This window comes from Pistacia vera, unplaced genomic scaffold (assembly GCF_008641045.1).
Source record: "Pistacia vera cultivar Batoury unplaced genomic scaffold, PisVer_v2 Contig138, whole genome shotgun sequence".
NCBI lineage: Eukaryota > Viridiplantae > Streptophyta > Magnoliopsida > Sapindales > Anacardiaceae > Pistacia > Pistacia vera.
The window spans coordinates 288,259-353,457 of record NW_022195444.1 but is presented as its reverse complement, the minus strand read 5'-3'; the positions used below and the strand labels follow the sequence as shown (position 1 = coordinate 353,457).

The window sequence follows — 65,199 nt, the reverse complement described above, 5'->3', positions numbered from 1 at the left end:
CTTTGCATAAACCTGGGTTATGGCAAAACTACACTTCCTCACCAATACTCGTAATAAGCTTGAATTACAATTAAGTCTCGTAAAGATAAAATGGGTAAGATTGTGTTTTAGGCTCATAATCTGGGTAGGGTAAAAAAATTAAGTTCAAAGGAAGAAAAATAAGGCTAAATTGTGTTTAAAAGGCTCAAAGGGTTAACTAGCGATGATAATAAAAAGGGTCGGCTTGAAAGGCTCAATTGGTCCTAAAACAGCCTAAATCATTTCCTAAGTAATGCGAACTCTAGGATTTCACCTCAAGTGGTTATCAAATAAGTTCTAGAGTTTGTTGAGATCGCAAAAATGTCCATGAAAACTTCACACATAAAATGTCTCTAAGTGAGTCAACTTAACCACTTTCAATCCACAAACCGTTAGGATCTCAAACTAAATGTCATTAACATTAACAATCATCCGTAATTAAAGGCAAAAATTAATGTCCTCCATTTCTTACATGTTATTGCAATCGCATTCCTGTCATAGACATATAAATTAATCCAAGAGAAAAACTCACAAAATAAAAAAATTATGCTCCCAAAATCCATGTCCATAAAAAAATTCTGCACAAAATTAACTTCCTACCCCTAACTTTAAAATCAACATTGTCCCCAATGTTAAGAGAAGGAAAAGGAAAGAAAAACGTTACCACATTTCTCAGCATTATAAAGCTATCCAGTGCGTGATGTCATGTGCGCCCAAAATTGTTCTATCAAAATCACAACTAAAAGAACCTTGTCAGCCACCATTGTTATGCAAAAAAATACATGGATATAAAGAGCATCAACGAACCATAAATATACTGAAATAGACGCTTAAACAGTTCATAAAGACATAACTAACACAAACATCAACAAAATGCAAGTACAGAAAAAGAGATAAAATACACTAAAAATAGCAAACAAAACACAACAAAATAAACTCCAAGTCCCCAGTAGTGACACACTCTCTACTCCTCCATACTCTCCTCAGAATCATCATCAAAAGTGTCGCCATCCTCCTCATCCGATGGATACACAAAATCAGTCCATTCACACTTTGGCGTTGCTATCCCAACATGAGCAAGTTGCAATCATTGCATCTCATATTGTACCCACATTTGCCCACTCATCCAAGTCATCCAGGCTTCTTGACGAATCTGTTGCTTTCTCAACTTATCTATATCTTCATTCATCTTCGTCAATTGATCTTTCTTGGATGGCTTCTACGATGAAGATGCTTTGGTCTTGGATACTTCCTCTTTGCCCCCACTGGTAAGATTTTACAGAAATTCCTTTGTAAGACACACCCCTTATGGGATTAACACTTCTTCAGAATTTGAAGGCACCTGAGCTTGCTTACATAATTCGATGATCAATTGAGGGAAGTAAAAAGCTATCTTGTTACGCTTTGCCGAATGGAGAATCTCATAAAAAATAATCCCACCCACATTCATCCTCATCTTGTGGTGGATAGCATACATCACAATGGCCCTAGCTTTGCTAATCATGCTCATGTGCTCTGAGGGCATCAATCTAGAGCAAACAAAATATAACCAAATGCACAAAATTGAGTCCAAAAACTTGCTTTCAAAATGGATGTGTTCCCCAACCGCAATAAACCATGTAGCTTTCCCTTCTATCAGACAATTAATCACCGCATCATAATCTACTTCCTGCTTGTATATTGCGTAGGCATCCTCATCTATCTCAACTTGCGGCAGCCCATAAAATTCATTAATAGTAGCTGTAGTAAATACCGTTTCCTTGCCTCTTACCATTGTCCTTTTGTCAACGCTATCAGGAACGCTAGCATAAAACTCTTTTACTATAGAGGCAGCAGTAGGAGCTTGAGGTTCTTTGCAAAATGTCTACCAACCAGGTTTCTTTGCAAAATTTGCATATCTCTCCTTGGCAACCTGACTAACAAACCGGACCTCATTGGAGGCATGCCCTTTTCCTTTTCCTTTTCCTCTCCTATCTCCTCCTAGCTTTCTCTTGGGCGCCATCACAAAAAATTCCCACTCAAATAATTCAATCAATCAAAGTTTACAATTTTCGTACCCAATTTCAATCACCACAACTCCCAAATCCACACACAATTTCTCCACTCAATCAATGTAATCAATCAAATTAACAACTACAACACCTAATTTCAAAAACACAACTCCCAAATTACCAACAACTACTCTAAGTTTATTCAACGAATTCCACCAAACTTCAACATTCAACTATCACAGTGCAATATGGATGAGAAATACTTACTTGAACCAATGTGTTTGCAGACTTGCTTTGAATTTGTAAAGATTGGCCCAAATTCGAAATTCCCCAAAATTTGAAACCTTAACTTTGAAATGGTGAGAATCCCGAATTGCTTCCTTAAATGTGCGCTCATTGTGGCAACGAATTCTATCGTTGCGGCAAGTGTGTTGCTCGTTGTATGTGTGCGTGAGTGTAATGCTCGCTGCAGTAGTGATAAAATGTTGTCGCGATGAGCGGGCTTCTTAGCTTGTATGCCGAATTATGATGCTTGCTATGGCTATGGAAAGTTTCACCGTGACGAGCATGCTTCTCCTTAGTTGCGTTCCTTAGATTCACGCTTGCTGTAACTATGGTACATGTCGCCGCGGCAAACGTATTTTTGTTGTTGTTGGGCACTCTAAATTTATTCTCTTGCGGACCTAAAAAAAATCAATTCTTTAAGTCTAAAGGAAATAAATTTGATCAATAAAAAAAAAATTGTAAATAATAAAAAAAATTAAAAATTATGAACTAAAATTAAAACGAAAATAAGATCTTGGATTGCCTCCCAAGGAGCACTTGTTTAAAGTCTTAAGCTCGACTCCTGTTTGTCGTCAATGAGGATTTTGAAGGAAGATTGAAACCCTCTTGTCTTCATTTCCATTCTCAATATAAGGTTTCAATCTTTGGCCGTTTACTTTGAATGTTCCCTTCATCAGGTGGTGAACCTCTATCGCCCCATGCGAAAACACGCGATGAACTATGAACAGGCCATACCATCTTGAGCGCAATTTTCCCAGGAAAATTCATAGTCTTGAGTTAAATAATAGCACTTTGTCCCCCTCCTTGAATTCCTTGTTCACAATATGTTTGTCGTGCCACTACTTAGTCTTTTCTTTGTAGATTTGGGCATTCTCATATGCATGATTTTGGAATTCCTCCATCTTATTGAGTTGCAGTAATTGTTTTGCTCTTGTTGCATGTAGATCGAAGTTCAAAAACTTCATTGGCCAATATGACCTATGTTCTAACTCCACTAGCAAGTGACAAGCTTTTCCATAAACTGTCCTATAGGGCGGCATTCTTATGGGTGTTTTGAATGCCATCCTATACGCCCATAATGCATCATCAAGCTTGGTTGCCCAATCCTTTCGAGAAATGCTTACTGTCTTTTACAAGATTCGTTTCAGCTCCCTATTGGACACTACTACTTGGCCACTGGTTCGAGGGTGATATAGAGTAGCAACACGATGTGTAACTCCATACTTGCTTAACAATGTCGCGAATTGGCGATTGCAAAAGTGAGAACCACCATCATTGATAATGGCCCTTAGCATGCCAAACCTTGAGAAAATATTCTTGTTTACAAACTTGACAACCACATGAGCATCGTTTGTTGGTAACACTGCAGCGTCCACCCACTTCGAAACATAATCTATAGTAACCAAAATAAAATGGTTAGAATACGAGGAAGGAAAAGGTCCCATAAAATCTATGCTCACACATCAAACAATTCTACTTCTAGGATATTATTTAGAGCCATGGAATTTCTCCTAGATACGTTCCCAACGCATTGACATTCATCACAGCTTATAACAAAACTAAAAGCATCTTTAAAAAGATGGGCCAGAAAAATCCTGATTGAAGAACTTTAGCTGCAGTCTTTATCAAACCAAAATGGCCATCAACTTCCATTGAATGACAATGATGAAGAATATTCGTCATGTCTCCGCTGGCACACATCTTCTTATCATTTGATCAGCATAATGCTTGTACAAAAATGGGTCCTCCCAAAAGTAGTACTTTAAATCTACAAAAAAATTCTTCTATCTTTGGGAGTTCATTCCAAGGGGCATAATTTTCCGTGCCAAATAATTGGCAGTATCTGGAAACCACGACCCTTCTTGAATAGCAAATAATTGCTCATCTGGGAAGTATTTGTTGATTGGCTTCTCTTCCTCTCAAACTTCTTCATTGGACTTTAATTGGGATAGATGATCAACCACTTGATTTACCATTCCTTTCTTGTTCTTAATTTCCAAGTCGAATTCTTGTAGGAGCAATACCCATTGCAACAATCTTGGATTGGAATCCCGCTTTGCTAGGAGGTACTTCAATGCAGCATGGTCAGTGTATACAATAACCTTGGTAAGTGGCAAATAAGAACGAAATTTCTCAATAGAGAATATTACTGCTAAAAATTCTTTTTCAGTAGTGGTATAATTTAACTGCGGTCCCGTTAAAGTCTTGTTGGCATAATAGATCACATGCAAAATCTTACCTATTCGCTGTCCTAAAACAACCCCTATAGCATAATCACTTGTGTCACACATGAGTTCAAAAGGTAGTTCCCAATCGGGCATAACAATAATAGGAGCAAAGATTAATTTTGCTTTTAAACACTTTTGACTAAAATTAAAAGGAACATCCTTAGCTAATAAATCATGGAGAGGTTTAGAGATTTTAGAAAAGTCTTGTATGAATCTCCTATAAAAACCCGCATGTCCAAGGAATCTTCTAACAGCCTTCACTAAATTCGGAGGTGGTAGTTTCTTAATGACTTCAATCTTTGCTCGATCCACCTCAATTCCATTTGCAGATATTCGATGACCTAACACAAATCCATCTCATACCATAAAATGGTACTTTTCCAAATTTAACACCAAGTTAGTGTCAACACATCTCTGCAAAGCATTAGATAGGTTAGTCAAACAATCATCAAAAGAATCACTATGTAACGCCCCGCTTGAGGTACGTATTTAAGATTTGTTGTATTACCTAAAAGTTCATTGATTCAGTTTCAATTGAGTTTGTATGTTGTAGTGGTTAAGTATTTGCTTTGAAATTGGTTGAGATTTGGTGAATTTTGGAAATCCAATCTTCACCGTGGCGATGAGGTGCTGCACCCACGGGTAGGTTCTGCCCTGTTTTGCCGGGGCGACGGAAAGTTCTTCGCCACGGCGATGAGCCATTTGAAAAGTTTCTTGAGTTTTCTAGAGAATTCTTCTTTTGGGGCATAATGACCATTCTACCCCTAATTAGTAGAAAAAGTGGGGAGTAAAATGTAAGGAAATTAAGTAGAGAATGTGTTGGTAATAAGGGTGTTTTTGCAAAGAATCAAAGGATATGGATGGAATTTCTAAGGAAGAGCAAGGGCAAAATGGGAAATGATGTTTATAATATGAGTTAAAAAGAGTTAAAGTGTATAGAAAGCTACCCCCCTTTTTGTTCATCCATTTTCCACCGCCTAACCATTCTCTAACTTCTCTCAATTTTCCATCCAATCTTTCAAGATTTCCAAGGACTTTTTGAGTAGATTTTTAATCTAAGCATCCTAAGGTAAGGATTCTTGCTTTAGATAGAGTTTTAATATGTTTTGGAAAGCTTATATTATTTTTGTTTAAAGTTGTAGAGAGAAATCAAGCTACTAAAGGAAAGGAAAGTGTTAGAGAAACTTTTCCCTCACAAGGTAAGTAAATCCACCAAGTTAAGTTTTGACTAAGTTTTGAGTAGAGAATTATTTAAACTATATATGTATATGTTATACCTACTGAAATGAGATGAGATGTGTGCTTGTCTTAGTAGTTGGGTATGATTAATTTGAGAAGTGTTTTTGATGTGTGATGGAAATGGAGTTTAGATGAAGTTTGAGAGATTTGTGTAAACCTTTTTGGAAGTGCTTTTCTTGACAGGGATTATGAGTATTTGAGGAGTTTTCCCCCATTTTGTGGATGGCTGGAGAATGAAGTATAGTAGTAATTTTAGTAGAGTGTTTTAATGCACATAGTTGCTTGATGAAATGCCTAGGTGAAATCTGCCCTGTCCCTGCTGTGACTTTCTAAGTAATTTTGGGCATCTTACTATTGAACTGGGCTGAGACCAAAACATCAAAGTTTTAGCCCTATGTTTAAGCTTTAAAACGAGACCAAAACCGAGCAAATCCAATATGTATAACGCAAGTTATGCCCTTTTTAGTGCAGACTGTAGAATACTGTTTTGAGGAAATCTTGCATTTGGCATTTTCATAAGTGCATTAGTGAGCATGAGTTGTCCTTACACATTTTTCTTAGCACTAAGAAGTAGCTTGAGAATTGTATAGAATGTATATATAGCTACTTTAAAGTAAAGAGAGAAAAGAGAGTGAGCACTAGAGAATGAAGAGAAAGAGAGAATAGAGTAGGTTATGCGAGGGGAACCCGTGAGTATGGGTAGAGTTTCCCGCATGTACGCCGCATTGAGAGGCAGCATGAGTAAGAGAGAGAAAGTGGTGTACCCCGTGAGAGTGCATGCGGATGAGGGCTATACCCGAGTACCCGAGAGAGAGAGATTATACACTCACATGGCCAAGGGTTCCGAATCCATGCATAACCGAGTCCATCGGCTAAAATGAGTAGAAGTCACATAGAGTGGGAAGAGTCCCGCCGTGCCTCCGGTAAGATGAGCCGGGACTACTAAAGAGAGTTAGTAAAAAGATTTATGGAAAGAGAAAGTGGAGAAGTATAAGGAGAATAATTAGAACTATAAGGAAAGAATCAGAGAGAAATGGCTACGGGGATAGATGTGTAGAATTTACTTACTGAGCATCAGTTGTGCTCACCCCATTATTTTTCATGTTTTCAGGATCTGGTGAGGACACGGTCAGATGGGCATCGGCAAACGGAGGGAATGGCTACACTGTCCCCCTGTTTTGATGTTTTGTACATGACACAACTTTTGTATTTACAGGATGTATATATTTAATAAAAGAAAAATTTGGGCCCAACCTTTTTATTTTATTTTATATGTATTTTATTATGTACATGCTTTATGAATATTTGAATAGCAAAGGCTATCACATTTTTGGTATCAGCAGACCGAGATTTTGGGATTTGACAGTGTGCCATTCTCATCGCCACGACATCCATAGCCGACTGTGTAAGTTAATTCTTTCCATACGTTAATGTTTCTTAAGTGATTAAATGTTTTTGTTTTGTAGATGGGCGTAGTACTAGGAGGAAGGGTAAATTGTGATGAATGAAGGAGAATCCCTCCAACCCACCAGAACCGACTTCCCCTACCCTTGATGAGACAAGGATTCGAGCCATTGTACAGCAGGTTTTAGCGGAGTCAAGGGAGAGTTGTTTTCGGAGAGATCGAGGCCCCAGTAGAGTACCACCCATAAGACAAGAGCAAGAAGGGTCGATACCTCAGACAATACAGTCTCGAGTTGATCCGATTCAGGGGCTTGCAAACCACACCAGCCGCCAGTATTTAGAGGTACTAGAGACCCGTTAGGGCAAGAGTGGTTTAAGTCCGTAGAGCGGACGGCGGCATTGTTTCCTATGAATGAGAGAGAGGATCAGATATGCCAATTTCTTATTTAAGGAGATGCCCGAATTTGGTGGGCCCTAATGGAGGAGACTCATGATATGGCCTCGATGACCTGGGAAGATTTAGAAGATTGTTTGAGGCCGAGTACCGAATAGAAGATCGAGTACATGAGAAAGTCCAAGAGTTTATTCACTGAGGCAGGGACTAGTACTGTAAAGAATATTCAGTAGGATTCAACTCCCTTGTTCGTTTTGCACCCGGGATAGTGTATACACCGAGCTAAGAGAGATAAGTTTGTACAAGGTTTTGAGATCAGAATATTCTCAGATATGTTATGACAGGAGTCGAGCCCCCTCATACCTACAGTGAAGCGTTAGCAAGGGCTTTAAGGGCAAGATTTATGTAAACAAATATTTGGCAGAAGGGTTATCTCTAGCAGTACCTAGTGAACCTTCCACTACCTTACAGAGGAGACGTGATGTTACAAGAATAAGAGATGTAAGGGCCAAGAAGAAGTTTCACCCCAAGAGGACCAGGAGAACTGGCAAAACAAGCGGCCCAGGACAGAAGGTTCCCCCCTTGCGCTAAATGCAGAGGAACCATACAGGAGAGTGTTTGAGGGATAGAAATGTTTGTTACAAGTGCCGACAGCCAGGGCATCTGATGAGGATTGTAAAGTTCCCCTCCTACTGGTTCCTCTTCCACCAGTGGCTCAGCTTCTAGAGGTACTAATGCCAGAGTTTTCCACAGGCACAGGTGGAAGCCGAGGCCAGTCCATCAGCTGTAACTGGTCAGTTGTTATTTCATGCTGCTTCCTACTGCTTTAATTGATTCTAGGGCTACCCATTCTTTTATTTCTCATGGATGATTGAGAGATTAGGATGAAACCTTTAGAGTGAGTCAACCTATTAATAAATTACCTGATGGGGTGAGTGTGTTGACTCAAGAGATGTTATTAGGAGAGTCTGTAGTGATCCAAGGTCGAGAGTTAGCAGTTGACTGATAGTTTTTTATATGCCTGACTTTGATGTGATATTGGGCATGGATTTCCTAGGGAGGTATGGAGTAGATTGATTGTCGGAAGAAAAGCAAGATTTAATCTCGTAATGGAGATAAATTTAGTTTTGGAGAGGGCCATCAGTTGAGTATGTTAATTAGTAGTGTAAAGCGAGAAAATTGTTAAGAAAGGTGTTCTTGGATACATTGCTCATGTAGTTCAGATGTGTGTTCCACAGTCAGAAATTCAGAGAGTGTCGGTAGTTCAAGAATTTCTAGATGTGTTTCCGTAAGACTTACCAGGTTTGCCACCGGAAGAGAGAGGTTGAGTTTAGTATTGAACAGCACCAGGAACACACCTATATCTAAAGCCCATATCGAATGGCCCCACAGAACTGCAGGAATTAAAAAGCAACTCCAGGAGCTTTTGGATAAAGGTTTTATTCAACCGAGTCATTCTCCCTGGGGAGCTCCAATCCTATTTGTTAAGAAGAAGGACGGTCACTACGGATTGCTTGATTATAAGAGTTAATAATTGACAGTAAAGAATAATACCCTTTACCTCGAATAGATGATGGTTTGATCATTTGAAGGGAGCGCAGTATTCTCCAATATTGATTTGAGGTCAGGGTATCATCAGTAAGAGTGGCCGAGCAGGATGTAGCTAAGACTGCTTTCCGTACAAGGTATGGGCACTATGAGTTTATAGTGATGCCGTTTGGCTTGACTAATGCCCAGCGTTTTTTATGATTTGATGAACAGAGTATTCCATGACTGTTTAGATCAGTTTATTGTGGTGTCTTGATGTATTCTGGCTTATTCTAAATCGAGAGAAGAGCATGAGGAACATTTGAGAATAGTGCTGCAACGGTTGAGAGAAAGGCAATTGTACGCTAAATTTTCTAAGTGTGAGTTTTGGCTCGACCAAGTATCTTTCTAGGCCATACTGTGTCTAAGAGGGGATTTCAGTGGATCCGAGCAAGATAAAGGCAATCCTTGAATGGCAGAGGCCGAAGATAGTAAGAGGTCAAAGTTTCTTAGGCCTGGCAGGTTACTACAGACGATTTGTTGAGGGGTTCGCCCAGTTGGCTAAACCATTAACACTCTTCAAAACAGAAGACTCCTTTCATAGGTCGAAGCTTGTGAAGAATGTTTTCAAGAGTTGAAGAAGAGGTTAACATCAGCTCAGTGTTAGTGTTACCACAGAGGGTGTAGACTATGATATTTATACGGATGCCTCTTTGCAAGGACTTGGTGCTGTGTTAATGTGTTAGGTAGGGTGATAGCATATGCCTCTCGGCAACTGAAAGAGTATGAACAAGATACCCTACACAACTTAGAGTTGGCAGCCGTGGTCTTTGCATAAGATTTGGAGGCATTCTTTATGGTGCCAAAAGCAACATTTACAACCGATCATAAGAGTTTAAAGTATTTCTCTCACTCGAAAGAGCTGAATATGAGACAGAGAAGTGGTTAGAGCTGGTGAAGGATTATGACTGTGAGATTAAGTACCAACCAGGAAAAGCCAATGTGTAGCTTATGCCTTGAGTAGAAACCTTATTTGTCCCGCTCCTAGGCAGAAGAGTTGATGAAGAGTTTTGCAGAGAGCAGATCGAAGTGATTCTAGGAAGGATTGCCAGGTTAGAGATTCAGTCTACTTTATTGGAGGAAAATTAGAGAAAACCAATGGTTGATGCGTGGTGTCAGAAAGTAGTGCAGCAAGTGCTGAGGGAAAGACAGTGGAGTTTCATTCTTTGATGGTGTCCTCTATTTCAGAAATCGGTTGTGGCTTTCCTCCAATATGAGTTGAAAAAGAGAATTCTTTTAGAGGCTCATGACAACCCGTACACTGCTCATCCTGGAGCAACCAATGTCCAAGATGTAAGAGAGGCTATTGGGGTGGCCAGTATGAAGAAAGACATAGCAGAGTTTGTAACTAAAAGCCTGACATGTCAACAGGTGAAAGTAGAACACCAAAGGCCGTCAGGGTGCTTCCGCCACTTAGTATTCCAGAATGGAAATGGGAGAGCATTTCAATGGATTTTTATTACAGTCTCCTAGCGTGCAGAAAGTTTAATGCTATATGGTGATTGTGGATAGATTAACTAAATCCGCCCATTTCCTTCCAGTAAAAGAGAGCACCACCTCGGATCAGTTGGCTCAAATTTATGTAAAAGAGATAGTTAGTTTACATGGTTACCCAAGATCATAGTGTCAACGGATTCCAGATTTGTTTTAGCTTTCTGGGTGAGTTTACAGAGGAATTGGGTACCCGTTTGGGCATTTAGTACTGCCTATCACCTCAGACGGATGGCCAACAGAGAGAATAATCAGGTGCTTGAGGATAGGCTGAGACTTGCTGTATGGATTATAGAATGTCCTAGCATGAAATGTTACCATTAGTGGAGTTTGCCTACAACAACAGTTTCAGTCTACAGTAAGATGGCGCCTTACGAGGCTTTGTATGGTAGATGATGCAGTCTCCACTACATTAGGATGAATTGTGAAAAAAGATGAGTTACGTACCGCTCTTAGCCAGAGATGACTCAAAAGATGATAAGGATGTAAGATTAATCAGAACAGAATGAAACAAGCCCAAGATCGACAGAAAAGTTAGGCCAATTTGAAGAGAAAGAAGTGGAGTTCCAAGTGGGTGATAAGGTATTTTTGTGAAAGTTTCCCCCTATAAACAGTAATGCACTTCGGAGCAAAGGAAGTTAGCACCGAGGTTCATATGTCCATTTGAATATTGCAACGAGTGGGTAAAGTTGCCTACAGATTGGCACTTCCCCTAGTACAGATGTTGAATAACAGAGAACCTTAGGTAGGGAACGCCAGTACAGATTCTAGACCAAAGGATAAAGAACTCCGAACAAGAGTATTCCGCTAGTGAAGATCCTTTGGAGGAATCACAAGGTAGAAGAAGCGACAGGGGAGGTAGACCGAGACATGCAATTCACTTTCCGGAGTTATTCATGTGAATTTCGGTGACGAATTCTTTTAAGGAGAGAATTGTAACGCCCCGCTTGAGGTACGTATTTAAGATTTGCTGTATACTTAAAGTTCATTGATTTAGTTTCAATTGAGTTTGTATGTTTGTAGTGGTAAGTATTTGCTTTGAAATTGTTTGAGATTTGGGAATTTTGGAAATCCAATCTTCACCGGGGCGAAGGAGAATCTTCGCGCGGCGATGAGGTTGCTCACCCACGGTAGGTTCTGCGCTGTTCTTCGGGGCAACGGAAAGTTCTTCGCCACGGCGCCGAGCCACTTGAAAAGTTTTCTGAGTTTTCTAGAGAATTCTCTTTTGGGGCTAATGACCATTCTACCCCTAATTAGTAAAAAGTGGAGAGTAAAATGTAAGGAAATTAGGTAAGAATGTGTTGGTATAAGGGTGTTTTTGCAAAGAATCAAAGGATATGGATGGAATTTCCAAGGAAGAGCAGGGAAAATGGGAAATGATGTTATAATATGAGTTAAAAAGAGTTAAAGTGTAGAGAAACCTTTCGTTCATCCATTTTCCCACCGCCATAACAACCATTCTCTAACTTCTCTCAATTTTCCATCCAATCTTTCAAGATTCCCAAGGACTTTTTGAGTAGATTTTGAGTAGATTTTTAATCTAAGCATCCTAAGGTAAGATTCTTGCTTTGAATGAGATTTTTAATATGTTTTGGTTAAAGCTTATATTATTTTTGTTTAAGTTGTAGAGAGAAATCAGCTACTATAGGAAAGAAAAGTGTTAGAGAAGCTTTTTCCCTCAGAAGGTAAGTAAATCCACCAAGTTAAGTTTTGACTAAGTTTTGAGTAGAGATTATTTTAACTTGTATGTATATGTTATCCTACAAAATTGAGATGAGATGGTGCTATGTCTTAGTATTTGGGTATTTTAAATGTGAGAGTGTTTTTGATGTGTATGGGAAATGGAGTTTGAGATGAAGTTTGAGAGATGTTGTGTAAACCTTTTTGGAAGTGCTTTTTCTTGACAGGGATTATGAGTATTTGAGGAGTTTTCCCCCTTTGGATGGCTGAGAAATGAATTATAGTAATTTTAGTAGAGTGTTTTTATGCACATGAGTTGCTTGATGAAATGCCTAGGTGAAATCTGCCCTGTCCACTGCCGTGACATTCTAAGTATTTTTGGCATCTTACATTTGAACTGGCTGAGACCAAAACATCAAAGTTGTAGCCCTGTGTTTAAGCTTTAAACGAGACCAAATCGTAGCAATCCAATATGTAATAACGCACGTTATGCCCTTTTTAGTGCAGACTGTGCAGAATGACTGTTTTGAGGAATCTTGCATTTGGCATTTCATAAGTGCATTAGTGAGCATGAGTTGTCCTTACACATTTTTCTTATGCACTTAAGAAGTAGCTTGAGACTTAGTAGAGAATGTAAGTATAAGCTACTTTAAGAGTAAAGAGAGAGAAAGAGAGTATGAGCACTAGAGAACGAAGAGAAAAGAGAATAGAGTAGGTTATGCGATGGGAAACCCGTGAGTAATGGGTAAGTTTCCCGCATGTACCTGCATTGAGAGAGCGGCATGATAAGAGAGAGAAAAGGTGTTAGCCCGTGAGAGTGCATGCGGATGAGGGCTATACCCGAATACCCGAGAGAGAGAGATTATACACTCACATGGCCAAGGTTTCCGAATCCATGCATAACCGAGTCCGATCGGCTAAATGAGTAGAAGTCACATAGAGTGGAGAGAGTCCCGGCCGTGCCTCCGGTAGATGAGGCCGGGACTACTAAAGAGAGTTTAAAAACAGTTATAGAAAGAGAAAGTATGAAGTATAAAGAGAGAATAAATGAGAACTGTAAGGAAGAGAACAGAGAGAAATGGCTACGGATAGATGTGTGAGGATTTACTTCTGAGCATCATTTGTGCTCACCCCATTGTTTTTCATGTTTTGCCGGATCAGTAAGGACATGGTCAGATGGGCGTTGGCAAGCGGCGGGAAATGGCTACACTGTCCACCCTGTTTTGATGTTTTGTACATGACACAACTTTTTGGATTTACAGGATGTATACATTTAATAAAAGAAAAATTTGGGCCCAACCTTTTTATGTTATTTTATATGTATTTTATTATGTACATGCTTTATGAATATTTGAGTAGCAAAAGGCTATCACACACTAAAAACAGAAAAATCGTCCATGAAAACTTCAATGGACTTCTCAACCATATCAGAGAAAATTGAAATCATGCAATGTTGAAAAGTTGGAGGAGCGTTGCACAAGCCAAAAGGCATTCTTCGGTAGGCGAATGTTCCATATGGGCACGTGAAATTCGTTTTCTCTTGATCTTCTGGCACTATAGCAATTTGATTGTAACCTGAATATCCGTCTAGGAAACAATCGAACTCATGGCCAGCTAACCTCTCTAACATTTGATCGATGAATGGCAATGGAAAGTGGTCCTTACGAGTCTCAAAATTTAGTTTGCAATAGTCAATACATACTCTCCATCCCATGACTATTCGTGTTGGAATCAGCTCGTTGTTATCATTATGGACCACTGTCATTCCTTCCTTCTTTGGCACTGCTTGGAATGAAATTGAAAAGCCTATTGAGGAGTATCAATAAAATAAGTTTAACGATCGATTTGTGGAATTCAGGTACTGAGAAGGTTGAATACATGGTTCTAACGAGGCATTGGATAGATACTAATTAGAGGTTGAATAAGTGTGTGCTCAGTTTTGTTCATTTCCCTCCTCCGCGTGGTAGGGTCCAGATTGCTGATTGTATATTTACGTGTTTGAGAAAATGGGGAATTGAAAACAAGGTCTTCACGATCTCAGTTGATAATGCAATAAGTAATGATGTTGCAATTAGGATTATGAGGGAAAACTTTTCAATAACCAGGAAGCTTGCTTGTTGAGGTAAACTGTTTCATGTTAGGTATTGTGCATACATATTAAATATAATGGTGAAAGATGGTATTGCTCAGATTAGGCACATCATTCAGGACGTCCCTGATAGTGTGTCGTACATCAATCGGAGAGTAGACTTACCATTTTTCAGAGATTGTCCAAAACTTGCAGTTACCATACTGGAAGCTAATCCTTGACTGTAAAACAAGAAGGAACTCAACTTATGAGATGTTGTCAATTGCACTGACTTTAAAAGGGTGTTTTCAAGTAATGTTGAAAGAGACCTGCATTATCATTCTTTGTAATGACTTCTTTCTACTAATATGCTCATAAAATATACTTAATAAAAATACATGTATAATTAATAGAAAGTAGTTGGGCCCAAATTTTTCTTTACTTAATATATACATTCTTTACATAGTACAAAAAGAACATGTACAAAAACTATCATAATGGTGGACAGTGTTGCCAGTTCTCTCCGCTTGCCGACGTCCATCCGACTGCATCCTCACCTATTTTCTGCAAAAACATAGAAAACAACGGGGTGAGCACAAAAATGCCTAGTAAGTAAATCCTCTACTCCGTTATCCCCGTGCATCACTATTTAATTCTTTCCTTACTCTACTCTTTTTCTTCTTTTTCTTTCTCTCTTGTTCTTTCTATTTTCTTCGTTGTTTCTATTTCTCACGGTACTCCTTTACTAATTCTCTTTCTCTATTCTTTCTTTCTTTTTGTTTCTTTCTTTCTCTCTTATTCTTACAAATCATGATACAAGTAATGACAACAATGCATGAATGAAATGTACATGCAGTAATGCATAGGAATGCATTCTCTTTCTTCTCTTCTGTTTTTCTTATTCTTGTAACAACTGTTTTCTACTTGTATTATCATAGAATATGCATATTAAAATACATGTAAAATTGCATAAATAGTTGGGCCCAAATTTTTCTTTTATTAAACATACACATTCTTTACACAAAAAGTTATATCATGTACAAAAACATTAAAAGCAGGGTGGACAGTGTAGCCATTTCTCTTCGCTTAATGACGCCCCTCCGACCGTGTCCTCACCTAGATCCTACAAAACATAGAAAAAATCGGGGTGAGCACAACTAAGGCTCAGTAAGTAAATCATCTACTCATCAATCCCCGTAACTCTCTCTCTGATTTTTTCCTTACGAGTCTCGTTTACTCTCCCTTTTATAATCTTTCTGATTTCTTTTTCTCGTAACTCTTTTCTAGTAACTCTCTTTAGTAAGTCACGACCCCATCTAACCAGAGGCACGGCTGGGACTCACTCCCACTCTACGTGACTTATACTCGTTCTAGCCGATCGGACTCGGTTATGCATGGATTCGGAACCCTTGGCCATGTGAGTACATAATCTCTCTCTCGGGTAAACTTGGGTATAGCCCTCATCAGCATGCACTCTCACGGGCTACACCACCTCTCTCTGATACTCATGTCGCTCTCTCAATACGGCGTACACGCGGGAATACTCTACCCATTACTCACGGGTCCCCATCGCACAACCTACTCTATTCTCTTATCTAGCACTACTTTCTCTTTATTCTCTAGTGCTCAATTTCTCTTTCTCTCTATTCTTAGAGTAGCTCAACTCAATTTCTCTACTCTCTTTTTTCTAATGCATAACTATTGCATGATTAATGCATATAGATGACTCATGCTCATTAATGCACTTATGAAATGCATTTATGCTATGTAGCAAAAATTAAGGCTTTCTACTTGATGCGTATTACTACAACATGCAAAACTAGCAAGTGCACTAGTCGCTCAAGTAATAGAGTGATGGGTAGGATATCGTTCCCACAAGGACTGGTAGCGAAGCACTAAGTTTCCTAACGTTAACAAGTTGAAGCAACCGAAAATCTTGGATTTGTGGGAGCAAATTGTAATTGAAAGAAAACTAAAACAAAATTTAACAAAGAATTAATTCTTAAAAAGGAAAACAAATGAAACACAGAAATTCAATTTAAGTAAGACGGGCAGGGTTTTGACTTCGTTTGGATTTTTATGGGTTAAACCTAAGAGTTACACTATTTTCACATTCACGTGCAATGGTTGTAAATCGAATTCACTACTATGTTAACATACCCTCTCGGGCTATGTTTTCCTATTCATNACAAAACTTGATGTTTTGGTGGGATAAATTTTATCAAAAAATCTTCCTATGCACCAATTGAAAGTTGATGTGTCATATTCATTCTATGTGCAACACATAGAAACATAAACATGGCTGCCCACACCTAATACAGTAATAATTGAGTTTGAGTTAAGTCTTTGTTTCATTTGACTATTACCATCAGACATCACATTCCAAATAGAAATGAAATCTTAGATATGGATGAAGGTTGCACAACTCAGAAAAATATAGATTGAACTTTGTCATATGGACTTTGATATTCTTTTGTGGTTTCTGATGACAAGAGGACCATTCATTACCGATAGCATGTTGAAGAACTTAAAGTTCTTTTGTTTGGTGATTTGACCACTATAATTTATTAGTACATGAGAAGAGTTCTGAGCATTTTCATTTTCTTTTCTGATGCAGAGCAGCTGTGGGTGTTGGATACTTTTCCTGGCGAAGTGAGGGCTGAAAACAGTGATGGTGGAGTAGAGATTCTTCTGCAGTTCTTGCAAAGTTTACCTTCACAAGTCCCATCTCAAAAGTAAAGATTTTATCACTTTAGTGACATGTTGTTCTTTGAATAGTGGATTCACTGTGTGTTAGTGAGCCTGTCATTTCCTTGGTAGAGTGATCCAGATGCAGGTTTTAGATGGAGTTGTGATATGGCATAATGTTTACTTACCTCTGGTGATAATGAGTAATCTCTATATATGTTTTTCATTAAATATAGGCACATTAACTACATAATCTTCTTTTTTACAAAGCATTTTCCTTGGGTAAAAAGGGATGGATGCTTATTCTGCTTTAGTTCCTTAAAACTTTGATTTATGTCAATGCAAAAGTGTTGTTTCAAAATTTAGGCAGTAGGGAATGGATTTCTTCTGCAATTTTAATTTCACCCTTCAATATTCTTTGGGTTTCATTGGCACTACTCAGGGGCCGTTGGAGGCCAGAGATCCTTCAAGGTTTTGTAAGAAACCCTATCCTTGTCAAAAAAAATAGTATTTTTTTTCACATTTTCCAAAATAATCGGTCAATACACAACATGCAGTTAAAACCTTTAAGTATACCTTGTTAACTTTGACTTTGAATAATCCTTCTCAAAAGAAAATCGTAAAAGAAAACAAAATAAAATAAAATGCAATCTAGTTTCAACTTCTAAACTTATCATCATCATTTGATTTTACTATAATTTGGTTGTAGAAATGCTGAATGACCATTAATCCCAAAAAAATTTAGCTGATTGGAAGTATCCATCAATGGTATTTAAATTTTATTATCTGTTATTTATTTACATGATGAAATGTGGATAAAATTATGCAGTTCTTGCTTTAAATTTGCTAAGCATCTTGATACCCTCAAACAGAGTAGTTAAATAACTATATGATAAGAGATGTCATAGTATGTTAATGTATGACAAGAGCACCCTTGCATGGAAACATTGTCACCTGTATTTTTCAGTTGAGCAATTGCGTGGAGCTCTACTTTTTATTTTTTTCTTTTTAAATGTTGGTTAAAAATAAACATGTCAATGTTTCACCTGGATCAGTTTTTCTCAATGTTGATTGATTTGATATTGGATAGCTTAAATTCATATGTGCATGGTAGATTAACTCTTAGCGTTATGCCTTTCCCTTTTTTTTTTGCCCTCTTTGTACTGTTCTTATTGTTGCTACTTTGTTTCTTGCTCCAGGTGGCTTGTGAACCACATGATTGAGCTTTGGATTCCCCAAAACCAGTGTCAGAGTGGATCGGAAGCAACCTCAAGGAACCTGGAGAGCATGAAACATGGGCCTTTAATCTTGAAGGTGCTGCAGATGTTTAATTCTTACCGGTAAAGTTCTCTAAAGTTTTTCAAACTATCAGTTTGAACCACTTGCTTTTTGCTGCCAGAAAGAAAAGGGAATTTGAAGATGTCTGGGTATCAAAATAATTTTATAAAGTCAATAAACAAAGGAATTTGATTCCTTTTATTATGATCTTCTTTAGGGAGACTTCTAATTGGCCACTATTGGAGCACCTTCCGGCTTCCACAAGGGATGGAGATAGATATTGTATGAGCGGAGAAGAGTGACATATTGGAGCCAGATGTGATTCAGCGGCTTGAAGGCCTTGCAAGTAAAGTGAGAGATGGACGGGAGGATAAAGTTTCCGTACATGTTCTACCCAATTCAGGTCATTGGGTTCATGTGGACAATCCTTAAGGGCTTCTTTAGATTATGGCTACTAAGTTAGCCTCTACTTAACCATATTTTAGTTTAGACATCAGCAAATATATAGATAGCATTTTCGCGATTTAATATCCTATCTTTATTTCGTCATAAAATCTTGTTCACCTTCACTCAGGATTTTGTTGAATGATCTGATGAGTTGCCTACTTGCCTTTATGTGACCTCAAATATCTGTTCACCTTCTGGGTTGATTTACTAGTTATGGCTTTCTTTAGTCTTAACATCCTTGAGTGGGTAAATATCGTCAATAAAAACTAAAAAGGGGTCTTATCCATTAGTTTCTTTGGTTGTGCTTGATTCTCTATTCCTATCCTATCATATTTAAAATACATGTTTATTTCATTATTCTCAAAATCAAATCTTATTTTATTCAATTCAAAATATTTAGTTTTTTTAACCCTTAGATTTGTTAATTTGACTAAACACCCCCAATTAGTCGATCGTACACTATTCCGTCATTCTCTGATGATGGTGATCGACTGTTGGCATTTAATAGGTGGGTGGGGGTATTTTTATTACTTTTAAAACTTTTATTATAGGAGGTGTTTAACTAAATTAACAAATGTAGAGGATTAAAATTTAGTTTTACCAAAACACATTTTCAAATTCAAATTTTATCCTTTAATAATAATTCAACTTAACTTTTTTAAAAATACCATTCAAAATAATAAAGCAAACATAGCCTTAAAATCCAAGGTCAAAGTAGTGGCACTTACATGAGATTGGGGCATATGCCACCTGAAATTTGAAAACTCAAAATAATAAAGCAAACGCACCCTTAAAAAATATTTATTTATGGAAAATCCTAAATTTTATATTAAGGCATGTGAAAAAAGAATAGACCTTTTTATTTTACTTGTATTTTCCATAAAAAAGAAAAAACTAATACGATGGGCAGTTGTGTCATTTCCATATCATTCTAAATGATAAGTGAAACCCTAACTATAAATTCTTTCGCTAAACCTCTAAGCCCTTCGAGCAGCTGCTTCAAGATCAATCAAACAAACCTCTCAGAAGCTCTAACTTGAATCCTCTCACTCTCTGTTTCACTCGCAGCCATGGTAACCCATTCAAATCTAGTCTCTTCTCTCTTTTTCTTTTCAATTAATTAATCATTTGAAGCCATAATTCCAATTTAGTTTCCGATATAAGAAGTGTGCAATAATACTCGTTTTTTGTTTTTTGCTCTGAAGAAAAAATTAACTGTAACATAATTTACAAGTGTAGATGGTTTTATTTTCGTTTTGCAACCAAATTATTGGCAATAAATTCCTTAAATCGTGAGAATCTGTTACTTTTTCCTACGTTTAAGGGCAGGCATTTTGTATGTTTCGCATTTGTAAAGGATCCTATTGTGAAGCCTAATTCCTATACAGATTATGTTTAAAATAAAGCTGATTACGAGCTTTTCTTAAAAAAAAAAAAAAAGAACAGTTGTTCCTGGTTTACTGGAGAAGTGTTTGTTGTTAGACACTTCTTTTATTGGCTTGGAATTTTTATTGAGGTCCTTACTTGGATTATTATGGTTTGGCGGGGTCCCTTTTACGAATTTGAGGAATTTTGTTTAACCAAAAAGAACTAGAAGAATGAGTTGCATTTTTGTTTCTCATTTTGTGTTAGTGAAGAGTATTATTCGAATATCTTATCTGATAGCTAGTTTTTGGGTGATGGATTTTGTAGTCAAAGAAGAAAGTCAGAGAGCCGAAGGAGGAAAACATTACACTTGGACCAGCTGTACGAGATGGGGAGCATGTATTTGGTGTCGCCCATATTTTTGCCTCGTTTAATGACACATTCATTGTAAGTAGTGAGCATAATGTATTTAGATTGTCTTGTAAAACGTTTTGCATTTACTTAAATGTGGTTTCTTTGAATTGTAGCATGTTACTGACTTGTCTGGAAGAGAAACACTTGTTCGCATCACTGGTACGGTACACTCCTTGGTTCATTGAGATAGTTTCTTTATTTCGTGTGTATGTATCATCCAAACTTTTATGGTAGCTTGCAATTTATGATGATATTCTTATGTGTAGTTACTTTTATGTCTCCCTGGAGTTTGTAAAGTAATACAGATAAAGTTCTAGAAATTAAATTAGATCGTAGTTGTATAGTTATTATTGTAGACTTCTGTGATTTCTAGTTTGTGTTGATTTACTGGAAGAAGTTGATTTTCTTTTTATGGTAGTGGTGATACATGTTCCCATGTACAGGTGGTATGAAGGTGAAAGCTGACAGGGATGAATCCTCTCCATATGCAGCCATGCTTGCAGCGCAAGATGTTTCTCAACGATGCAAGGTTTTACATTCTTTTTAGTTCTCTCAATGGATATTATAAATCTAATATTTACCATGACTTCATTTAAACTAGAAATTCATGCTTTTCTTATTATAGAAAGAACAGTTTATTGGCACTTGTTTCCAAAAAGTATTAACTTGTAGAACTGGTAACCTGCAGGAGCTTGGCATAACTGCTCTTCATATCAAGCTCCGGGCTACTGGAGGGAACAAGACCAAAACACCTGGTCCAGGTGCTCAGTCAGCACTTAGAGCCCTTGCCCGTTCAGGCATGAAAATTGGTCGCATAGGTCTGTTTTTCTAACTTAGTTTAGTAGGCATTGTTTGGTTTGTTATGTGTATGTGCCTCTGGGTGATCAGAATGCATTTACCTCTTTCACCTTGTGTCTTCAAGTGAATGTGATTATGCGATTAATGAGTACCTTTTATAATTCGGTTTGATTTCATAAGAATTACAGTTGTCCATGTCTTCTGTGCTCTGGAACTTTTTTGGTTTCCTTGGATGCTTGTTGATACTTAAATTAATAAATATCTTCTTTTCTTCTTCAAATTGACAACTGATCATTATTATCTGGTCACATGGTTGAAATGCAATAATAATTTCTTATCCTCATGGCTGAAATAGATAGTTGGGACTAGCCTGTCCAATGATTTTCTGGGCATTTTGATATTGAAATTTGATCTATTTATCATTATAGACTGGGTTAAATGTTTTTCTTTTTTCCCTCCAGAGGATGTGACACCAATTCCCACCGACAGTACTCGCCGAAAGGGTGGCAGAAGGGGAAGAAGGTTGTGATTCTTTGCGCTATTGTTTAAGCTGCTGCTGTTGTTACAGGGATTTTTCCTTCCCATTGATTAGATGCAAGAATGCTTTTGATTTTTCTCCTTTGTTTGGGACATCTGTAGTTTTGGATTTGGTTATGTTCACAATTTTGATCAGTTGGATCTATACAATGGTAAAGACTAGTTACTTCTTTGGTAGGTTCTGGATGTATTGGTTAAGCCAGTACCTGTTCGGCAGCAAATTATGACTGTAACGGTTATATTCACATTTAATATCATTTTCTAGATGCTGATCATACAGTTTGATCATCTCGATCAATGTCTTACTATCCTTCAATCGTTTTTGATAATAGTCTAACAAAATTTAACTGATGTCAATGTGATTGGAAAGTGTATGGGAAAAACATTTATTTTCTAGAGGGAACTAGAGAGGAAATTGATGCCGGAAGAAAGAGGTTTATAGTAATGGATAGGATATATAATTGGAAAATATTGGCCTTTATGAGCCATGTTATGTTCAACTTTGTTTTTGTTTTCATTTTCTATATTAATAATTATTCAATTATCATTTTTGTTTTCTACCTGAGAAAATTTTATATGATTAACTTAAAAAAATTATATCTATCATGATATTATAAATTTATTCTTAGAAAAAGGCAAGTAACGTATTTTCATTTTCAAATACTGCAAAAGATTATGGTAAATCCATTGTCAAATTTTGAAACTATAAAATCAAACTTTTTATTTTCATTTTTAAAAACAATAATCAACATCAAGTGTTAAAGTTTAGTGAAGGAGTTGGTTCGATGCACCAAATTAGCATGGATAGATTTTTTTCAACATCTTGCATTTTGATAGATATTATTTTATTCATCAAAATAATTAAATACAATTAACTTGAGAATGATATTTAATTATTTATAGTAAAATAATTTTAGAAGTACTATATAAGGTAGCAATAACTCTCAAATTTTTTTTTTTTTCACTATTGTATTTTATTAAGAGTCAGGCTATATTGACTTAAAATAGTGACGAGTGTTTTTATTCTTGTTTACAACTTTACATATAAAAATTTTCACTTAAAATTCAATTAAATAGTTAAAATTACGCAGAAGAGAAAAGACTGGGCTTTCGGCCTTCTTTTTCTTTATGTTGAGCCGAGCCCAATATGACTTACGAAAAAACCCTAGACACTTTCTATAAAAACCTAATTATCATGGCCACCAATCCGCTGTTCTTGCGAAAAAAAATTCGGAGCCAAGATGCAGATCTTCGTAAAGACACTTACAGGGAAGACCATCACTCTCGAAGTCGAGAGCAGCGACACCATCGACAATGTCAAGGCGAAGATCCAGGACAAGGAAGGTGATTCATTAACCTTTCTCTATTCAACTCAAAAACGACGCCCTTTTATGTGTAGATTTTGATCAGAAAATGATTGAACAGGAATTCCACCGGACCAGCAACGTCTGATCTTCGCCGGTAAGCAGCTCGAAGATGGGCGTACCTTGGCGGATTACAATATCCAGAAAGAATCGACTCTTCATTTGGTTCTGAGGCTTCGAGGAGGAATCATCGAGCCTTCTTTGATGGCTTTGGCTCGTAAATACAATCAGGACAAGATGATTTGCCGCAAGTATGCTCACTCTTATTGAATATATTTATCTATATTAAACTTAGTTGGGTTTGATAATTGTGGTTTTGGTTAAGGGGCTTGACTTAGCTTCTCTTGCTATGACAGTGCAGAAGAAGTCATACAAGTACCCAATATAAACAAACTTCCATTCGTCAACTTTGTCAACTGTTTTTTTATTTATTTTAGTGGCAGTTGATTTTCTTGGGTGGTACATCTTTGAATTAATGCATTCTTGTCGTACTTAGGTGGTGATTGTTGAGGTTTCTGGTAGGATATTCACTTGATTTGTTGGAAAAGTGTGCCTATGAACTTCATTTTAAGCTCTTTTGATTTCGAGGTAGCACTTTTTCGTGAGTGCTCTTTCCAAGCAGTATAACTGAGTTTATGTTTAGGTTAGAGCTATATAAGGTTTCCATATTCATAGTGTATATGGGAGTGCTTTTACTTGAAGTGATTTTTTGAAAACATTTCATGGTTGTGAGGTTGAGAATGCTTAGTGTTATTGAAAAACTAACAGTAGAGTTTCAAGGTGAAATTCTTTAACTTGATGTACTTTTTTTGGGAAGCATTGTGTAGTTACTTTACCCAAAAGTGGTTCTGAGTGTTCTGTAAGAAGTTCCTGAAGTGCAGCTTCTTTGTGGTTGAGGACACGAGAATTATTCTTTTGAATAAGTACTTAATGTTCATATTTTTATAGAAAAATTGCTTTAGAGGAACTTGTGTTTGGCTAAAGTGCTTTTTGCTCTAGGAAACGTTTGAATTGTTTATTTAAGAAATAGGTGATAGGTATGCTGATTTTTATCTTGAAAATTTTTTCATTGTTTTTTGAAGAAATATTGATCGGTAACTTGATTTGCTTTTGAGGAAAAAAATTTCATTGTTCTATCAAAAAGTTGGTTTAAGTGTTTTTGTAGAAAGCGCTTTTAAATTATTAAAGGAATAAAAAAAATTTTTGAACAATTAAAAGCGCATTCTATAAAATTACTTAAACTTCTTTTTGATAAAACCTAAAAGTGTGTTCTTGTAAACTTGTTTTAAAATGTATTTGCACCTATCAAGTGTTTAGTTGGGAAGTGTTTCAATGGTTTTTAAACATAATATGCACTTCAGCTTAACAGTTTAAACTATTAGATAAAAGGTAATTTTTTAACGTATGCCTTAAGGGTACATTTTAAGGTTACAAAAAGACAGAATTTTGATTGTATCAATATTTAATGATTTTTACTTTTTACTTTTTTGAATAAAATGTATTGATACAATCTAAATTTGTTTGTTTGTGGCCTTAACATGTGCCTTTAGGACACACGTTAAGATCACCTTTTTAGGTATGCCCTAAAGGAATAGAGACAAATTTTGATTATATCAATATTTTTATTTACAAAAAGATAAATAAAAGAACTTCAATATATTGATATAATCAAAAATTTTGTATTTTTGTAGCATTACAATATGCCTTTATGGTGTACGTTAGGATTATTCGTACATAAATATTGATGCTTTTTAAATTTCTAGTTGAAGGTGCTTTCATNTTTTTTTTTTTCACTATTGTATTTTATTAAGAGTCAGGCTATATTGACTTAAAATAGTGACGAGTGTTTTTATTCTTGTTTACAACTTTACATATAAAAATTTTCACTTAAAATTCAATTAAATAGTTAAAATTACATAGAAGAGATAAGTCTGGGCTTTCGGCCTTCTTTTTCTTTATGTTGAGCCGAGCCCAATATGACTTACGAAAAAACCCTAGACACTTTCTATAAAACCCTAATTATCATGGCCACCAATCCGCTGTTCTTGCGAAAAAAAATTCGGAGCCAAGATGCAGATCTTCGTAAAGACACTTACAGGGAAGACCATCACTCTCGAAGTCGAGAGCAGCGACACCATCGACAATGTCAAGGCGAAGATCCAGGACAAGGAAGGTGATTCATTAACCTTTCTCTATTCAACTCAAAAACGACGCCCTTTTATGTGTAGATTTTGATCAGAAAATGATTGAACAGGAATTCCACCGGACCAGCAACGTCTGATCTTCGCCGGTAAGCAGCTCGAAGATGGGCGTACCTTGGCGGATTACAATATCCAGAAAGAATCGACTCTTCATTTGGTTCTGAGGCTTCGAGGAGGAATCATCGAGCCTTCTTTGATGGCTTTGGCTCGTAAATACAATCAGGACAAGATGATTTGCCGCAAGTATGCTCACTCTTATTGAATATATTTATCTATATTAAACTTAGTTGGGTTTGATAATTGTGGTTTTGGTTAAGGGGCTTGACTTAGCTTCTCTTGCTATGACAGTGCAGAAGAAGTCATACAAGTACCCAATATAAACAAACTTCCATTCGTCAACTTTGTCAACTGTTTTTTTATTTATTTTAGTGGCAGTTGATTTTCTTGGGTGGTACATCTTTGAATTAATGCATTCTTGTCGTACTTAGGTGGTGATTGTTGAGGTTTCTGGTAGGATATTCACTTGATTTGTTGGAAAAGTGTGCCTATGAACTTCATTTTAAGCTCTTTTGATTTCGAGGTAGCACTTTTTCGTGAGTGCTCTTTCCAAGCAGTATAACTGAGTTTATGTTTAGGTTAGAGCTATATAAGGTTTCCATATTCATAGTGTATATGGGAGTGCTTTTACTTGAAGTGATTTTTTGAAAACATTTCATGGTTGTGAGGTTGAGAATGCTTAGTGTTATTGAAAAACTAACAGTAGAGTTTCAAGGTGAAATTCTTTAACTTGATGTACTTTTTTTGGGAAGCATTGTGTAGTTACTTTACCCAAAAGTGGTTCTGAGTGTTCTGTAAGAAGTTCCTGAAGTGCAGCTTCTTTGTGGTTGAGGACACGAGAATTATTCTTTTGAATAAGTACTTAATGTTCATATTTTTATAGAAAAATTGCTTTAGAGGAACTTGTGTTTGGCTAAAGTGCTTTTTGCTCTAGGAAACGTTTGAATTGTTTATTTAAGAAATAGGTGATAGGTATGCTGATTTTTATCTTGAAAATTTTTTCATTGTTTTTTGAAGAAATATTGATCGGTAACTTGATTTGCTTTTGAGGAAAAAAATTTCATTGTTCTATCAAAAAGTTGGTTTAAGTGTTTTTGTAGAAAGCGCTTTTAAATTATTAAAGGAATAAAAAAAATTTTTGAACAATTAAAAGCGCATTCTATAAAATTACTTAAACTTCTTTTTGATAAAACCTAAAAGTGTGTTCTTGTAAACTTGTTTTAAAATGTATTTGCACCTATCAAGTGTTTAGTTGGGAAGTGTTTCAATGGTTTTTAAACATAATATGCACTTCAGCTTAACAGTTTAAACTATTAGATAAAAGGTAATTTTTTAACGTATGCCTTAAGGGTACATTTTAAGGTTACAAAAAGACAGAATTTTGATTGTATCAATATTTAATGATTTTTACTTTTTACTTTTTTGAATAAAATGTATTGATACAATCTAAATTTGTTTGTTTGTGGCCTTAACATGTGCCTTTAGGACACACGTTAAGATCACCTTTTTAGGTATGCCCTAAAGGAATAGAGACAAATTTTGATTATATCAATATTTTTATTTACAAAAAGATAAATAAAAGAACTTCAATATATTGATATAATCAAAAATTTTGTATTTTTGTAGCATTACAATATGCCTTTATGGTGTACGTTAGGATTATTCGTACATAAATATTGATGCTTTTTAAATTTCTAGTTGAAGGTGCTTTCATTGTTGTGAGAAGTGTTCCAAACACTGTCAATGTCGGCTGGGGTATTAATAAGCAGAGAGTGCTTCTGATTTTTTTTTCGTCATTTTGGTTGAAGGATATGGTTACTTCCTTTGTATTGGGTGAGAGTTTAAAAGTATTTATTTACATAATGGGACTATACGTTGAACTCTCGCATGCCATTAAAGGTGCATTGGAGAGCATCCTAGTTCCAGACATTGATTTCCATTACAACTTTGTCAACTGTTATTTTTTACTGGCAGTTGATTTTCTTGGGTGGTACATGATTTTCTATCATCTTGGGATACTTGATTCCTTCCTGGATAATATTTTTAGTTTTTCCTTGTGGAGGCCTTAATTATGTGCTCTATTTTTTTGAAATTGAATTTGAACTTGTTCAATAACATTTTTTGAGTGTTTATTATCATTTGCAATTTCAGTTTAATCAAGTTTGTTTAAATTTTCTCTGAAACATTTGTGAATCAGCTGTTTTCTGCTGTCTTATAATTGCGTAACCGTCTTGGCAGTAGTGGCGTAATTGTCGTAAAATACCTTGTATCTTATCTTGTTATGTTATGTGGGCCAGAAGTGATTGTGTTAGTGTTAGTAAAAGGCTTTGCCGTCTAATTTAGGTCATAGCATGTTAATAATTCTTATGCACCTTTATTTTCGGGGATACATAGTGTGACACTGCCCAGTATCATATTTTATGTTATTGTTGGGTCATTTGTGGTTTTTGGTACTAAATTATAGTTGTTTTACTGGATTAAATTTTGGATTGCTAGATGTTATGCCCGCCTGCATCCAAGGGCTGTAAATTGCCGGAAGAAGAAATGTGGTCACAGCAATCAGGTTTGTCTTACCTTTTGCCACTTGATTTGATCTTATATTTGTTGATAATTGATATGTCTGGAGATTCTTTGTTCTGTCAACAAATTAAGAACACTGTTCATTTCTTGCAGTTGAGGCCTAAGAAGAAGATCAAGTAGACTCTTGAACTCCTTCATGTTGTTTGGTTTAGGAGTAAAATATTAAGTGAGATGAATTTGATTTTTGCCTTTTAAGATTGGAAAGCATTGTGGTATTTGAACCAAGAAAACCATTCTGTTGGAAAATTATAGTTGATTATTCAGTTGAAGCAAGCTGTATTAAATTTGAAGATTATTGGTTGTTGGTTTCATTTGTGAATTACTTTACTCTATTTTAGCCCGCCCTAGGAATTTCTTCAGTTTTCAGAGGCACACCAGGCCATTATTAGGGAGGTATCTTACATTGAAAAAGAAAATAAAAAGTTATGTTATTTGTTTGTTTGGGGGATTAACTGTGTGTATCATAAAAAAAAAATGTGATTTCTGTGAATCACAGATATTACAATAGTTCTTTTATTTCCTCTGGAAATGTACTTCTGAAATTCTCTCACAATTTTCTTTTTTTATTTAAAAAAAGAAATTCAGGATTAGAAAATAACTTCATATTCTTTTTGTATTTGCTTAATGGGAAGGAGTTTTATCTATTAAATTTTAAAAAAAATTGACAAATGGACGCTTTTTGGTAATTTGAATACGTTATATAGTTTTGTATACTAAAAAATCGATAATGGGCTTAAAAATAGTTTTGGTGCTTGGGCCCTTTTTAAGATTATGCTACAAGTTAGTTTGGGCCTAGGAGGCCAAGAATGTAATGTTCAGAGCCTAAGTGGCTTATTTTTCAGTTTGTTTGGGCCTACGTGGCCTAAGGTGTGTTTTAGGTCATGTTGGGGTTGGACTTTCAGTTTTGCTCTCCAAATTTCCGTATTCAAACCCCACTAATTTATTAAGTCCCTATCATATTAATTTTAATTTTGTAAAACATTATTGTGTATGTTCATTTTTTTTTATAACGTATTTTTAGACAAAAGTATTTAATGTGTTTTTATTTTCCGTATTTTTCAATTGCTTTCAATATTTTTTTTAATAAAATAATGATTTATTTGACATTTTTTTTTACATGATGGAGATTCTTTTTTCTTTTTGCCACTGCAATTACAAGTCTTCCATAACTGATGATATATACTGACAATTATATCCATCTCATTATAGTTTTGAAATTGGAACTTTAACACTATAAGCTAACATAATGTAATTAACAAAAAGAAATAAACTAAATACTTGCTTTTGTTTACTCTTCCACATTTTTTTGTTTTACGAACGTAAAGAGTAGATTTCATAAAATGATTAATGATGATGGGTATCTCATACATTATTCATCAGAGAATTTGTTGACATAATTAGCCATAAATGTTTTGAGTTCCAATTTGTTTTATTTACAGAAACAATTAATAAAAATCTCTTTTTTAAGGGATCAAATTGAAATCTAATCTCTTAATTGGTTTTGTAATTAAGTCCATCATCTAATTTCTTTTCATTTTTATCCTCTTTACTCTAATAGTTAAGGAAAACCACTCTAGAGCTTGATTGGTTGCACTCTAGTGCTAAAGTGCAATGTTCTGAAACTCGAACCGGATTGACGACTGAGTTTTGTCAATAACTCCGGTTCATTAAGAATTAAAACTCGATATTTTGATTTAAACTGTTTTTTACTGCTTTTGGACCGGCAAAATAGTATTAGACCGCCGGTCCAATCGGATCAGATGGAAATCCGGTCCAACAAATGTGACTGTTTTAAAAGGCAAAATTTTTGGCTTTTTTGCTTCAGCCTTTGTTTCTTTAATCTCCATTTGTTTCTCTAGCTTTTAATCCAACTTCATTCATCTTCTTTTCCACCTTTATTCATCTTCGGTTTGATTCGAGCTTAAAAAGTGAAATTAAAAAAAAGATGAAGGAGAAGATCTGAAGAAGCAGAAGAAGAAAGAGAAGAGGATGGAGAGAAAGAGAAAAAAAAAAATAAGATGAAGAAGAAGATCTGAAGATGCAGAAGAAGAGAGAGAAGAGGAAGGAGAGAAAGAGAGAAAAAAATAAGACGAAGAAGAAGATATGAAGATGCAGAAGAAGAAAGAGAAGAGGAGGTGAGAAAAGAGAAGAGAATATGGAAGAAGTAAAGAAAAAGGAGAAGAGGACGGCGAGAAAGTGTTAGGAGAGCATATACTTCCAGGAGAACTTCAAAGAGAGTTCGACAACCTCCAGAATGGTACAAGGATTATGTGGCGATGGAAGCTGAGCTGGAGGATGACGTTATTTAGAAGTAGTATTTGTTTTAGGTGGTGGGAAGTTATTTAATCGGGATTTAGTAAGTATTAGGAATAAAGGGTATTTCCTTGTTGCAGTATTATTTTAAGTCTTTAGAGTCTTTTGAATTAAGAGTAATACTACACTTACACTATTTTTGTATACAATTTTTATTACACCATGATGTAGTATATGTTACAACCACATAAATTCTATTACAATATTAAAAAATTTAAAATAATTAAAAATTTGTGTGGTTATGGCATATGTCACATAATGATGTAATGAAAATTGTGTAAAAGAGTGATGTAAGTGTAGCGTTACTCTTGAATTAATTAGGAAGGTAGTCTTTGAAGTCAATTAGGATTGTTGGCCTGTTAGGCTATTTAAGGATTAACGTTCTCTAAATCAGGGAGCTGAGTTTTAATAAAAAAATTCTCTTTCTTTATCTCTAATATTCTTGGGAGGTGCTGTTCCCTCATATAAAGCAGTTATATCCTAACAATTGGTGCTTTCGTTCTTCTTCAATGGTAGACGGAACTCATTTGAAAACTTTGGATGAACAGGTTTGTCAACTAGCGGCTTCCTAGGCTGATATGGTGGAACAATTGGATTCTTTGGGGCAATTTTTCAAGGAATTGGATTTGCAAGTTACTGTCTTGGATGCTGAATGAATTGAAAGGCAGATGTCACAGTCTAGTGGGGCGCCTAAAGGAGACAATGGCGAATTATTTGCGGGAGGCAATGGGGTTTCTTCAACAGGATTAGGGTCTCAGTGCCATAATTCCTTGGGTGTTCCTTTCAAACCCTTTTGGTTGGAACTTTCTCGTTTTGATGGTACAAACCTGAAGGNAGAGAAGGAGAAATTAAACAAAGATATAGAAATGGATAGTCTTGCACTCTACCATATTCAAATGGCAGTGGAGGATTCCATCTTTCCAAGGATTAGTGGAGCTACAATACTAAGCAGGCTTGGGGACTTTCAAGGAAGTGCCAAGGTATGCATCGTTAAACTTCAAACTTGGGGAAGAGATTTAGAGAATGCAAAAATGAAAGATTCTGAGACCACTAAAGAATATTACTTTAGATTAAGAGGAATAGTGAATTAGTTGAGAGCCTATGGAAAGGATATCCCTGAAAAGAGGAGGGTAGAAAAAAATCCGAATTAGTCTCCTAGGAAAGTATGATCTAATTATTACAACTAGTGAGGAGACAAAGGATATTACCACTCTGCCAATGACAAAGCTAGTGGGCTCTCTAGAAGCATACGCAAAAACATCAAGTATGTGAGAACGTGATACTATAGAAAATGCGTTTTAGTCTAAGCTCAAGATAAGATCTTAGAATTCTAGAAATAGAGGGAGAAATTTTGAAGGAAAATCTAAGAATAAAGAAAGTGAAGAAGGCATTAAAAGAGAAAGAAAAGAAAAATATATGTCATGCCACATTTGCAAGAAGACCGGTCATCTTGAAAAAGATTGTTGGCACAAGGGGAAACCAAAATGTCAGAGCTGTGGTAGATTTGGGCACGCACAAAAAGATTGTCGCTCTAGGCAAAGGAATGGAGCTAACTTTTCTGACGAAAAAAAAAAAAAGAGAATAGGGGGTGCGTTTGTTTCCTTATTTTTGCCCTTTCATATTCTTATTATTTTCAAAATGTATATTTATTTTTTTATTCTAAAAATATTATTATATTTTATTTACTTATTTTTAAACTCTCTAAGTTTATTAATTTAACTAAACATCCTAAAAAAAAGTTTAAAAATTGACAAAAATATATTCATCCACCGATATTTGTCAGATTCTGATCACCACCGTTTGAAGGTGGTCGGAATCTGGTATAATGGCGTACTATTAGTTGGATCTGGTCGGTAGTGCCTTGATCTAGTTTTTTTTGACTAGATCTATGTTGGATCTGGCTAGAAAAGGCTAGATGTATGACCAAAGATCTGGCTGTAGTTAGTATTCAACAATAGTCATATCTTTGGTCATCGTTAACGACCAAACACGGTCAGATTTGGTCGTCAATGATCGGATCTAGTCATAAATCTGATCTTTTTCGACTAGATCCACGGTGGATCTGGTTGGAAAAGGCTGTATCGGTGCATGATCAACGATATCCAGTTGGTTTTGTGCCAATATGGGGACTTTAGCCACCCTCTGGTAATGGTGGTTGGTTGCCGGTATTTAATAGGTGGGTGAAGGTATTTTTGTTAATTTTCAATGTTTTATTACAGTAGTGTTTTATAAATTAACAAACTTGGGGGTGTTTTTGTTAATTTTTAAGTCCTATCTCGTAATAACCACCTAACTCTTATTTTTTTTTAAATACTATTCAAAATACTAAAATAAACGCACCCTTATTATTTACTCTATGCTTGTCATGCCGCCTTAGAAGTCAAAAATGACACTTGGTATGTAGATAGTGGTTGCAGTAATCACATGACTAGTAACGAGAAGATCTTTGAAGACTTAGATAAGTTAGTGAAGTCATAAGTTAGACTAGGCAATGAAACACTAGTAGAAGTCGAAGGAAAAGGCATGATCGCTGTCGACACAAAGAAAGGTATGCATCTTATACGAGATGTACTATTGGTGCCTCGATTAGAGACCAATCTCCTTAGTGTAGGCCAAATGATGGAGAGAAGATATTCCCTACTCTTCAAAGAAGACTCATGCACAATTTACAACAACAAAAACAAAAATACAAAGATTACTAAATTAAAGATGCAGGAGCAGAGAAATTTTCCAATCAGCTAGCATCACACTGAAGTAGTTATGAGGACTCCAGAAGATGAATCTTGGCTCTAGCATTGAAGGTTCGGCCACTTCAACTTTAATGGGCTAAAGATTCTTCACCAGAAAAATATGATGAAAGATTTACCTAGCATCCATGCAAACAATGACGTATGTGAGAGATGTCTACATGGCAAGCAACATAGAAAATAATTTCCAACAAGCAGAGCATAAAGAGCCAAGGAAATCTTGGAGCTTGTACATACATATGTTTATGGGCCAATAAAGACACCGTCCCTTGAACAAAACAGGTACTTCATTCTCTTCATTGATGACTATACAAGAATGACATGTGTCTACTTTATACACAAAAAATCAGAAGTCTTCAAGATTTTCAAAAAATTCAAGAATCTAGTAGAGAACCAAAGCTCTTAGAGAATTAAAGTGCTAAGAAGCGATAAAGGAAAAGAGTATACATCTGAAGAGTATGAAGAGTTTTTTGAAGATGAAGGAGTAGAACATCAATTGACAGTTGGATACACTCCAGAACATAATGGCATTATAGAAAGAAAAAATAGATAGTGGTTGAGATGGCAAGAACTATGCTAGTAGAGAAAGGTATGCCAAAGACATTATAGGCTGAAGTAGTATAAATAACTGTCTATCTACTCAAAAGGTATCCAACAAAAGAAATGCAAAACAAGACCCCAATAAAAGCATGGAGTGGACACAAGTATCATCACAATACTTAAGAGTATGCAAAAACATTTGCTACACGCACATACCTGATGTAAAAGGGCAAAAGTTAAAGGAAAAAACCAAGAAAGGAATATTTTCGGTTGCAGCACACAATCAAAAGGCTACTGTATCTACAACCTTAAGACAAAGAAACTAATTATCAGTTGAGATGTAGAGTTCGACGAAAATGTTATCTAGAATTAGGATAAAGAAAAGATAGAGAAGCAAAACATCATGGTACCACGACTACAGGTATCAAGTGAAGAACATGAAGCTACAAGGGTAGAGACTCCTCATACTACAACACCATCTTTAAGCCTCATCCAGTTCAGAAGAGGTATAAATAGATTCATCTTTAGAATTTTCACCAAGGAAGACAAAACCCCTTCAAGAAATATACGAGACATGCCATTTCGTAACCATGGAACCAGAAAACTTTGAAATAGCAGCTAAGCAAGAAGCATGGGTAAAGGCGATGGAGGAAGAGATCAAGATGATAGAGAAGAATGAGACATGGAAGCTAGTAAATCGTCCAACCAACAAAGAAGTCATCAGAGTCAAATGGATCTATAAGACAAAGTTCAACTCCGATGGATCAATTAAGAAGCATAAAGCCAGATTGGTCACTAAAGGATACTCACAACTTCTAAGAATCGACAACAATGAGACATTTGCTCCAGTCGCATGCATGGATACGATAAGAGCACTCATTGCATTGGCAGCTCAAAAGTAATGGAAGCTCAAAAGTAATGGAAGCTCAAAAGTAATGGAAGATCTATCAATTGGATGTCAAGTCAACCTTCATTAATGGCTATCTTGAAGAAAAGATATATGTGGAGTAGCACATGGGTTCGTGGTCAAAGTCGAAGAAGACAAAGTTCTCCTACTAAAGAAAGCCTTTTATGGGTTAAAGCAAGTCCCTTGAGCCTTGTATAGTCGAATCGATAACTATTTAATTGACCAAGGATTCAGGAGGAGGCAAAGCGAGCCTACTCTCTACATCAAGACTCCGAGTAAAAATGAGATACTCATTATCTCCTTGTATGTAGATGTTCTCATCTATACTAGGAACAATGAGAGTTTGATCAAACAAGGCAGATATGATAAAGACATTCGAGATGAGTGAGCTTGAACCGATGCACTACTTTGTTGGGTTGGAAGTAAGTCAAGGAAGAGAGGGGGTCTTCATCGCACAAAGGAAGTACATAGAAAATCTTCTAAAAAAGTTCAAAATGTATTGCTGAAAGTCTATCGCTGCACCCTTAGTAACCAATGAGAAACTAAGCAAAGACGACGGCTTACCGAAGGCAAACGGTTCACTCTACAGAAGTCTTATTGGGAGCCTACTGTATCTAATAGCTATGAGACCAAACATCATATTCGTTACGAGTTTGCTATTAAGATTCATGCAAAGTCCTAGCCACGTCCATTATGGAGCAGTAAAGAGGATACTCAGGTATTTACAAAGGATGAAAGACTATGGGATTTGGTACTCACCAACCACATATGTAAAACTAATTGGTTACATTGATAGTGATTGGGTTGGATCAGTAGATGACATGAAAAGTACCTCAGGCTATACATTCTCACTAGGGTCAAGTATATTCTCATGGGCATCCAAGAAGCAAGATTCGATGGCACAATCAACAACCGAGGATGAGTATATAGCAACAGTTGTAGCAACAAGTCAAGCTATATGGCTCAAGTGCATGCTAGGAGACATGGGCGAGATACAGTCTGATCCTACAAGCATTTACTATGACAATAAGTCAACGATAGCAATAATCAAGAACTCGGTCCATCACAATAGAACTAAACACATTGTGATAAAGTATCACTTCCAACGAGAGGCAACAAACAACGGAGAGATCGAACTAGAGTACTGTAGGACAAAAGAACAAATAGCTGATATATTTACGAAAACACTACTACGACCAAAGTTTGAATTACTACGAAGCATGCTGGGAGTATAAGAAAAGTTCAATGAGGAGCAGTGTTAAAAGACAGCTCACTTTTCTAAAATATCCCGTAAAAGAAGAGGCCAGAAAAATCTAGAATTCTAGGCAACTAATGACAAGATATTAATGTAGAAATTTCTTGAAAAAGTCGATGGAATTAAGCTGTAAAGAAAAATCAGATGCTCTGGGAAATGTAAACCGCCATTCTATTTAGTTTATATGGCAGTGGAAAAAGCCTATAAATAGGCATTGAGTTCTTCAATGTACGTCAAACAAAAAACAAAAAGAACAAAGCTTCCCATAGGGGTGAGCACGGGTAACGGGTAGAACCAGAACCGGGGGTAAGAACCGGAACCGGAACCGGAACCTACCTAGAACCTGCACTGTACGGGTAGGTTCCGGTTCCAATTTTTTGGAACCGCTATTGTGCGGCTCCGGTTCCGGTTCCGGTTCTTGCATGTGGAGGAACTGGAACTGGAACCGGAACTTGTAAAAAGGGTACCCTGTTTGGAACCTATAGGGGGTACCCGGTTTGGAACCTATTTTGGAATCTATTTGGAACCTGTTTGGAACCTGTTGGGAACCTGTTTTGGAACCTGTTTGGAATCTGTTTTGGAATCTATTTGGAACCTGCTTTGGAACCTGTTTGGAACCTGTTTTTAGAACTTGTTTAGAATCTATTTTGGAACCTGGACTATAATGAAATATTTGTGAAATGTAAATAATGGGGGAGTTTCTATTATTTTACATATAAAAAAATTTAAAATAGAAAAAGTTAAATTTTTAGAATAACCTAATTAAATAAATATACGAATACAATTATACTTATTACATATAAATTACACCATATTAAAAGCTTTAATATATTATAATACATTAATATTAAAGTTTTGATCAATTAAGTGAATAATTGGAATTATGATCCAATTAAAAGTGTTTTACATTTTTAATGTTATTAAAAGAATTATTTTTGAATAAAATAGTATATTTGATTGAGTAATAATATATTTAGTTATTTACTTCAATTATCAAGTTCTAAGTATATCTATAATAAATTAGTAATTAATTAATTATATATGATAAATTGATAAACATTAATAAATTTAATTACTAGTTAAATATCATACTTAATCAATTATAACATTACATTATAGTTAAATGATTACTTAATTAATTATAATTTTATAACATTACTTAATTGATTTATAGTATAATTAATTATAGCATTACATTAATTGATTACTACTTAATTAATTGACTTATAAGTTATAACATAATTAAATAGTTAATTAATTGACTTATAATTAGAAATTTAATTAATTATAGCATTACGTTATAGATTTATAGTATAATTACTTAATCAATTATAACATTTTATTATAAACATTAGTACAAACTTAATTAAATGATTAAAAATTTAATTAATTATAATATTACATTAAAAATTTATAGTATGATTATTTAATAGTTAATTCACTATAACATTACATTATAGTATGATTATATAATTAATTATAACATTACATAATTAAATAATTACTTAATTGATTATGTCATTATATTATAAATATTAGTAATTACTAATTTACTACATAAACATTAGCATAATACTTAATTAAATGATAAGAAATTTAATTAATTATAACATTACCTTATAAACATTTCATTATAAACATTAATTAAACATTACATTATAGTTAAATAATTACTCAATTAAATTATAATATTATTATATTACATTATATATTATGATCACTTACTTAATTATAGCATTACATAGTTAAATGATTACATAATTACATAATTAGTTATGAATTTATAACATTACATTATAAACATTAGTAATTTACTAATTTACTATATTATTACATTACTTAATTAAACGATTAAAAATTTAATTAATTATAACATTACCTTATATATTTATAATATAATTACTTAATCAATTATAACATTCCATTATAAACATTAGTATATTAATCAAATGATTTGAAATTTAATTAATTATAATATTAAATTATAGATTTATAGTATGATTACTTAATTCATTATAACATTACATTATACTATTATAGTATGATCATATAATTAATATAACATTACATAATTAAATGATTACTTAATTGATTATGAGTTATGATATTATGTTTTAAACATTAGTAATTACTAATTTACTACATAAACATTAGCACAATACTTAATTAAATGATAAGAAATTTAATTAATTATAACATTACCTTATAAACATTTCATTATAAACATTAATTAAGCATTACATTATAGTTAAATAATTACTCAATTAAATTATAATATTATTATATTACATTATATTATGATCACTTACTTAATTATAGCATTATATAGTTAAATGATTACATAATTACTTAATTAGTTATGAATTTATAACATTACATTATAAACATTAGTAATTTACTATACTATTACATTACTTAATTAAACGATTAAAAATTTAATTAATTATAACATTACTTTATATATTTGTAATATGATTACTTAATCAATTATAACATTCCATTATAAACATTAGTATATTAATTAAATGATTTGAAATTTAATTAATTATAATATTAAATTATAGATTTATAGTATGATTACTTAATTCATTATAACATTACATTATACTATTATAGTATAATCATATAATTAATATAACATTACATAATTAAATGATTACTTAATTGATTATGACATTATATTATAAACATTAGTAATTTACTAATTTACACAATACTTAATCAAATTATTATAACATTATATTATAAATTTACGGTATGATTATTTAATTAATTATAACATTCAATTATAAACAATATTACAATACATAATTAAATGATTAACAATTCAAGTGTTGCTTAGAGATTACAGGTTATGAGTTACATTGGATACAAATGAATGAATAATGAAAATTTGTTAGGGGTGTATTTGTAAACTTATAAGGTGTTTTTGTTATTTTTTAAACTAATAGGGGGGTAATTGATTTTTTACAGGGTACCCTGGAAAGGAACCGGAACCTGTATTTTAGGTTCCGGTTCCTTGAATTGAAGAACCTGCACTGTGCTGTTCCGGTTCCGGTTCCTTTTTTTGGGAACCTGCACTATACGGTTTCGGTTCTCCCGGAAAATGTAGGGTACCCGGAACCGCTCACCCCTAGCTTCCCATCCTTGTACTAATTACCCATCCACCTAATAAAATCCTTCTATTGCAATTCAACTATCTCTACTACTTTTTCTCCAAATACCTTCTAATAAGCTTTTCATATTTCAATCAAATCTCCCATCACCAGATCATTTCAACTACCAACAGAAACAAACCTTTTGAAAAATGCATTACAACTTTCAGCTTGTTACTGTTAGTTTTTCAAGGTTCAACAAGGTAAGGGGAAGAGGGATTTTTGTGCATGAGAGAGAGCTAAACAATGAGAGTGAAAAAACTGATTTAAAAAAAGGCTATATTTTTCATTCATAAATAGAGAGATATATGGACCTAATTCATCACTGTTACAACAACTTGTTAGTGTGAATAATCTTTAAATATACACTACAAGAAATATATTATATTGTGACAAAATTAATTTTGTCAAATGTTATTTTGTCACGAGTAATATAGTTATTATGACAAAATAAAGAAACATCATATTAAGTATGACAAAGAGAATATACAATGACTAAAAAAAATATTGTCATAATATTTTATCACAATTAAAAAACCCATAATAAATGTAGTGAAGAAAAACATTTTTATCATAATATTTCGTCACAAATTTTTGGCGCAAAATTTTGGCACCTAGGTAAATTGTTTATTGTGACAAACATATTTTGTCATAAAACATTTTAGTCACTATATTTAATTATACATACTATAACTACAAATTATTTTGTCACAAAAAGAATTTATTTATTATTAAAAAAAAATTGTCATAATATATATTGAAATAGAGGTATTAATGACAAAATGTTTGAGTCAAAATTTAAGCACCGAGATAAATTGTTTATTGTGACAAACATATTTGTCATCAAAAACTTTAGTCGCTCTATTTAATAATACATGCTATAATTACAAACTCATTTGTCACAATAGAATTATTTATCATTACAAAAAAAAAAAAAAAAATTGTCATTTATATATGTTATAATGGAGGTATTAGTGACAAATATTTGAGTTAGATTGAACGTTATCTTTTGTGACAAAAATTTGCTAAAAAACATATAATATGATCTCCTTTATTTTTTTTTTTAAACTTGAAAAAGCCAAAAAATTATAAAAAATAAAAAATCATTAATAATTTTATAAATGTAAATATTATGTACCATTTTCGGCTTTAATGATAAAAGAATACAAATTAAATTCAATCTGAATACAAATATTTACATTTTCGGCTTTAATGTTATAGACTTAATATTTGGATCACATGTTAAATATTAATTTTTGTATTATACGTTCACATCAAAGATGAAATTACAAAAATAAATCGCTTTAGCCATGGATACAAAAAGGGTAAAAGAGAATAATTGAATTGGGCAAAAAAGGGAAAAAGGGAATTTCCTTATGAACTCTCTGTTGATTCTCCTAATTTTCTTTGGTGATACAACAAAAAAAGGAAAATTTGAATTGGGTGAAAAAGGGAAAAATTGAATTGGGTGAAGTGAGCTGCCTTTGATCTCTTTTATTTTTTGTAAAATTGAATTGGAAAAACCAAATCCTGAAAGAAGAAAAATAAAACGCAAAAAGGAGAAGAAGTAGGGAGAAGGGACAAACATACTCTAAAACGCAATTGTTTCCCTCACACTTTGGCTGTGAGTTTGTATGTTNAACCTCATGGGCTCACCTTTAACACCCAATAGTAGCTACTTTGTATTACCTTATAGTTCCATTCTCTCTTAAGAATGTTACCACTTTATGCTTTTCCAAATTCTTTTAATGCTATAAACATTGTTCGTATTGTATTGACGATATTTTTCCCTTTTTTTGTTTTTGTTTTTTTTTTAACTCTTCAGGTTTTGGATGCTGCCAAGTCTCTTCCTCCAAGGGAGCTGCTGCATTCTTGCTTACTTATTCGTGTGTGCTGGGTGAGTATTACTATTTGGGCTGTAGATATTTCCATGTTGAAACCTTGGAGGCTTGGAAGAAGACTTTTCTTGCCATTGACCAGAACCTTTTCTGGAGCTTTTTTCGCTGGGGAATTATTTACAGATTGCATGTTGCTGCTCCCTCATTTTCTTCTTGTTTTGGTTGCGTATATAAGCAGGATTTTAGTAGTTGTGCAGAATTTTTGGGTTCTTTGGGTGGATGGTTTTTTTTGTGTATAGCATGTGCAGTTGGCTTTTGTATACCAAAGTCCGACATTGTTTTTGTGTTGTTGTCATTTTGTAGAGTCCTCTTTGAGGTTTGCTTGGTGGCTTTTTTGGAATGTAAATCCATGCCACCTTTTTTGTTATCTTTGGCTTGGTTGCTTGGGCTTGTCCAGGAACTTGACTTTGTAGGGCTCTTCTTTTTGGGATGCAATTCTTTTATTCTTTATATAATTACCTTTACCCAAAAAATATGCAAGAAGAGTTATGCAAAGATAGAGAAACAAAGCATATTGAGGTGACAAAAAATATTTGTCACGCCTATATTATTTTGTCAGTAAAAAATTTGTCATGTAAAAATATTTGTATTAAAAAATATTTGTTATGCTATTAAATTTTTTACAAAATTATTTCCGTCACTATGTAATTTTTGACAAATAATATTATCATATAAACAAACATGTGATAAAATAAATGTTGTCACAATAAAGTCAATAACAAATAAATTTTGATCACTATTAAAATTATGAGAATATAATTTAGTCATTATTGTCACAATTTTGACAAAATCAATTTCGTCATCATATATTATATTTTCTCCATAAAGCTTATCATTTGGTCTTTAAATATAAATCAATTGTGACAAAATATTACTTATAGTGATAAAAATTGTCATCTATTGTTACAAATAATTTATCACAATAAACTAGTTTACAATGACAAATTATTATTGTCACAATAAATAATTAGACTATGATGACCAAACACTCTTTCGTTACCAGAAACTTAAGAGTACGAGCTTAATGTGACCAATCTGATGACCAATATAATTCCCTACATTAGTGAAATGGTCACAATTTTGATATTTATAGTGACAAATTATTTTGTTGCGAAAAGCCTAAATTCTTGTAGTGATAATACAATCTAAACTACTCTTAACTAACACAAATTTCATTAAGATATGGTGGCCTTAATCACCGGCTGTCTTCACCTAAACAACTCACATTACATTTCCAAAATACAAAAACTGCACTTGATAGACAACCTCTTTTTTAGTTCAAATCTGGCGCCAAACTTTCAAACTAAACATGCAAAATGGTTTCCAGCAAAATATCATTTACTTTAACACTCTTCCTTGATATTTTTGCTGGAAACTCCAAGTCTGAATCTTAATTCTTCAAACTTGGATCTGCCTAAGGATTTGGTCATTATGTCAGCCACTTGCTCTTCTCCCTTACAATGAATCAGTTTTACCTCACCATTTTGCTCTGCCTCTCTCACTACATGATATTTGATTATGATATGCTTTGTGCGACCATGGAGTACTGGATTCTTGGACATAGCAATTGCCGATTGATTGTCACAATACAACACGTTTCTTTGCGTCTGTTCCAGCCTTAGGTCCTTCAAAATTTTTCTTAGCCAAGCCAATTGGTTGACTACAATAGCAGCAACAACATATTCAGCTTCTGTAGTTGACTGTGCTACAACTTCTTGCTTTTTTGAATTCCAGCTTATGGCACCTGCATTCAAGAAAAAAACATATCCAGAGGTACTTTTCATATCATCCAAGGAGCCTCCCTAATCACTGTTGGTGAAACCATGTAGGTTGAGATTTTCAGCTTCCCTGAACCAAATTCCTAGGTTTAGACATCCTCTAATATACCTGAGAACTCTTTTAGCTGCTTGCAAATGCAGCTCACTTGGTTCATTCATGAACCTAGAGAGTAAGCTTGCTGCATACATAATGTCTGGCCTTGTTGCAGTCAAGTACAACAAACACCTAACTATGATTCTGTACTTAGTTTCGTCAACCTTAGCAGCTCCATCATTTTATCACAGCTTCAAATTTTGCATCAAAGGTGTGTTGACAGGTTTGCAATTCTCCATTGCAAATTTTTTGAGTAGTTCAGTTGCATACCTTTCTTGGGAGATAAATATGCCATAAGGAGACTGCCACACTTCCATTCCCAGAAAGAAACTCATCTCCCCTAAATCGGTCATCTTAAATTCCTTATGCAGCTCATTTTTGAAATCCTGCAGCCATGTAGAATTGGTTCCTATCACCAGGAGATCATCAACATACAAGGATACAAATATCCTTTCATCATCAACCTCTCTAACATATAGGGTGTGCTTATTTGGACTTCTTTCAAACCCCAAACTTACCAAGAACTCATTAATTTTGTTGTACTAGGCCCTAGGCATGTTTTAGGCCATAAAGAGCCTTCCTAAGGAGATACACCTTATCCTCTTGCCCTTCAACCGTATACCCTTCAGGTTGCTCCACAAATATTTCTTCATTAAGCCACCCATTTAGGAAAGTAGACCCACTTGAAATGAGTTGCAATTGCAAGAAGAATTCTGATGGTGTCATGCCTTGCAATTGGTGGAAAAGTGTAAGAGAAATCCACCCCAAATTGTTGTGCATAACCCTTTACTACAAGCCTTGCTTTGTATCTGTTGACTGAACCATTTGGATTCAGTTTCTTCTTATAAATCCATTTCACCTTAATGATTTTTCTTCCGGCAGGTTTGGTTACTAGCTCCCAGGTTGCATTCTTCTCAATCATGTCAAGTTCTTCTTCCATTGCTGTCCTCCACTCTTTAACTCTGGCTGCTTCAGCATAACAAGTTGGTTCCATCAAAGCCAAGTTGTATCTGTCATAAATTTCAGCCAAAGTTCTAGTTCCCCTGACTGGAGAATCTGTTTCAGAATCAGAACTAAAATCTGAAGCATTCTGACTTGTTGTTAAGTCTGTTCCTTGTTCCAACTCATTACTCATCTCAATTTCATTTATGTCCCAATTCCACAACCCTTCTTTATCTACTTTGACATCTCGGTTAACCAAGAATTTTTTGGTCTTAGGATTATAAATCCTATATGCTTTGGACAGGCTGCTGTATCCAACAAAAATTCTAGTTTCAGCTTTCTCATCCAGCTTACTCCTCTTTCTGGCTGGAATATAAGCATAACAAATACTTCCAAATACTTTGAGGTGGTTGATGCTTGGATTTTCTCCATACCAAGCCTCAAATGGTGTTTTGTTATAAAGGGCTTTAGTTGGTAGCCTATTGAGTAGGTAGACTGCTGTATTTACAACTTCAGCCCAGAAAAATTTTGGAAGTTTTTTCTCAAACAACATGCACCTTGCCATTTCCATTACAGTTCTATTTTTTCTTTCACTCACACCATTTTGTTGTGGTGTATAAGGAGTGCTCAACTAGTGCTTTATTCCGAACCCTACACAAAGTTCTTGAAACTGATTTGAGGTATACTCTGAACCATTATCACTTCGGATGGTCTTTAAGCTCAAGCCTATTTCATTCTCCACCATTTGCTTAAACCTTTTAAACATTGCAACCACCTCTCCCTTTTGTTTCAGAAAATAAAACTAGCATAACCTAGTGAAATCATCTATAAAGAGAAGAAAATACTTGCTGCCATTCAGAGAAGCCACCTAAATCTGTGTGTATAAGCTGAAGCTTTTCAGCAGCTCTCCGGGTTTGATTTGCTAGGAATGGTTGTCTACTAAGTTTCCCCAGTTGGCAGACTTGGCACACCCCCTCTTTCTCCTCAATTTCGGGCATGCTTTGAACAAGATCTCTCCTCCTCATTTCCTTAAGTCCTGAATAATGAAAATGGCCAAGCCTCTTGTGCCAAATTTCAGTTTCAACAAATTTTGTAGACAAAGCTTGTGAAGCTGAGTTTTTCCATTCAATTGGAAAGCTTTTCCCTAGCATTCTCACATTCATCAACTCATTGCCTAGATTAACTACTACAATGCAAGACGTGTTTTGAAAATGCAAAGAGTAGTTCTTTTCTAGCATTTGACCCACACTCAGCAAACTTTGATTGATTTTGGGTACATAAAGGACATTTTCTAATATATTTAGTGACTAATGGAGTTGGGACAACAACCTTACCTCTTCCCTTGACTTACACAAATTCTCCATTTCCAATCTTGAGTTTGGAATGAAAAAGACTATCAATACTCACAAAACTTGACAGATTTGGGGTCATGTGGTTTGTACAACCACTTCAATCAGCCATACATCATCACACATCTTCTGGTTTGTGCTTGAAGCCATGAAAAGCTGCTCAATTTCTGGATTTGGTTGCTGGACCTCCACCAATGCAGCCTGCTGCTCCTGCTGATTTCCTTTGTTTTTACATACGTTTTCTATGTGTCCATACTGTTTGCATGACCTGCATTGTATGCAAGGTCTGAACCAACACTTATATTCTGGATGGTTTTCTTTTTAAGTGCACACATAGAGGATATGCTCTTGGTCCACCACGTTTTCCTCCCTGATTGTTGCTCTTCTCTTTTCCCTTATTCTCACCACCATATTTCCTGTCTTCCCTTCCATTTACTCTTTCTTTTTGACTTGCAACCATGGCTACCTCAGTCGAGTCTTCCTGCCTTAGCTGCCTTCTTTGTTCCTAGGCTTGGAGTGAATGAATCAACTCAGCCAAGCTGATTTGGGATAGATCTTTAGAGTCTTCTAGGGACGAAATTTTTGCTTCAAACCTCTCAGGTAAGCTGACCAGGACCTTCTCCACTACCCTCTGGTTGGTTAGTTCTTCCCCTAGCAGTTTGAATATGTTCACCACAGCCATAAGTCTGTCCACATATTCCTTGACAGATTCAGCTTCCTGCATCTTGATTACTTCAAATTCTCTTCTCAAGTTTAGAACCTGCATATTGCGTGTCTGACTACTCCCTCCAAACTTCTCCTTGAGAGTGTCCCAAGCTTGTTTAGGGGTCTCACACGCCATGATCCTGGAGAAAACCTGATCTGTCATGGCTGAGTGTATACAAGACAATGCTCTTGGAGCCTTGGTTGCCTTTTCTTCATGGATTCTCATCTGGTTCAGCTTCGGGTTTGGTCCAAGTTAGGGAACTTGCTTCTCCTCCTCCACAAATTGCCACAAACCATGGCCCCTCATGTATGTTTTCATCTTGACTGCCCAAACATGGTACTGATCACCATTGAAAACTGAAGCAGAAATTGGAGCAAAACTTGATGCCATGAGGAAGCTCTCTTACGGTGGTATTTTGGTCCTGAAAGATGAAGGAGGCTCTGATACCAATTGTTAGTTTTTCAGGTTTCAATAAGCTAAGGGGAAGAGGGATTTTCGTGCATGAGAGAGAGCTAAACAATGAGAGTAAAAAAACTGATTTAAAAAAAGGCTATATTTTTCATTCATAAACAGAGAGATATATGGACCTAATTCATCACTGTTACAACAACTTCTCAGTGTGAATAATCTTTAAATATAATACAATCTAAACTACTCTTACCTAACACAAATTTCATTAAGATATGATGGCCTTAATCACCAGCTGTCGTCACCTAAACAACTCACATTACATTTCCAAAATACAAAAACTGCACTTGACAGACAACCCCTTTTTTAGTTCAAATCTGGCGCCAAACTTTCAAACTAAACATGCAAAATGGTTTCTAGCAAAATATCATTTACTTCAACAGTTACCTACTTGACATTCCAGTTAAGAAAATATGATTAGCGCCCATTTTAAACATAGTTCAAACATAGATAGAATTCATCCATCATCATTCAAATTACTTTGTAGAACCATCTCTAACCACTTTAAGTCAAATTCGTCATAGTATAAGAATCTCATATGCACGAAAATCATATAATGATCCCAAGATTTGCAAAGTGCAATATAGATGAAATGCATTGGGAAAAGACTATGATATAACTTTTGCCATTCATGGGTCTTGTCAGTGATGATCATTTTAGGTGAGCCACCTGACATAGCTTTCTTGAACTTCTCATAGATCCAAAGAACATAATAAGCTGTTTCATTATATATAAATGAACAACTAAATACTATTGTTTGACCATGGTTATTAACCCTTATCGATGGTGCAAAAATCATGCTCTATGAATTGGTGTTGTAAGTGGTATCAAAAACAGTGAGATCTCCATAAAACTTATAAGATCGAGAGGATATTGCATCAGTGAAAAAAACAATTAGTGATTCGATCTACACTACTTATTTGGATAGTAAATGTAAAAGAAGGATTTTTCTCTTTCTCTGATTCAAAATACTCAAGTAACACAATAGGTTCATGCCCATTTATTTATTTATTAATGGAATATAAACTTTAGGTAGGAAAGTGGTATTTTGAAACTTTTGAGTGGGAAAGTCATTAAGGCAAACCTTGGGTGGAAAAAAGTTGTTTACTCTATTTAATATTAATCACATACCAAACCACCAAAGGTAGTAAATACATAAATATGAATAAACGTAGGCTAAGAAACTTCTCTCATAAACCCTGACGTGGTAGCTGAGTTGACAACTCCACCTACTCAAGGCATATAATGATTTTCACTAGACCCAAGAAATGACCGTTCATAAAAGAATGACTGTTCCTCATGGAAGGAATGCCCGTTTCTCTCTAAGAAACGATCATTTCTTCCTTATGGAATGGTCGTTCCTCTCTAAGGAACGACCATTTATGAAGGAATAGTTGTTCTTTTATAAAGAACAATTGTTCCTTATAAAGGAATGACCATTCATTTACAAGGAAGGACCGTTCGTCCCTAAGGAACAACCATTCATATTTAGTCAATTAACGTGTTAATGCTAACTCAAGTGCCACATTGGTTTGTGAGATTCGTCTGTCAACGTATATTACACCCCTTGCCCAACATAAATATAGGGATGTAAAAACCCTGAGCTAGGCCAAGCTCACCCGGGCTAGAGTATTTTTTTTTTTTTTTTTAAATGCAAGCCTTGGCCGGGGAAGAAGCTCAAATTTGTAAAACCCGGCCTACCCAAGTCTAAAGCCAGGTTAGGTTAAATAATGAGGGGTCCATAAAATTTTATTTAATTAGAGGGGATTGTTTATAATTTATAAGGGAGTTAATAATTTGACAAGATGACATGTTTTGTATGATTTTTAGGGGGCTTTATGTTATTTTAAGGGGTTTTGTAAAATTTTACACAAGGGGTTTTATAATATATTTTATATGTCTTCATATATTATACCAGGCCCGGGTGTAATGTATGATTGGGCCTGTATTTTTTACATCCCACATAAATTAGGAAAATAATAGAGAAACCAGGAGTAGTGCACCGAATCTGTGCACCGAATTACGTGATAAAATCATGACCGTCGATTAATTATAACTTAATATTAATAGACGGTCAAGATTAAGCCACGTCATTCGGTGCACAGATTCAGTGCACTACTCCCGGTGACTGTAGCATTACTCCATAAATTAATCATCTTTAATACTAAAAAAAAAGTTTAATTAAACATTATCCTATCATATCCTAATAGAAGTTACGCAATAGACCCCCTAAAACTACAAAACTAACTTAAACCCCTAAAAGTACACAAATTACCAACCGCATCCCTTACCGCGAGTTTCTGGTGTTAAAATAGATAGAGAGAAGGGCCAAATTAAAATTCATTTTATAATGAAATAGAACATAAATAAATAAAAAATATATTTGTACAGTAAGATAATAAAAAAGTTAAAAGTAAGCTAATGCAAAAAATTAAAATACATAATTATAATCTAGTAAGTCTTTTTATTCTTAAAAATTAAAATACAACAAATAAAATATACTGAAAATAACTGATAAAAAAACAATATAATATAATAATAAAAATATGATAAAACATAATTATATCTAAAGAAAGAAACTGAAAAATACATTCTAATAAAATGTAATATATTCATAAAATTTTTAATAAAATATAATATCTTAATAAAATATTGATAAAACATAATGTATTAAGGAAAGAAATTTAAAAGTTTTAGTTAAACAAAATTTGTAAACAGAACTTTCTCAAAACATAAAAATTTTCCAAATTAAAAAGGGCTATTTCCCAATACTCCTTAAAACAGAAAAAACAAGCAACTTTCCCCACTAACTCGGGAATTAGCCACTTTGACCTTGTACCATTAATATTAGTTGTTAGTTTGGATGGAAGACCATAGTTGACCAATTAAAAGACTAAAGTACCCTTGACATTGCCTTTACCTTTTACAATCACATATAGAATAATACCACATCAACAACTTTCTCTCACAGCCCTGACATGGCAGTTCATAATTGATCAGTTGACAATTAATTAGTGGGACCTATACGAAACCCATGTGAGATCCGTTGTGAACTAGTCCCATAGATTTTTTATGATTCGACTGTTGTACCCACATAATTTCATTAAAGCATTTAATGCTTTTCTTTATTAAAAAAAAAGGCTTAAAAAGTTCAAATAATTTGTTAAAACATTTACTTATATGTCTTTTAGCAATCTATATATATATATCATATGGGTTGATCAACTTGTGACACATTTTGAAAGCTCTAAAATTACTTTATTTTGACACATTGGATTGACAAGCCAATCAAATTGCTCTATCTTGACACATTGGGTTGATATTTATTGCTTCATCTATAAATATTAGTTACTTAAAAAAAGGGGATTTGTATTATTAATAATAATAATAATAATAATAATAATAATAATAATAATAATAATCCAATTGATTCAAGGATTGAATTTTTAAAAACTAGACAAACAGTGCTTTAATTTGATATATTATATGCTTAATTTGGATAACTGTAGCCCCATTGCTGAACCATTCCTTTCATCATCACACACATTTTGGCTTTCACTAAACCATTAGTAGTAAATTGACCATAACTTGTTCAATAAAAATCCAATTGATGACAGATTTGTTATTTAGAAACTAGACAGATAGGGCTTTAAATTGATATATTATATTCTTAATTTGGATAATCGTAGCCCCACCGCAGAACCATTCCTTTTATCATCACACACAGTTTGGTTTCCACTGAACAGTAAGTAATAAATTAACTATAACTTGCTCAATCAAAATCCAATTGATCAGCGATTTGAATTTTACAAAATTAGATAGATAGGGCTTTAATTGGATATATTATATGCTTAATTTGGATAAATGTAGCCTCACTACCGAACCATTCCTTTTGTCATCACATATATTTCGGTTTTTACTGAACAATCAGTAGTAAATTGACCATAACTTGCTCAATAAAACTCCAATTGATGAGAGGTTTGAATATTTAAAAACTAGACATATAGGATTTAATTTGGCATATTATACGCTTAATTTGGATAACTGTAGTCCCACTTTTGAACCATTTTTTTTTTTATTATCACACATATTTTGGTTTCCACTGAACAGTCAGTATTAAATTGACCATAACTTGCTCAATAAAACTCCAATTGATGAGAGGTTTGAACCTTTAAAAACTATATATATAGGGATTTAATTTAGTATATTACACGCTTAATTTGGAAAACTTTAGCCTCACTACCGAACCATTCCTTTTATCATCACACACATTTCAGTTTCCCCTGTTTCTCGATTTCCACTAAACAATTAGTAGTAAATTGGTCATAACTTACTCAATAAAAATTCAATTGATGAGTGGTTTGAATCTTTGGAAACTAGAAAGATAGAGATTTAATTTGATATATTATACGATGAATTTGGATAACTATAGACCTATGGCCGAACCATTTATTTTATCATCACAAACTTAAAACCAATTCAATTTTAGTGATAACAAAGGAAAACAGATATTGATATGTAGTTTTAATTGTATTTGTTCTATCTCTTGTTGTTAATTTTTTTTTTTTTTTTTAATGTTATATACATATATCGAAAACAGGTTGTTACTAGATATATCAAATTTTATTTGTATCACAAATATTATTTGATGTTTGTTGCCGAACCATGTAGCTTTAGTAAACCATTACAATATGTCGAACCAATATTATTATCCTCAAAGGAAAACAAATATTGATATGTAGTTTTAATCATAATTGTTCTATCTCTTTTTGTTGATATCTTTTTATGTTATATACATATATTATGAAAAGAGGTTGTTGCTGAATATAACTAATTTCATTTATTTAACAAATGCATTTCAGTTTCCACTGAATAATCAGTAGTAAATTGACCATAACTTGCTCAATAAAAATCCAATTGATGAGAGGATTGAATCTTTAGAAGCTAGACAAATATTTCTTTAATTTGATATATTATATGCTTATTTTGGATAACAGTAGCCCCACTGCCAAGCCATTCCTTTTATTATCACACATATTTTGGTTTCCACTAAACAATCAGTAGTAAATTGACCATAACTTGCTCAATAAAACACCAATTAATGAGAGGTTTGAATATTTAGAAACTATACATATAAGGCTTTAAATTTATTTATTATACACTTAATCTGGATAACTGTAGTCCCACTGTTGAATCATTTATTTTATCATCACACACATTTTGGTTTCCATTGAAACGTCAGTAGTAAATCGACCATAACTTGCTCAATAAAACTCCAATTGATGAGAGGTTTAAATCTTTATAAACCAGAGAGACAGAGATTTAATTTGGTATATTATATGCTTAATTTGGACAACTGTAGCCCCATTGCCACGACATTCCTTTTATCATCACACATATTTCGGTTTCCTCTGTTTCTCAATTTCTAATGAACAATCAGTAATAAATTGGCAATAACTTACTCAATAAAAATTCAATTGATGAGCGGTTTGAATTTTTGAAAACTAGAAAGATAGAGCTTTAATTTAATATATTATACGATAAATTTGGATAACTATGGACCTCCGGCCGAACCATTCATTTTATCATCACACATATAAAACCAATTCAATTTTAGTGATAACAAAGGAAAACAATTATTGATGTGTAGTTTTAATTGTATTTGTTCTATCTATTTTTGTTGATATTTTTTTATGTTACATACATATATCGAAAACAGGTTGTTGCTGGATATAACATTTTATTTGTATCACAAATATCATTTGATGTTTGTTACCGAACCATGTAGCTTTAGTAAACCATTACAATATGCCAAGCCAATATTATTATCCTCAAAGGAAAACAAATATTAATATGTACTTTTAATCGTAATTGTTCTATCTCTCTTTGTTGATATCATTTTATGTTACATACATATATCATGAAAAGAGGTTGTTGCTGAATATATAACTAATTTCATTTATTTAACAAATGCATTTTAGTTTCCACTGAACAATCAATAGTAAATTGACCATATATAACTTGCTCAATAAAAATCCAATTGATGAGAGGATTGAATCTTTAGAAACTAGATAGAGATTTCTTCAATTTGATATATTATACGCTTATTTTGGATAGCTGTAGCCGCACTGCCGAACCATTATTTTCATTATCACACACATTTCGGTTTTCACTGAACAGTCAGTATTAAATTGACCATAACTTGCTCAATCAAATACCAATTGATGAAAGGTTTGAATATTTAGAAACTATATAGACAGGGCTTTAAATTGATATATTATACGCTTAATTTGGATAACTGTAGTCCCACTGCTAAATCATTCATTTTATCAGCATACACATTTCGGTTTTCACTGCATAGTCAATAGTAAATCGACCATAACTTGCCCAATAAAACTCAAATTGATGAGAGGTTTGAATATTTAAAAACTAGAGAGAAAGGATTTAATTTGGTATATCATACGCTTAATTTGGATAATTGTAGCCCCACTGCCGAACCATTCATTTTATCATTACACAAATTTCGGTTTCCACTGAACACCCAGTAATAAATTGACCATAACTTGCTCAATAAAACTCCAATTGATGAGAGGTTTGAATCTTTAGAAACTAGACATACAGAGATTTAATTTTGTATACTACACACTTAATTTGGATAGCTGTATCCCGACTTCCAAACCATTCCATTTATCATCACATATTTCGGTTTCCACTAAATTGTCAATAGTAAATTGATCATAACTTGATCAATAAAACTTCAATTGATGAGAGGTTTGAATATTTAGAAACTAGACAGATAGGTTTTTAATTTGATATATTTGGATAAATAAAACCCTACTTTAGAGCCATTCCTTTTATCATCACACACATTTCGGTTTCTCCAGTTTCTCAATTTCCACTGAAAAATCAGTAGTAAATTGGTTATAATTTACTCAATAAAAGTCCAGTTGATGAGTGGTTTGAATCTTTGGAAACTAGAAAGATAGAACTTTAATTTAATATATTATACAATGAATTTGGATAACTATAGACTTGCGGCCAAACCATTTATTTTGTCATCACACACATAAAACCAATTTAATGTTAGTGATGACAAAGGAAAACAAATGTTGATATGCAATGTTAATTGTATTTATTCTATCTCTTTTTGTTGATATTTTTTTTTTTATGTTACATATATATCAAAAACAGAGTTTGTTTCTGTATATCACTTTTTTTTTTTTTTTTTTTTGTATTACAAATATCATCTGATGTTTGTTACCGAACCATGTAGCTTTAGTAAAAAGAGGTTGTTGCTGAATATAACTAATTTTATTTATTTAACAAATATAAATTGATGTTTGATGTTGAACCATGTAGCTTTAGTAAACCATTCATTTTATCATCACATATATTTAGGTTTTCACTGAACAATTAGTAGTAAATTGACCATAACTTGCTCAATAAACCTCCAATTTATGAGAGGTTTAAATATTTAGAAACTAGATAGACAAGGCTTTAATTTGATATATTATACATTTAATTTGGATAACTTTAGCCCCACTGTCAAACAATTCATTTTATCATCACATATATTTCGGTTTCCACTGAACAGACAGTAGTGAATTGACTATAAATTTCTCAATAAAAATCCAATTTATGAGAGGTTTGAATATTTAGAAACTAGACAGATAAGGATTTAATTTTATATATTATATGCTTAATTTTGATAACTGTAGCCCCACCTCCAAACCATTTATTTTATCATCACACACATTTTAGTTTTCATTGAACAGTCAGTATTAAATTGACCATAACTTGCTCAATAAAAATCTAATTGATGAGAGGTTTAAATCTTTGGAAACTAGATAGACAGAACTTTAATTTCATATATTATACACTTAATTTGGATAACTATAACCCCAGTATCAAACCATTACATTTATTATCACACACTTTTTGGTTTCCCATTTTACTCGATTTCCATTGAACAGTTAGTAGTAAATTAGCCATAACTTGCTCAATAAAAATCCAATTGATGAGCGGTTTGAATATTTGGAAACGAGAAAGATATGGCTTTAATTTGATATATTATATGATGAATTAGGATAACTATAGACCTACTGTCGAACCATTCATTTTATCATCATACACATAAAACAAATTCAATTTTGGCGATGACAAAGGAAAACAAATATTGATATGTAGTTTTAATTGTATTTATTCTATCACTTTTTGTTGATTTTTGGATTGATTTTGTTATTTGATTTGTGGGTTTTACAATTATCGTCTTTCTTTAGGATGCTATCATCAAATGCTTTTTTGTTATATGTGGTGGTCAATTCTAATTGCAACAAATAGATTTGTGTCACAAGACCTTTATCTTCATGGCTTCTTCAATGCTTCAATTAAGTTGCCTTCAGATTATACTGTTAGAGTTGTTGTTGCTTTCTATGTAAGTTATCTTCTCAACATTGTTAATTTTTTTTTAATTTCTAAAATAATAATAATAAAAATAACTCATTTTCTCTTTTTAACAATCAAAATCGGTTTTTTCCTTTGGCTTTGCAAGTCTCTTGCTTAAAAGCACATTTTTTGATAGATCACGACGATCATAGAGGCAATCAAAACCGCACCCAAGTATCAGAATGGAGTTTGAAATGGGAAGGGGCCAAGAGTCTTGCATGCATGGGAGTTGAGGGTGAGTAGAGTTTGATGCGGAGCAGAATTCTACGGGCATGTGGGAGGATTGAGTCATATCCAGTTGAGAAGTTCCAGCTGCCATGTTGTGCATGATTTTTCCGCAATTTACTTCTTCCGTTGCACATGTTAATTTGTTGGTTTATGTTGCCTTTATTTCAGCATCATGAGATAACGTTAATTTTGTTGGTTTATGTTGCATTTATTTCTGCATCATGAGCATGGTTTTGCTTATTTAAAATAGCCATGGCTTATCATTAAGGAATATATATATCTAGTTACTGCAATTGGGTTCATTCTCGCCTGAAGAGAATTTATCTTAATTTATTCAAGTTTCGGACCTATCATTGGTATCAGAGCCTGACTGATGGGGACCAACAAGGAGAAAATTGAGCACTTGGAAATTGGACTCGGTGCTTTGCAAGAGGGACTGCAACAGGTAGAGCTTGGTATGACTAGCAGATTCCATCACTTGGAAGAAGTCCTTGATCGCCTCTCAGATGCTTTGCTTATGAACCAAGAGTCACCCAGCTACGGCAACCGCGTCAGGGAGAATTAGGAAAGAGGCTAGCAAATCGTCTCTTCTGAGATGACAAAGCTCGAGTTTCCACGATTTTCAGGGGACGACCCTATAGAATGGTTCAATCGTGTGAACCAATTCTTTGAATATCAAGGTAGTGTAGAAACTCAAAAGGTCCCCATGGCAGCATAATATCTGGAAGGGGAAGCCAACCACTGGTGGCAGTGGATTAGAAGAATGTTAAGGGAAGAAGGACACGAGATTTCTTGGGAGAAATTTGAAAAGGAACTTTGGGCTCGCTTTGGGCCATCTGAATGTGAGGGTTTTGACGGGACTCTCTCTCGGGTTGGACAGACTGGAACCTTAAGGGATTATCAATGCGAGTTTGAGTTCGGCAACAGAGTGCGAGGATAGATGCAGAAGGCAATGGTAGGAACATTCATGGGAGGATTAAAGGCAGAAATAGCAAATGGTATCCGAATGTTCAAACCACAATCCCTCAGAGACGCCATCAATCTGGCTCGGATGAGAGATGACCAACTCTCACGATAGCGAAGGAATATGCAAATCCAACTTGCAAGAGGTCCCCTAACCTTACTGTAGGACACTCGAGAAAATTCTGTTAACCTGACGGTTCCTATCCGTCGCTTATCATGGGACGAAATGCAGATGAAGAGAGCACAAGGTCTTTGTTTCAATTGCAATGAACGCTTCACTTCAGGGAATAGGTGCCTAAAGCCTCAGTTGCTGCTTTTGGAAGGGTATGTGGGAAACATGGTGCATGAAGACTTTACCATCCAACCACCACCAGAAGCTGATCACGATGGAAATGTAGCAGCATCACAAGACCTGAATTTGAACCAGAAATCACATTGCACAAGTTGCCTGGGTGGACGACACCAAGGACAATGCGCATGACAACCAAGATGGGTTCGCTTGAGGTGTTTGTGTTGATCAACAGCGAATAGACCCACGATCTCATCAGCCAGCGATGGGCAATCAAACTTCGTTTGCCTGTGGTTCCCATAAAAGAATTCTCTGTCAAGGTCGCCAGCGGAGAAAAATTAAAATGCCAAGGACGATTCGATAAGTTACAGGTGGAATTACAAGGCATTGAATTTTATCTTACACTTTTCTCTTTACCCTTAATAGGTCTTGACCTTGTGTTGGGTATATAATGGCTTGAGAAATTGTGGTCTGTGATTTGTAATTGGAGGCAATTGATTATGGAGTTTACATGAGAGAATAAAAAATGCAAGCTACAAGAGGATGATGTGGAAACAATTCGGGAGGCCACTTTGAAGGAAATCACAAAATATCACACGGCAATTGTGGTATGTTTTCAAATAAACATGGACACAACAACATCTCCCGAGTTATTTGAAGAAAATCAACGGGAGATGAGGCTACTGCTTCAAGAATACAAGGACGTGTTCCAGGGGCCTTCGGAACTCCTTCTTGCACAAGAGATTACTCACTGCATCATGCTTAAAGAAGGGACGAAACTAGTCAACGTCCGCCCATATAGATACGCCCATTTCTAGAAGGAAGAAATTAAGAAGCAAGTGTAGGAGATGCTGAATTCAAGACTCACTCGTCCGAGCACTAGCCCATTTTCCTCACCGGTGTTACTAGTAAAGAAAAAAGATGGCAGTTAAGGTTCTGTACGGATTATCACTCACTTAACCTTGCCAGCATTGCGGATCGATTTCCAATTCCAATAGTGGACAACATGTTGGACGAATTAAATGGCCCCTTTTATTTCACCAAGTTTGATCTAAGAGCAAGTTACCACCAACTGAGGGTAAACCCTCCTAACATCCCCAAAACTGCATTTCACACACAAAACGGGCATTATGAATATCTAGTAATGCCTTTTAGGCTATGCAACGCGCCATCTACATTTCGCACCATCATGAACTCAATATTCATACCTTATCTCCAGAAGTCCATCTTAGTCGTCTTCGATGACATCCTGATATACAATCCTTCTTGGGAGCAACACGTGATGCATGCCAAAAAAGCCCTAGAGGTGTTGAGACAGCACAAGTTCTTCGCCAAGGTGAGCAAGTGTGCATTCGGTCAGCAAGAGTTTGAGTATCTGGGACACATTGTCATGACTCGGGGAGTGAAGGTCAACGACAAGAAAATTGTAGCCATGATTGCATGGCCACCTCTTACTAACATCACTGAATTACGTGCATTTTTGGGTTTGACAGGTTATTACAGAAAGTTCATGCGGAATTATGGCATCATTACACGCCCTCTTACCAACCTACTCAAAAAAGAGAAATTCGGGTGGTCTAAGGAAGCAAAAGCCGCCTTCTTGGATCTTAAGCAAGCCATGACCACCACTCCCACCATGGCCATGCCCAATTTTAGTGAATCCTTCACCATTGAAATTGATGCATTAGGCGAATGAATGGGCGCGATGCTAACACAACAGGGCAGACCCATCACCTTTATGAGCCGCACATTGGGAGTTATGAAGAAAACTTTGTCAGTCTATGCCGAGGAGATGCTTGCGATTGTAAAGGCAATACGCCTATGGCGTCCTTATCTGTTGGGAAGAAAATTCTACATTCAGACAGATCAGCGCAGCTTGAAGTTCTTCATGGAGTAACGAGTGGCAACTCCAGAGCAACAAAAATGGGTAGCCAAATTGATGGGCTACGATTATGAAATAACCTATCAATCTGGCCAAGAAAATTCAGCAGTAGATGCCCTCTCACACAGGCCTCACAACCCAGTCCTCCATCAAATGCACGTGGCCACCGTCTCCATATGGGATGAGATACGAAGAGCATCTCACGGGGACCCGTACATCCAATCACTTGTTCAGGCAATTAAGGCACAACTCGAAGGTCCATACTTCCAACGTCAAGGACTGATTTTCTTTAAAGGAAGAGTGGTGATACCTTCACAAATGGAGCTAAGGAGCAAAATAATGCATGAGGCTTACAACACCAAGATGGCAAGACATTTAGGAGTACTGCAGACTTACAAGAGATTGACCCAACAATTCTATTGGCCAAAAATGCATCAAACCAGACAGGAGTACGTGAGGCAGTGTGATAAATGTCAACGAATAAAATCTGAATCACTCTCTCCTGCAGGTCTCTTACAACCATTGACCATTCCTTGCCAAGAATGGGAGGATGTCACTCTCGACTTTATAGAAAGACTACCCACATCTCACGGCAAGGATACCATCTTGGTGGTTGTCGATAGGTTGAGTAAATTTGCCCATTATCTCACCTTAGCTCTCCTGTTTACTGCTAAAAGTGTGGCAGAAAAATTCGTGGAAGGGGTTATCAAGCTACATGGCCTACCTTGATCCATTATTAGTGACCGAGACCCAATCTTCATCAGCAAATTTAGGCAATAATTCCTTCAAATGTCAGGGACTAAATTGCAACTCAGTTCCGCCTACCATCCACAAACCGACAGCCAAACCGAAGTTGTCAATCGTTGTGTCGAATAGTACCTATGCTACTTTGTCCATCAATGGCCGCGCAAGCGGAACACCTACCTCCCTTGGGCCAAGCTCTGGTATAACACCAACTACCATGCCTCAACAGGAATGATACCGTTCCAAGCATTGTATGGCCGCTTGCCACCCACCATTCCCATCTACTCAGTTAGGTTGTCTCCTGTACACGAAGTGGACCAGATCTCCTTATAAGAGATGAGCTGCTCCAACAACTCAACACTAACCTATAAGTTTCCATTAACAGCATGAAACAAATAATGGTCAGAAGCGATGTGAAATCACCTTCGAAGTAGGTGATCTGGTGTATCTCAGGTTGCATCCATATCGACAATAGTCAGCATTTAAATGGGTTCATTAGAATTTGGCAAGCAGATTTTACGGACCGTACCCAGTGATGCAATGAATCGGAGCAGTGGCATATAAATTGCAACTGCCGGAAGGAACTCAGATTCATCTAGTCTTTCATGTGTCCCTACTAAAAAAGTTTATTGGTGATCGAGCTTTGCCTTCCCAGAACCTGCCGCCATTGAATGAAGATGGGGTTGTCATACTGGAGCACAAGCAAATTTTGGAGGCACGCTGGGTTAGACGAGGACACAAATTTGAGGAAGAAATGCTGTTTTAGTGGGCATACCTCCCAGGGGAAGAAGCCACGTGGGAGTCAGCTCCCCTTTTGCTTTAACAATTTCCAGCTATGGACCTTAGGGACAAGCATCAACTTCATGGGGAGAGTATTGATTGACCACGACAATCATAGAGGCAACCAAAACTCCACCCTAAGTATCAGAATGGAGTTTGAAATGGGCAGGGGCCAAGAGTCTTGCACGCATGAGAGTAGAAGGTGAGTGGAGTTTGACGTGGAGTAGAATTCTATGGGCATGTGGGAGGATTGAGTCATATTCAGTTCAGAAGTTCCAACTGCCACGTTGTGCATGATTTTTCCGCAATTTACTTCTTCCGTTGCACATGTTAATTTGTTGGTTTATGTTGCATTTATTTCGACATCATGAGCATGACTTTACTTATTTAAAGCAACCATGGTTATATATATATATATAGAAAAGCAAAGAAATTTGCCGAATAACCCACGAGGTATTATTGGTAAATCTATAAATCAATCAGCGAGAGAAAAACTTTGTTGAAAAATGATAGGTCCCAGACTTGAATAAATTAAGATAATTTCTCTTCGGGGGAGAATGAACCCAATTGCAATAACTATATATATACTTTAAAATTTGTATAATTTAACAATTATTATATCTTAATATAATTAGTTTATTTTGTTAAAATAAATTTGTTTACAATCTATTTCAAAAACATTGAATAAACATACCCACGCAACGCACATACCCCATGTCTAGTTTATTTCTATAAACCAAAACATATTAAAACTAAAAAAAAAAAAAAAGTAAAACATCTTTTTCTGTAAATTACAAATAATAAATAATTTTTTTCTGTAATTTAAAAATTTTAAATTGAAAAAAATACTTTTAAATATATTTTTTCTGTATTATAAATTCAAAATAAAGAATAAAAATATTTTTGTAAATTAGAGATATAGGCTAACAAAAAAAAAAAAAAAAAACTTTTTATAATATATTTTTCACTAAATTGAAAAATAAAAATATTAGAAAATAAAAAATAAAAAAGCAATAGCAACGATCTAGATCATCGTTTTTGGCAATTTAGCAATTTTGATTTTGTTTCCAACAATATGAGATCGTCTAACATCTTACATAGTCGTTCCCCACGACCGGAGATGGCCGCAGACCTTGGATCAGTATAACGACGATCTAAAACTCTTAAAAGTTTAATTTCTTTTAAAATAATATTAAACTTAAATATATACTAATTTTTAAAACTTTTTATAAATATCTGTTTTTATTCTTGAAATATTTAATTCTATAAATTTATGTATTTAAACATAAAAGTCTTTTTGCCCTTTCCTCAATTAGTTTTAACACCAAAAATTGATTGTAGGGTTTAACTAGCTAATTCTGGGTTAATGGGAGTACCTCCAGTGGTTTGTGCCATTATTTTAAAAGCCGGACCGGACCGGCCGGTTCAACCAGTTTGACTGTGAACCGGTCATGTGTCCGTTTCGAGCCAATATAAACCTGGTATTGCGCAATAACCCATTTTAACCCAGCAATGGACCGCGTAAACAGTGCTAAACCGCCGTCCAACCGGACTGCAAGAAAAACTAGCCCAACTGAAAAGGGAAAAAAATCCCTAATTTCTCCACTTCTCCCATTTCGCATTTTCTTCTTTCTCTACGCGCAAATACTTTGAAAAAATTGAATGAATTGTGAAAATCTGAAATCCCACACAAATCAAAACTCAATCTTGCTGAAATCACAACCATTCCTTGCTAAAATCGATTGCAACTCCATTCCTGAAATCGCGACGACATCTTCCTCCCTTGCCGGAAATCAACGCCGACGACAGCTTCATTCCTCCTCTCGTCGCGATCCAGCTAAAAAACCACATTAGCCAATCTTATTTGATATTTTTCATGACAACCATTTTGGTGGCATTGTGCTCTTTGACAACATGTCGTGTATGCCCATTCTCATTGTTTAATCAACTCACTTCAATTTAGTCACAAAAGTGTTTTTGTAAAATTGATTCCGAAAGCATTTCAACCAAACCAAATGGGTCCTCTAAATATTCTCGATGGCCATCAACAAGGACGAAACCAAAAATTTGATTTAAAGTCGGCAGAGGGGTTACAATATATATTACGTCCTAGAAGTTTCGCTTGAAGGGTTAAAGTGTAAAAAAAAAAAAAAAAAAAAAAAAAAAGAATATTTAGGAAAGAAAGAACCAAAATCTATGACCTTGTTATATGATTGTGTCCATTTCTTTTTTGATTGATTTTATTGCTGGTTTGACGAGTTATGAGTTGTGATGATTCCACATTTTGTATATTGAAATGAGTCCCCTCCATAAAGCTTTGAGAATTTTGTAATATTCAGTTTTGTGCATGTTGTTTATAATAATTTTCTTAACATTAATTCTCAATCAATAGGGTCAATTAGGGAATTGTTCGTTTCTGAGTGCTGTTGCCATTCTAACGGAGGTCTCACGACTATCAGAAGTGATTAGTACTCCTGAGTACAACAAGGAAGGAATCTACACTGTTCGCTTCTGTATTCAGGTAATAGCTCATAATATCTTTGATCAATCTTGTCAACACCTAACACTCCTCAATACATCTCGATATTTCTTTTCTTACATATCCATAAATTAAAAAGAAATGCTTATTTTTTATGTTTATTAGATAACTTCTTTTGGTTTGTATTCTGGAAGCCTGGAACTGTGGTTTTCCTCTTAATATTGGTTTTCTAGATAATGTATTATTTAGCCTGTCAATAATTGCTTGCTTTTGTTTCTAATTCTAATATCTCTATAGGGTGAGTGGGTCGTTCTTGTTGTTGACGATTGGATTCCTTGTGAATCACTGCGTACACCAGCATTTGCCACCAGCAAGAAGGTAATGAACTTTGGGTCTCTATATTGGAGAAGGCATATGCCAAATTGCACGGTTCTTATGAGGCACTGGAAGGAGGCTTGTTCAGGTGCCCTGTGGACCTTACTGGGGGTGCTGGTGAGGAGATTGACATGAGGATTGCCCAGGCCCAGATTGATCTTGCAAGTGGTAGATTATGGTCTCAATTGTTGCGCTTTAAACAAGAAGGATTCCTACTTGGTGCTGCGAGTCCATCAGGTTCTGATGTGCACATTTCTTCCAGCGGCATTGTGCAACGGCATGCTTAATATTGCAGGTATGTTGAAATTCTATTCAGTCCAACTGTATATATAATATACCAGTTCAAGAAATTTGGCTGACTCTAGTAATTTCTCTTATCATTCAGGTGAGAGAGGTTGACGGCCACAAGCTTGTTCAAATCCGAAACCCATGGGCTAATGAAGTTGAGTGGAATGGTCCTTGGTCTTACTCATCTCTTGTTTGGATGGAATTGGATTGTTGTTAAATACTTAAATTATGTTACAGTGTTTGTTGAATTTGAACTTTGAATCATGTTAGACAGTAATTAATTGTTATTGTCTTATTAAAAATGGAAATCTTAAAAAAAAAAAAAAAAAAGAAACAGTTTTTCAAAACGTGCTAATGTCATCATGATGTATGATGACATCACCGGTCCAACCGGTTGAACTGTGACCCGGGAAGCTGAAAGGGTTGCCCTCCGATCCAGCTTTTAAAACAATGGTCTGTGTTTGGTGTGTTGCAAATTTTATTAACCCCCAATTAAAATATATAAATTTTCTTACTGATGAAAGTTTAATTTTTTAATATTTAATTTAAATATATTATATTTTAGTATTTTGAATTAAAATTAATTATTTTATAAAAGGAAGTTGACTAATCTCATAACCAGATAGATTTCAAGGCTAATACTTATTTTGATGGTCAAAACTAGTCTACCATCCATTTTAATGGAGAGAGTCTATGTGTTAATTTATTCTAAGTGTCAATTTTTGTATTTTTAGGAGGTGTATAATTTTAGTTAATGGTTTAAAATTTAATTAATTAATTATATAATATAAATAAAAAATGTGTAATTTCCATACAATTTTTATAATTTCAGATAATAAAATTAAATTAAGAATATCTAATCATAAAATTAATTGGTCAAAATATTAACTAAATTTTTTTAATAATATTATTATTTGTAAATATATAAAATTATTTAAACTATCATTTGGTAAGATATTATTAATTTTTTTTTTTAAAAATACTTTTTCAATATTAATAAATTTAATAAGTGTAATTTATTATATAAAAGAAAATAGAAAGAAAAAAAAGTTAGTCCCAACTTGGGACAAAGAGTATCAGGGCTCCTCGTAGGATTCCTTATCCCAAATGTTGGGGCAAACTAAGGAGATTGGAATGGGATATAGTTTAATCCCACTTTCCTAGAAATATAACCAAACATGGTCCCTCTCCCAAAACATACCCTTACGGGTCAGTGTATTTGACATTAAGAACTGAAACCCATAGGCTAATAAGAGAAGTATCCTAGGCAAAAAATTAGAGTTTGTATTTAGAAGATGGAAATAGAAATTTAAAAAGTAGTCAAATTCTCCAATTAAAAGAAAGTCAAAATTAATAAAAGTTATAATATCAAGTGCATGAAAAATGTTGTTTTACATGCTCAGAATTTTATCTAGTGTAATATAAAACTGTTTGATGTTTAAAATCGTAACAAAGAAGAGAAATAGTTGTTCCATATTCTTAAAATTTTTGTAAACAAGCAACCCATAGTGGCACAGAGTAGATGACAAAGAGTAGCTAAGATAATCAAGGTTTATGTTTTTACATATGGTTGCGAACGATGAAAGGTTTCTTGTGTTGGTAAAGGTGATATTTTATTACTTGAAATATATTTATTAACATCCATCGGATTTACCCAATAACCAGTACGATAGTGCTAGATAAGCACGTTATAACAAAAAGAAAAAGAGAAAATTAATATTTATACATAAACACCCATGGGAATGAGATGTCCATAACAAAACTACACGCACAACTTATTAGCATGACTTACTCTTATTTCATATCTCATGCTTAATATTTTGCATACTCATAACCCTAATTTCCTTCTTCCCTGAAAACCTAAAATACCTATTTAGGTTTCCTTTTCAATCACCCTTTTTAATTATGCATTCATTTGGGGCTTATTCATGCTCCAAGCACTAAGCTTATCAATGGTTACAGTCTCATTCCCATTGTTGAAAGCAAACAAGTGGGCGTTATTGAAGATTGCAAGAGTTGGATAAACCCTGGAAGTGATGCATGTTTTCCCTCCAGCTCCAAAACTTTCCACAACTGAATGATCAATCAAACTCCTGAGAGACAGCTTCTTATCGGCTAAATCTACGTCTACAAAGCCGGCGAATGATGGCTTGTAAAGACCTGTAGACTTCAAAGATGATCTGTAAATTGAAAAAAGGAAAAGATTAATTAGAAGGTTCAAATAAAGATTAAAAATTATTGTATTCGAAACAAACAAACCTGGTTGCGTCAGAGCACATTAGAACTACATGCTTGTTTGGAGCCTTGAATATTCTAAAGAAGACAGGAGTGTATTCTTCTAGCTTCTCCGAGGCTAATGTCAAGAGCCCGAACGGGCCAACTCCGCCCTTAACGGTCGAACCCTTTTGACCACACAGCTTCTCTGCGTCGACCCAGCTGGGATCAAATGGTTCAGCTTTG

The 65,199-nt window shown here is 34.8% G+C and overlaps 5 protein-coding genes and 1 long non-coding RNA gene across 7 annotated transcripts in view; 5 read left to right on the top strand and 1 right to left on the bottom strand.

The window, feature by feature from the left end:
* The first annotated feature begins 17,002 nt into the window (after positions 1 to 17,002).
* Positions 17,003 to 19,031, top strand: LOC116122772. Its single transcript, XR_004126959.1, has 3 exons — positions 17,003 to 17,120; positions 18,273 to 18,413; positions 18,569 to 19,031. It is a non-coding gene; the product is annotated as an uncharacterized LOC116122772 (long non-coding RNA).
* A 733-nt stretch (positions 19,032 to 19,764) lies between these two features.
* LOC116122841 (40S ribosomal protein S14-3) lies at positions 19,765 to 22,200 on the top strand. The gene is made up of 6 exons (XM_031408641.1): positions 19,765 to 19,871; positions 20,491 to 20,610; positions 20,691 to 20,736; positions 21,021 to 21,106; positions 21,266 to 21,395; positions 21,837 to 22,200. Exons 1-6 carry the CDS (start codon positions 19,869 to 19,871, stop codon positions 21,902 to 21,904), a joined length of 453 nt encoding a protein of 150 aa, XP_031264501.1. The 5' UTR covers positions 19,765 to 19,868; the 3' UTR covers positions 21,905 to 22,200.
* A 915-nt stretch (positions 22,201 to 23,115) lies between these two features.
* LOC116122849 (ubiquitin-60S ribosomal protein L40) lies at positions 23,116 to 28,425 on the top strand. 2 transcript variants are annotated; one of them, XM_031408651.1, is made up of 4 exons: positions 23,116 to 23,256; positions 23,338 to 23,527; positions 28,031 to 28,097; positions 28,208 to 28,425. In XM_031408651.1, exons 1-4 carry the CDS (start codon positions 23,154 to 23,156, stop codon positions 28,232 to 28,234), a joined length of 387 nt encoding a protein of 128 aa, XP_031264511.1. In that variant the 5' UTR covers positions 23,116 to 23,153; the 3' UTR covers positions 28,235 to 28,425. The 2 variants fall into 2 exon arrangements, with proteins under 2 accessions (XP_031264511.1, XP_031264510.1); XM_031408650.1 differs by lacking the exons at positions 23,116 to 23,256; positions 23,338 to 23,527 and adding exons at positions 25,314 to 25,449; positions 25,531 to 25,720.
* A 5,879-nt stretch (positions 28,426 to 34,304) lies between these two features.
* Positions 34,305 to 34,616, top strand: LOC116122812 (uncharacterized mitochondrial protein AtMg00820-like). The gene has a single exon (XM_031408621.1). The coding sequence runs from the start codon at positions 34,305 to 34,307 to the stop codon at positions 34,614 to 34,616; it is 312 nt and encodes a 103-aa protein (XP_031264481.1).
* A 22,719-nt stretch (positions 34,617 to 57,335) lies between these two features.
* Positions 57,336 to 57,887, top strand: LOC116122810 (uncharacterized mitochondrial protein AtMg00860-like). The gene has a single exon (XM_031408620.1). The coding sequence runs from the start codon at positions 57,336 to 57,338 to the stop codon at positions 57,885 to 57,887; it is 552 nt and encodes a 183-aa protein (XP_031264480.1).
* A 6,701-nt stretch (positions 57,888 to 64,588) lies between these two features.
* LOC116122795 (beta-fructofuranosidase, insoluble isoenzyme 1-like) overlaps positions 64,589 to 65,199 on the bottom strand; it is a 2,012-nt gene continuing 1,401 nt past the window's right edge. The window contains exons 3-4 of the mRNA XM_031408608.1: positions 64,999 to 65,199; positions 64,589 to 64,919 (exon numbers count right to left, since the gene is read on the bottom strand). The exon at positions 64,999 to 65,199 is cut by the window's right edge and continues 38 nt beyond it. Coding sequence (XP_031264468.1) covers positions 64,643 to 64,919; positions 64,999 to 65,199 — 478 coding nt within the window. The 3' untranslated portion in view covers positions 64,589 to 64,642. The remainder of the gene's footprint in view (positions 64,920 to 64,998) is intronic.

Excerpts from the sequence above, each read along its gene's own strand:
- LOC116122841 (XM_031408641.1), top strand. Across the intron at positions 20,611-20,690 it reads CGTTTAATGACACATTCATT|CATGTTACTGACTTGTCTGG; the intron begins GTAAGTAGTGAG and ends TTTGAATTGTAG. Across the intron at positions 21,396-21,836 it reads CATGAAAATTGGTCGCATAG|AGGATGTGACACCAATTCCC; the intron begins GTCTGTTTTTCT and ends TTTTCCCTCCAG.
- LOC116122849 (XM_031408651.1), top strand. The coding sequence starts at position 23,154 with ATGCAGATCTTCGTAAAGACACTTACAGGGAAGACCATCACTCTCGAA. Across the intron at positions 23,257-23,337 it reads GAAGATCCAGGACAAGGAAG|GAATTCCACCGGACCAGCAA; the intron begins GTGATTCATTAA and ends ATGATTGAACAG. Across the intron at positions 23,528-28,030 it reads GACAAGATGATTTGCCGCAA|ATGTTATGCCCGCCTGCATC; the intron begins GTATGCTCACTC and ends TTGGATTGCTAG.
- LOC116122812 (XM_031408621.1), top strand. The coding sequence starts at position 34,305 with ATGGAACCAGAAAACTTTGAAATAGCAGCTAAGCAAGAAGCATGGGTA.
- LOC116122810 (XM_031408620.1), top strand. The coding sequence starts at position 57,336 with ATGCCTTTTAGGCTATGCAACGCGCCATCTACATTTCGCACCATCATG.